This window comes from Homo sapiens, chromosome X (assembly GCF_000001405.40).
Source record: "Homo sapiens chromosome X, GRCh38.p14 Primary Assembly".
Classification (NCBI taxonomy): domain Eukaryota; kingdom Metazoa; phylum Chordata; class Mammalia; order Primates; family Hominidae; genus Homo; species Homo sapiens.
This window is the reverse complement of record NC_000023.11, coordinates 48,664,842-48,733,675: the sequence shown is the minus strand read 5'-3', so window position 1 is coordinate 48,733,675 and position 68,834 is coordinate 48,664,842. Positions and strand designations below refer to the sequence as shown.

Genomic DNA, 68,834 nt, shown 5'->3' with positions numbered 1-68,834 from the left:
AACCCTATTTCCAAATAAGGTCACATTCTGAGGTACTGGGGTTTAGGACTTCAACGTAGGAATTTTGAGGGGACATAATTTCACCCATAAGAGACGTTTAGCATGAGAGAAAAAGGGAGGGAAGAAGGGAGCAGCCTCTGACACCCAGAAGCAGGCCCGGCCCCCATAGGTAGGCCATGTTATTCTCCTAACGGACGTGAACAATCTCACAGAATACCAGCGTCAGGTAAGGTTAGTCTGAGACCATGATAAAATCGACAGAGCTTGGCCGGATGAGGTGGCTCACGCCTGTAATACTAGCACTTTGGGGGGTTGAGGTGGGCCGATCGCTTGAGCTCAGGAGTTCGAGACCAGCCTGGACAACATGGTGAAACCCCGTCTCTACAAAAAATACAAAAATTAGTCGGGCATGGTGGTGGGTGCCTGTAATCCCAGCTACTTGAGGGACTGAGGCCAGAGGATTGCTTGAACCCAGGCATTTGAGGTTGCAGTGAGCCGAGATCATGCCACACTGCACTACAGCCTGGGGATAAAGTGAGAACTTGTCTCAAAAAAATAATAAAATAGGCCGGGTGCAGTGGCTTACGCCTGTAATCCCAGCACTTTGGCAGGCCGAGGCGGGCAGATCACGAGGTCAGGAGATCGAGACCATCCTGGCTAACACGGTGAAACCCCGCCTCTACTAAAAATACAAAAAATTAGCCGAGCGTGGTAGCGGGCACCTGTAGTCCCAGCTACTCGGGAGGCTGAGGCAGGAGAATGGCGTGAACCCGGGAGGCAGAGCTTGCAGTGAGCCAAGATCGCGCCACTGCACTCCAGCCTGGGTGACGGAGCGAGACTGTGTCTCAAAATAAAAATAATAATAATAATAATAATAATAAAATAATAAAATAGAGCACAGCCACTTTATAATGTTGTTTAAGCACAAACAAAAATAAGGATTCACTGTGTTGCCCATAAAATACTAAACATTCTCCTCTCTTGGTTAAAATGAGTGACTGCCACTTCCTTACCAATGACAGCGTTAGCCTCACTCTAGTCTGCCCTCCCTATAGATAAGATTTATTGAAATACCCAATTGTAAAATTGCCCTTGTTTTCTGACAGCATCTAATCTAGAGTGAGCCCCCACTTCCTTAGACCCTACCCCCAAATCACTCAATCAAACCCGACCACCCCACACTTCCCCATGGAGTGCGTTCTCCCTCACTGCAATGAGTAATCATCCCAACTTGTTCCACTACAGGTATGTTCCTGGGTGGGGCGGGGGTCTTTGGCTAAAGGACACTGGCAAGCTGTATCCCTGGCTTCAACTCACAGATGACAGTAGCACGCCCGCAACACATATTTGTGACAGCCAAAATGTCCTTAGATATTGCCAAATGTTCTTTGCGGGGCAGAATCGCCTCTGGTTGAGAACCACTGGTCTGTGGGGTATGAAGCGTTTGAACAATTTAGGGGTCTTTGTCTGAGGTTTATGTTCTCTGAGAGGTGTTTGGGTCTGTGTCTCAGAGTGTGAGGTCTGTGGTCTGTATTACGGTTTCTGTTCCAAGGTTTGAAAGCTCTGAGCTCTTTCGGGGTGCTATATCAGGAATTAGTGACCTTTTCACATACCAAATCCAGACATGAGGTATGTGTGACATCTCCTTTTCCCTCTGCCTGGACCATATGCCAGTTCAGAAAGGCAGTGAGGGTTGGGTGTGGTGGCTCACGCCTATAATCCCAGCATTTGGGAGGCCAAGGTGGGTGGATCACTTGAGGTCAGGAGTTTGAGACCAGCCTGGCCAACATGACAAAACCCCGTCTCTACTAAAAATACAAAAATTAGCCGGGTATGGTGGTGCATGCCTGTAATCCCAACTACTTGGGAGGCTGAGGTTGCAGTGAGCCGAGATCGCACCACTGCACTCCTGGGCGACAGACCAAGACTCTGTCTCCAAAATAAAGAAAAAGAAAAAGAAAGGTGGTGAGAAGTAGGAACCCCACAATTGGTTGTGAACTCCTCCAGTACACATTAGGATCGGGATTCACAGCAATCCCAGCCTCTTTGTCTAGACCAGCAGGCTTCCCTGGGCCACATTGGAAGAATAATTGTCTTGGGCCACACATAAAATAGCTAACACTAACGATAGCTGATGAGCTAAAAAAAAAAAATCGCCAAAACATCTCATAATGTTTTAAGAAAGTTTACGAATTTGTGTTGGGCCACATTCAAAGCCGTCCTGGGCTGCATGTGGCCCATGGGCCTTGGGTTGGACAAGCTTGGCCTAGACCATAAAGTATAAATTACCAACTTCCTTCAGAACCTATCTCGCCCTCTGTTCTGGAGGGCACAGTTTCCCTTGACACTGTTTGTGGAGATTGTGTTGTAGGGAGATGTTTGTTCTGTGTCTCCTGACATCAGCCACTGAGTGGGGACCCCCATCTCTCAGGATGGACGTTGCTCAGATGGATGTTGGAGTCCATCTCCCCTTAGGCTTTGATCACACTGATGATAACCCAGAACACATGGACTTTGGAGCCTGATAGACCCTCTTTCAAAGCCTGGAACCCCCAAGTCCTGGTTGGATGGTAGGAGAGTCTAGCGTTTTGGATCATCTAAACCTTGAGCTGCTGAGGTTTTTACAAGACTGGTAAGAATCGGTAGGACAATGCACAGTCCACACACGCTCTCCTGATTTCAGTCCCTTCCCCCTAATCCCACACCCCTTCTGAAAGTAGAATTCAGGGCTGGGGGAAGGGAAGCAAGCAATCCATATAAATGCCAGGGGCCAGTGTGGGCTTGGGACTGTCTCAGTTGGAACTTAGGAATCATGTGCACATGTTGTTTAATGTAAATGTATGTTGGGTTTAAGAAAGAGTAAACACTCCCCAGAATTGTGTCTTCATCTCTAGTAAATCCACAGTTTTACTTCAGTTGTTCTCTTGAGAACATGCATAATAGATTGTGCACCATGAGGCAAGGATGCACAGTGAGAAAAAACTTTGTTCCTCTTCTGAAAACTGTGCTTATGAGACGGGTTTATACATTTATGTGAGAGGCAGGGTATGAGCTCCAGAGAAAGACTTTAGGGGAGGATGCAGGGCCCCAGTAGCTCAAAGTAGTCTCAAGAGAAATAAAAAATAGTTTGGACTAAATGAAAATCAAAATAAAACTTACCAAATTTGTGGGATGCAGCAAAGCAGTACTTACCTAGAGGGAAATTTAAAAGGCACTTATGGCTTCTGCTGTACTTTTTCTTGGATCACTGACTAGTAGAAGCCAGCCATCATTCGAGGATGCTCAAGCAGCCAAAAGCCGGTAAATTTGGGGGTTATTTTTTATGTGGCAATAGATAACTCATAAGAGGTGTTTCTGAGCTCTTTGATGGTCTGTCTGGAGTTCGAGACTTTGGAGCTTTTTCGTGGTCTGTATCCATGCCATGATGTCTGGGTCTTTTGGGCATTCTATGTTTCGCATTTTTAAGTGACCTTTTGGGGTTCTCTCTCTAGGTTTTTAGATCTCTGAATTATTTGGGAATCTATGTCCCAAAGCATGGGGATTCTGGGCTGTTTTTTTCTGTTCATGTTCAGAACGTGATCAAGTCCAGAATTTGAATTATCTGAGCTCTCTGGCAGTCTGTTCTGGGTATGAGGTCACTGGGGTGTTTGGCAGTCTGTGTCCCAGGTTCACATCCATGCACTCTTTGGAGGACGGTGTATTGTTTCTGTTTATTCTTTGAGGTATATGGATTTCTAAGTCCCAGGAAGAGACATCACCAAGGTGACTGGATTCTGCATCCAGAACACTAGGTGTCAGCTGTTTGGGCCACTGAGTCCCTGGATATGAAGTCTTTAATGTGTTTGAGAACCTGTGTCCCGACTTTGATATTTCTGAGTTTGAGGGCAGAGGGAATCAGTACTCTGCACTGTTTATGAGTATATATCTCAGGATGTAAGGCTCCCAAACTGTTTGTGAGTATCCCTGACATTTATGTCACAGTATATGAGATCTCTGTTCATGGGTGTATATACCAGGGTGTAAGGTATCTGAGCCCTTTGATCGTGTGTGTCCAAAGTTGTGGGGTCTCTAATCTGTTTGAGTCTATATTTCCCAGAATAAGAGATTTCTGATTTTTTTGTGGGTATATATTCCAAGATGTGAGTTCTGTGATCCATTTGGAAGTATATTTGAGGTTTCCGTTCTGTTTGTGGGTATATGTCCAATGGTGTAAGGTTTCCAATGTGCTTGTGAGTATTCATCCCAGGGTATGAGGCCTCTGATCTGCTTGTCATTATACAATGACAAGATGTGAGGTCTCTCTTCATGAATGCATGTCAAGGGTTTGAGGTCTCTGATCTGTTTTTGGTTTTATGTCCCGGAATGTTAGATCTCTGATCTCTTTGTGGGTGTATGTGCCAAGGTGTGAGTCTCAGCTTTTTGTGGCTATATTTCCCTAGATGTTATATTTCTGAGCTTTTCTGGTTGTATTTTTTTAGGGATGTCAGTACTTTAATCTGTTTATTTGGTGTGTGTTGGAGAATATGAGGACTATTCTGTCTGAGGGTGTATGTCCTAGGGCATGAGGTCTCTGCTATGACTGTGGGTGTACATCTCTGGGTATGAGGTCTCCAAAATGTTTGTGGGTATATTTCCCAGGATGTGAGTTCCCTGAGCTCCTAGTGGGTGCATGTAAGGTCTCAGATCTGTTTATCCCTGTATATGTTCCTGTATATGTGAAGTGTCAAGGGTATGAAGTCTCTGATATTTTTGTGGCTATATGTTCCAGGATATGAGGTTTCTAATCTGTTTGGGGGTGGATTGCTCAGAGTGAGTTCTCAAGTATGTTTGTGGTTATATGAGCTAGGATTTAAGTATCTGATCTTTTTGGGTGTGTAAGTCCCATGGTGTGAAGTCTCTGAGCTCTTTGATGGTATATATGCAGAGGTGTGAGATGTCTGATTTGTTTGGTGGTATATTTCCCAGGATGTGAGGTCTCTGATCCATTTGTTGCTGTATACTAGTATGTGATTTTCATTGGTGTATGTCAAAGTCAGTTTGTTGGTGTATTTCTCAGGATATGAGGTCTCTGGTCTGTTTCTGGATGTATGTTCCCAAGTAAGAAGTCTCTGATCCATGTGCCCACATATGTCTCTGTATGTAAGGTCTCTGATCTGTTCATGGATACACTGAGTTTGAGATCTTTCATCTGGTTGCAGGACAGGCAAGCCCCAAAGTTGAGGCTTAGCTCAGGAGGGTTCTTGGCTTTGCCTAGGAAGGAATTCAAGAGTGAGCTGGTGGTGTTAAATAGCAGCTTTTATTGAAGCGGCAGTGTATAGCAGGAGCAGATGTGCTGCTCCTTGCAGAGAAGAGCTACCCATAGGCAGTATGCCCAAAGTAGCAGCTCAGAGGCCGTTCTGCAGTCATATTTATGCCCACCTTTTAGTTACATGCAAATTAAGGGATGGTTTATGCAGAAATTTTAGGTATCTGGGCTATTTCTGCAAGTATGTCCCAGGATGTGAGGTTGAGGTCTCTGACATGTTTGTAGATGTATTTACTAGAATAGAAGATCTCTGACATGTTTGTGGATGTATGTCCCAGTGTGTGAGGTCACTGATCTGATCTGTGTTTGTGCATGTATGTCCCAGGATTTTAGGTCTGTGATGTGTTTGTCATTGTAATTATCAGTATGTGAAGCATCTTTCATGGGTATATGCTAAGAATAGAAGTTCTCTGATATGATTGTGATTGTATGAACCTAGGTATGAGTTCTCTTATCTGTTTGTGGAGTATGTCCCACAGTGAGAGGTTCCTGAGCTGGTTGGGGGTTTATTTACTAGGATATAAGGCTTATGACCTTTTTCTTGTTGTGTGTGAGGTCCGTGGCTATCGTTGTATCATTGTGTATCCTGGTATGTGAGATCTTTTTCATGGGTGCATGTAAAAAATGTAAGGTCTCTGATCTATTTGTGATTATATGTCCCTGCATATTAGGTCTCTGATCAGTTTGTGGATTTAATTCCTACAGTTTGGCATCATCAATCTGTTTGCAGGTGTATGTCCCATGATGTAATGTCTGATCTTTTCGAGGATGTGTGAGGTATTTCATCTATTCCTCAGTGTGTTTCCAAACATGAGGTCTCTCAACTGTGTGACAGTGTATGTTCTGTGATTTGAGGCCCCTATTTTTTTTTTACAGGTTTATTCCCAAGGATATGAACTCTCCTGTCTCTTTTGGGTGGTATGTCACAATTTGAGAGGACTGATTCATTTCTGAGTTGATTTCCCAGTATGTGAAGTCTCTGATCTGTTTGTGGTATATACTGCAGAATTTAATTTTTATTTATTTATTTATTTATTTAAGATGGCGTCTCGCTCTGTCGCCCAGGCTGGAGTGCAGTGGCGCGATCTCGACTCACTGCAGCCTCTGCCTTCTGGGTTCAAGCGATTCTCCTGCCTCAGCCTCCTGTGTAGCTGGGATTACAAGCATGCACCACCATACCCGGCCAATTTTTGTATTGTTAGTAGAGACGGGCATGTTTGTGCATGTTGACCAGGCTGGTCTTGAGCGCCTGATCTCAAGTAATCTTCCTGCCTCAGCCTCCCTTTTAAAATGCTGGGATTACAGGTGTGAGCCACCGCACCCAGCCTTAGTTCTTTATGCATATACATACCAAGCTTTGAGGACTCTCACATGTTTCTATATATGTTCTGGATGTACCTAATATAATCTGTTTAGTTGTGAATGTCCAGCGTGTGGGGTTTCAAAGAGCCCGTAGTGAATGTATATCTTTTGGTCTGAATCCTCTGATCTCTTTGTGGGTACATGTGGGTTCCTGTTCCTGGATATGAGCTCTATGATCTCTTTGTGGGTGTATGTCACAGGTTATGAGATCTATGATCTATTTCTGACTTTTTTTCATAGCATGTCTGGTTTCTGATGTGCTTGTAAGTGTATGTTGCAGAATTTAGGATCCCTGGTCATATATAGTCTCTGATGTGTTTTGGAGTATATCCCATAATATGAGCTCCCTTATCTGTTTGTTGGTGTACATCTCAAGAGTGTGAGGTCTCTGATATCTTTTTTTTTTTTTTTGAGACACAGTCTTGATCTGTCACCCAGGCTGGAGTGCAGTGGCACAATCTCAGCTCACTGCAACCGCCACCTCCCGGATTCTAGTGATTCTCCTGCCTCAGCCTCCCAAGTAGCTGGGACTACAGGTGCCCGCCACCATGCCTGGCTAATTTTTGCATTTTTAGTAGAGGTGGGGTTTCACCATGTTGGCCAGGCTGATCTTCAACTCCTGACCTCAAATGATCCACCCACCTCGGCCTCCCAAAGTGCTGGGATTACAGGCGTGAGCCACCACGCCCGGCCGTCTCTGGTATCTTTATGGGTATATGTTGCCGGGTTTGAGGCCTGTGGTCTCTGTGTGGTTACGTGTCTAAGTTATGAGGTCTCTAATCTGTTTGCTGATGTATATCCCTGATCTTTTTTTTTTGTAGGTGTATGCCTAATGGTGTGAAGATTCTGATCTGTTTTCTGGTAAATGAACCGGGTTGAGATAAGTCAGACATCCTTGAAGGAGTTTTTTCAGAATGCGAGTTCCCTAATGTTTCCGAATACATATCCTAGGATGTGATGTCCCAGGGCTATTTGTGGATATATATCCCAGGTGTGAGTTTTCTCAGCCATTTATGGATATACATCCCAGGTTGGTAGATATCTTAGGCTTTTGGCATTATTTACAAGCATATGAGATTTCTGATTTGTATGCTCATATACATAACAGGTTGCAAGGCGTATTATTTGTTACAGTGTATACATCCAGGGTATGAGGTTTCTGAGCTCTTTGTTGGTGTATGTCTCAGGGTCGAGGCTTTTGATCTGTTTGCAGGTATATGTCCCAGGATCGTAGCTCTCTCATCTCTTTGTGGGTGTGTACCCCAAGATATCAAGTATTTTTAATTATTCTGAGTGTGTATTTGCCAGGATGTGAGATCGCTAACATGTTGTGGGTTCTTGTTGCAGGATTTTAGACCTGATCCATTTTGGTTATATTTCTCAGATGAAGTCTCTGATCTATTTGTGTGTGTATGTTACAGTATGTGAGTTTAAAAAAAAAAACCTCGGCTGGGCATGGCGGCTCACACCTATAATCCGAGCACTTTGGGAGGCTGAGGTAGAAGGATCACTTGAGCCCAGGAGTTTGAGACCAGCCTGGGCAACATAGTGAGACCCCCGTCTGTACAAAAAATAAAAAATTAGCCAGGCTTGGTGGCGCATCTGTAGTCCCAGCTATTGGGGAGGCTAAGGTGAGAGGATCTGCCTGAGCCTGGGAGTTCGAGGCTGCAGTGAGTCTTTATCATGCCACTGCACTCCAGCCTGGGTAACAGAGTGAGACCCTGTCTGAAAAAAAAAAAAAAGTCTCTTTTGCTTGCTTATCAAGGGTATGAGGTCTGTTCTGTTTGTGGGTGTATGTCCCAATTTGTGAGATCCCAGAACTGTTTGTGGGTGTATGTCCCAGAACACGTGTGTGTCTGCTCGCTCTTTAGATGTATGTCTCAAGGTAGGAGGTGTGTGATCACTTTCTAGATGTATAACTCAGGATGAGGTAAGTGAGCTGTTTGTGGTGTGTGTCCCAGCATTTCAGGTCTCTGAGCTTTCTGGAAGTGTGTGAAGTCTCCCATTGTTTGTGCATGTATGTTTTTGTTGTGTTGACTTAAGGCCCCCGAAGATGCCCATGTCCTAATCTTTGGAAACTGTGATGTGACTTTACATGCTAAAAGGTACCTTGCAAACAGCATGGATGGAGCTGGAGGCCATTATCCTAAGTAAAATGACTGAAACAGAAAGTCAAAAACTGCATGTTCTCACTTATAAGTGGGAACTAAACAGTGGGTACACATGGATATACAGAGTAGAATAATAGACACCGGAGACTCCAAAAGATGTGAGGGTGGGAAAGGGGTGAGGGATGAAATACTGCCTATTGTATACAGAGTACATTATTCCGGTGGTAGGTACACTAAAAGCCCAGACTTCACCACTACACAAGATAGCCATGTAACATAACTGTACTTGTACACCTAAATCTATAAAAATTTATATCTAAATATATAAAAATTTAAGTGTTTGCTTCAGCAGCACATATACTAAAATTAGAATGATACACAGAAGATTAGTATGGCGCCTGTGCAAGGATGACATGCAAATTCGTGAAGTGTTCCAGAAAATTTTTTTAAGATTAAATTATTTTAAAAATGTTTATTAAAAACATTTTTGAAAGGCCAGGCGCAGTGGCTCATGCCTGTATTCCCAGCACTTAGGAAGGCTGAGGTGGGCGGATCACTTGAGGTCAGGAGTTCGAGACCAGCCTGGCCAACATGGTGAAACCCTGTCTCTACAAAAAATACAAAAATTAGATGGGCATGGTGGTGCACGCCTATAATCCCAGCCACTCGGGAGGCTGAAGCAGGAGAGAGAATCGCTTGAACCCGGGAAGTGGAGGTTGCAGTGAGCAGAGATGGTGCCACTGCACTCCAACCTGGGTGACAGAGTGAGACTCCATCTCAAAAAAAAAAATTTTTTTTAAAAGGTACCTTGCAGATGTGATTAAATTAAGCATCTTGAGATCGGGAGATTTTCTTGGATTTTCACTGAATATAATGACACAGACTGAGTCAGAGACAGCGATATGATGACACAAGTGTTGGGGGTGTGGGTCCCAGCTCATGAAGTCCTTGCGCTGTTCATGGGAGTATATCCCAGGAGGTGAAATCTCTAATTGTTTGTGCACACCAGTCTGTGGTTGGCTGAATAAAGCATCCCTCAAAGATGTCCAGTGAAAGAGATATGACCAGGGAGCCCTAAATGATGGAAGGGAATGTGATGGTGGAAGCGGAGTCAAAAAGGAGATGCCACAACAGAGGTAGACATCAGAGAGCATTTTGAAGATGAACTGCTGTCCGCTGTGAAGATGGAGAAAGGGGGAAGGGATGAAGGACTGCAGGCAGCTCTAGAACCCAGAAAAGGCAAAGAAACGTGCTCTTCCTTAGAGTCTCCAGAAAGAAGACAGCTCTGTTGACACCTGACTTTAGTACCCTAAGGCCCATTCTTGGGTTTCTGCCCTACACAGATGTAATATAATAAATAAATTTGTGTTTTTCACAGCACTAAGATTGTGGTGATTTGTTACAACAATAAGAAATGAATACTGTGTCCCAGGTGCATGATGTCTCTGTCTGGTTGTTAGTGCAAGATGTGAATCCCCAATCTGTTTGTGAGTGCATGTCTTTTATTTATTTACTTATTTATTTATTTTTGAGATGGAGTCTTGCTCTGTCGCCCAGGTTGGAGTGCAGTGGCACGATATCGGCTCACTGCAACCTCCGCCTCCTGGGTTCAAGTGATTCTTCTGCCTCAGCTTCCCCAGTAGCTGGGATTACAGGCATGTGCCACCACGCCTGGCTAATTTTTGTATTTTTAGTAGAGGACAGGGTTTCACCATGTTGATCAGGCTGGTCTCGAACTCCTGACCTCAGGTGATCCACCTGCCTCGGCCTCCCAAAGTGCTGAGATTACAGGTGTGAGGCACCACGCCCCGCCGAGTGCGTGTCTTATGTGGCAGATCTTTCATCTGTGTGTGGGTGTATGAACCAGGGAGGAGGTCTCTGACCTGTCTGAGGGTGTCTATCCCTCAGTTTGTGTTCTCTGAGGTTTCTGCAGGTAGTCTCAGGATATGAGGTCTCTGACCTGTTTGTGGGTGAATGTCCTAGAATGTGAGGTCTCTTGGCTGATTTGGAGTGTATGTTCCAGTAAGTGAGATCTCTGAGGTAATAATAATATATATAATAACCTATATAATATATAATGTATATGTTCACAATATTTATAATTGTGCATTATAATTATTATATGATATTATATCATATCAATATATTAACATATAAGCATATGTTAAGTATATATTATATATACATAATAGTATATATAATATGTTAACATATTAACATGAACAGATAACTATATAGTATATATTATATTTATATATAATATACCATAATATATTATATATTGTATTATATTGTGTAGTAACAATATATATTATATTATGGTATATTTCACAATATACCATTCACAATAAATATTGTGACTACATTATGCATGGCTTGAGGTCTCTGATATTTTTGTGGGTTTATATCCCAAGGATATGAACTCTGAATTCTCTGTGGGTGTATTCTGAAGATGTCAGGTGTATACTCAGTCTCTGGCTGTTTGTTCTAGAATGTGAGATCTCTTCTTTGATTGTGGGTGTATGTTACAGGTTGAGATCTCTGTTCTGTTTGTGGATGTCTTGGAGTGTGAGGTCTCTGATCTGTTTGTGAGTAATGTATTGCAGGAATTGTGGTCTCTCATCTCCTTGTGGGTGTATTTCTCAGATGAGGCCTCCATTCTGCTTTTGCCTTTATATTGCAGTATTTAAGTTTCTAATCTCCTCATGTGTGTTTGTCAAGGGTGTGAAGTATCTTCTGTTTGTGATTATATGTCCCAGTGTGTGAAGTCCCCACCCTCTTTGTGGGTATATGACACAGAACATGTGCTTCACTTCTTTCTTGGATGCATGTCCAAAGGTGGGAGGAGGTCTCTGATCCCTTTGGAATTATATAACATAGGAGGTGGAGTCTTTGAGTTGCTTATGTGTGGATACCTCAGCAAATGATGTTTTTCATTGCTTGTAGATGTATATCTTAGGTTGGTGGAGTGAAGGTTCCCATCCTTATATCCCTGGAATGTGTGACTGTGACCTTACATGTTAAAGGGTCCTTGCAAATGTGATTAAGTAATCATCTTGAGATGCGGGGACGGTTCTGGATTTCCCAGGTGAGCCCAGTGTAATCACAAGGGTCCTTAGAGGAGAGAGGCTGGACAGTCCGAGTCAGAGAAGCAGATGTGATGCCAGAAGCAGATATCAGAGAGATAGAGATTTGAAGATGAAATGCTCCTAGCTTTGAAGGTGGAGGAAGGGGCCACAAGCCAAGGAACGCAAGCAGCTCTAGAAACTGGAAAAGGCAAGGGCACAGATTCTCCCCTAGAGCCTCCAGGAGTAATGCAGCTCTGCTGACACTGTGATTTTAGCCCTTTGAAACCCATTTTTTTCTTCTGACCTGCAGAAAAGTAAGATAATAAATGTGTGTTGTTTTATGACATTATGATTACGATTTGTTACACATTGATCTCTGTTTATTGGTACACATCCCAGGATGTGAACTCCATGATCTGTTTGTGAGTGTATGTCTGATGGTGGAAGTCTCTGATCTGTGTGCAGTTGTATGAACCACATTGAGAGGTCTCTGAATGTTGAGGGTGTGTGTCCCAGAATCCGTGGTCTCTGAGCTGTTTGTGTGTGCATGTACTAGGATGTGACATCTTTGAGCTGATTTTTGGGAGTACATTCCAGTAGGTGAAGTCTTTGAGATATTTAAGGATTATGTTCCAGGTTGTTACGTCTGTCATCTGTTTGGGGGGTATTTCCTGTGACATGAGGTTTCTGATTTGTTTGGTTACATATGTACCAGGATGTTAGGTTGTTAGGTGTCTGGTCTGTTTAGGTTTATTTGTCTAGGGTGTGAGGTTTCTGAGCTCTTTGTGGATGTATGTCTCAGGATTGAGGCCACTGATCTGCTTACTGGTAAAGAAATGTCCCAGTCCATGAGCTCTCTGATCTGCTCGTGGTTCTGTGTTATGAGATGTCGGGTCTATTTCTGGTGTTTTCCTAACCTGTGAGGTCTCTGACTTCATTGGAGTTGTACATTGAAGGATTTGAGATCTCTGTTTGTGGGTGTGTGTCTCAGGAGTGTATGGTCTGTGCATTGCTTGTGGAGTATATCCCAGGATGTGAACTTTCTGATCAGTTTGTTATATATGACTCAGGGCCTGAGGTTTCTGATCTGTTTGTGGATTGTGTTGCAGAGTTTGATGTCTGTGGTCTCTTTGTGGGTTCATGTACAGGTTGTAAGGCCTCTACTCTGTTTGTGGGTGCATATCCCAGGATTTCAGCTCCCTGACCTGTTTGATGCTGAATGGCACATAATCTGAGGGCTCTGCGCTATTTTTGGTATTTGGGGTCTCTGATCTGTTTGTGGTTACGTGTCCATGTTGTGAGGTCTGTTATCTATTTGTCAGTATATGTGCCAGGATGTGAACTCCCTGATATACACGTAGGGGTGTATCTGATGTGAATTCTGTGATCTGTTTGCAGGAGAATGAACCAGGGTGGAAGGTCTTTAACCTCTTTGAGGGTATGTGTCCCAGAATATGAATTCTCTGGTCTATTTCTGGATTCATGTCCCAGGATGAGTGATCTCTGATCTAGTTGAGTATGTGTGTCCAGGGAAGAAAGTTTGTGAACCCTTTGTGGTTTCAGGTCCCGTGGCCTGAAGCCTCTGATGTTCGTGGATACATGTCCAGGTTGTTATGTCTCTGATCTGTTGGTATATGTCTCAGGATGTTAATTCCCTGATCTGTTTGTGGGTGGTGTCTGATGGTGTGAAATGTCTGATGTGTTCACTGGTGAATGAACCACTGTGTGAAGTCTTTGACCTTTGTTGAGGGTTTTAACATAGGATCTGAATTTTCTGATCTATTTGTAAAAGCATGCCCTATGAGATGTTTGATCTTTGAGCTCTTTATGGATGTACATCCCAGGATGTGAGTTCTCTGAGCTGTTGGGGCATACATGTTCTAATGTTCTAGGTTATCAGACCTCTGAAGTTTTTTTTTAGTTATATTTCCAAGCATATGTGATTTATATGCTGACATATATATTCATATATATATGTAACAATATAGCTGTCCCTCAGTATCTGTGGGTTGGAGGAATTGGTTCCAGGACCCCTGTGGATACTAAAATCCGTGAACACTCAAGTCCCTTATATAAAATGGTATGGTATTTGCATGTAACCTATGTAAATTCTTCTGTATACTTTAGATAATCTCAAGATTTCTTATAATACCTGATACAATGCTACGTAAGTAGTTGTTATACTACATTGTTTTTATTTGTATTATTTTTACTATGTTTTTAAATTATTTTTTTCCTCAGTGTTTTTGATCCAGACTTGGTTGAATCCGAGGGCTGATAGTAGATATAACATATATATATATTGTGTGTGTGTGTGTGTGTATAATATATATACCTGATTTGTTGAGGTGTGTATGTGTCCAAGCTGTGAAGTTATTGAGCTATTTGTGGGTTATTTCCCTTGGTTTGAAAACCTCTGACCTATTTGGGAGTATGTCTCAGAATATAAGCTCTCTGATCTCTTTATGGGTGTATGTTGCAAGATTTCAGGTCTGTGATCTATTTCTGGCTCTTTTCCCTAGCATGTGAGGTCTATGGCTTGATTATGGGTCTGTATTGCAGGATTGAGACCTCTGATTTGTTTATGGGTATCTAGCTCAGGTTGTGAGGTCTCTGATCTGTTTGTGGCTTTATGTCTCAAGATGTCAGGTCTGTATACCTATTCTGCATATATATCCTGCAGGTAAGGTCTCTAGGCTGTTTGTAGTTTCATGTTGCAGGATTCAAGGTCTCTGATCTCTTTTTGGTTGTGTTTCTTACATGAGGTCTGTGATCTGTTTGCTAGTGAATGTCACAGTATGTGAGTGTCTCTTTTGTGTGTATTTGTCAAGGATGTGAGGTCTAATTCAACATGTCCCGGATTGTAAGATACCTAACCTGGTAGTGGGTTTATGTCTGAGAATGTTTCTTTCTGCAGTGTGTGTGTGTGTGTGTGTGTGTGTGTGTGTGTGTGTGTGTGTGTGTATGTCCCAGGTTTGGAGATTTGATCTGTTGGGGGTGCATTTTGCAGCATGTGGGGCCCCTGATATCTTCGTGGGTATATATCCTATCATGTCAGGTCCATGTTTTCTTTGAGTGTGTATGTCCCAGATGGTGAGTTCTCTTATGTGTTTGTGAGTTTAATTCCAAGTGATTGAAGACTCTGAGTATTTTTTGGTATATGTCCCAGAATGTGTCTCTGCTCTTTTTGGATGTCTGTTAGAGAGTGGAGGTGTCTTATCTATTTGGAAGTGTATGACTCAGGATGTAAAGTCTGTGAATTGTTTGTGTGTGTATGTAGGTCTCTGGTAGCTAATGGTACCCCAAAGATGTGCACTTCCTAATCCCTGAAACCTACAATTATGCTAATTTACATGGAAAGGGGGACTTTGCAGAGGTGATTGTGAGGGACTTTGCAGAGGTGACTTTGTGGAAGTTAAGCATCCTGAGATGGGGATGCTTATCCTAGATTAACTGGGCAGGCCCAATGTAATCACAGGTGTCCTTATATGAGGGAGGCGTGAAGGCAAGAGTCAGAGAGGGCTATGTAGTGATGGAAGTACAGAAAAGATGATGGACAACATATACAGAGATCAAAGAGAGCTAGAGATAGATGGATACAAGGAGAGACAGATGGGGGAGGAGGAAGAAAGGGGGGTGGGGAGAGAGACAGAGAGAGAGAGAAAGATTTGAAGGTGAAACAGACCTCTGGCTTTGAAGATGGAGGAAGAGGCCATGAGCTCAGAAATGTAGGCAGCCTACAGAGACTGGATTCTTTGGCCAGGCGTGGTGGCCCACGCCTGTAATCCCAGTACTTTAGGAGGCCAAGGTGGGTGGATCACGAGGTCAGGAGATCAAGACCATCCTGGCCGACATGGTGAAAACCTGTCTCTACTAAAAATACAAAAATTAGCTGGGTGTGGTGGCGCGTGCCTGTAATCCCAGCTACTCGGGAGGCTGAGGCAGTAGAATCGCTTGAATCAGGGAGTCGGAGGTTGCAGTGAGCCAAGATCGCGCCACTGCACTCCAGCCTGGCGACAGAGCAAGACTCTGTCTCAAAAAAAAGAAAGAAAGAAGAAAAAGAAAAAAGAAATTGGATTCTCCCCAAGGAACTCCAGAAAGAAGTCAGCTCTGCCAACACCTTGACTTTTACCCTGTAAGACTCTTTGTCAGAAATGTAAGATCATAAGTTTTTTTTTATTTTTATTTTTTTGAGACAGAGTCTCACTCTGTCACCTAGGTTGGAGTGCAGTGGTGCCATCTTGGCTCACTGCAACCTCTGCCTCCCAGGCTCAAGCGATTTTCGTACCTCAGCCTCCCGAGTAGCTGGGACTACAGGCGCCCGCCACCACTCCCGGCTTATTTTTGTATTTTTAGTAGAGACGAGGTTTTGCCATGTTGGCCAGGCTGGTCTCAAACTCCTCGGCTCAAGGGATCCACCTACCTCAGCCTCCCAAAAGGCTGGGATTACAGGTATGAGCCACCCCCAGCTGAGTGAGATAATAAATTTGCATTGTTTTATGACAAAAAGCTTTTAGTGATTTGTTTCAGCAGCAATAGAAAATCAATAGTGTGTCAGGTTGTGCTGTCTCTATCTGGTTGTCAGGATGTGAACTTCATGATCTATTTGTGAGGGTGTGTGTCTGATAGTGGAGGTCACTGATTTCTGTGCAGGGTCTCTGATCTGATGACCTATTTGGTGGTGTGTGTCCCAGAATTTGTGCTCTCAGCTTTTGTGGAGGAGCGTATGTTCTAGGATGGGACATCTCCAATCTGATTTTGTGTACATGTGCCAGTGTGTGAGTTCTCTGATCTGTTGAGGTGCGTATGTCTAGGGTGTAAGGATTCCAAGCTCTGTGTGAGTATATTTCCTTTTGCTTGAAATTCTTGCCCTGTTTCTGGGTTTATGTCCCAAGATGTGAGACTCCCTGATTTGTCTGTCTCTGTGTCATGGTGTGAAGCCTCTGGTATGTCTGCTGGTGAATGAAGCAGAGAGTGAGGTCTCTCACCTCTTTTTTTTTGTTTGTTTTTGAGATGGAGTCTCACTCTGTTGCCCAGGCTGGAGTGCAGTGGTGCGATCTTGGCTCACTGCAACTGCTGCCGCCCAGGTTCAAGCAATTCTCCTGCCTCAGCCTCCCAAGTAGCTGGGACCACAGGCCCGTGCTACTATGCCTGGATAATTTTTGTATTTTTAGTAGAGATGAGGTTTTGCCATGTTGACCAGGCTGGTCTCGAACTCCTGACCTCAGGTGATCCGCCCACCTTGGCCTCCCAAAGTGCTGGGATTATAGGCGTGAGCTACCGCGCCCAGCCTCTCACCTCTTTGAGAGGGTTCTCTCAGGAAGTGAGTTCTCTGATCTGATTCTGAATGCTTAGCCTAGGATATGAGGTCTTTGATCTGTTTGTGGGTATATATCCCTGGCATGAATTTTCTGAGCTGTTTTGCCAATATTTGTGGGTACTTATGATATGCATATAAAGTTTCTGGTTTGTGTGCTGGTATTTATAGTAGAAGTCAGGTTTTGTTGTGGTACATGTATCCACAATGTGGTTTTGGAGCACTCTGTGGGAGACCTGTGATCTCCTCTTGGGTCTATACCAAAGACAGCAGGTCTCTGTACTTCTTCAGGAGTATTTTCTGCATATGAGGCCTGTGACCTGGTGTTTCATGTCGTGGTATTAGAGGTCTCTGGTATGGTTTCTGGTTGTGTTTCTCAGATAGGTTCTCAGATAGGTCTCTGATCCATTTGTTCGTGTGTGTCATCGTATGTGAGTGTGTCATCTCCTCAGGGTGTTTATAGAGGGTGTGAGTCCCATTCTTTTTGTGGTTTTATGTCCAGTTTGTGAGGTTCCTGACCTGTCTGTGGGTGTCTGTCAATGAATGTGTTTTTTTGTGTTCTTTGTGTCTGTGTCTCAGAGTCAGAGATCTGGTATGTTCGAGGGTGTTTGTCCCAGAATGTGGGGTCCCTGATCTCTTCGCTAGTGTATATCCCAGCGTGTCAGGTTCCGGTTCTCTTTGAGAATGTACTTGGCAGAGTGTGGTTCTCTTATGTCTTTGTGGGTTTAATCCCCAGGGTGTGAGGACTATGAGCATCATTTGGCGTATGCCCCAGAGTGTGTGGCTCTCTGATCTTTTTGGATTGATGTCCAGGAGTGGGAGTTCTCCGATCCCTTTGGAGGTCTATGACTCCAGCTGTGAGATCTGTGAGCAGTTCATGGGTGAAAGTCCCGGGATGTGAGGGTTCTCTTTGTGCATGTATGTTCTGTTTCGTCAGATAATAGATCCCCAAATATGTCCTCACCTCATTCCTGGAGCTTGTTAATATGTTGTCTTATCTGGAAAGGGGGCTTTGCAAATACATATTAGGTAAGCATCCTGAGATGGGGGCAGTTATCCTGGACAATCCAGGTGGGCCCACTGTCATCACAAGAGTCTTTATATGAGGAAGGTAGGACCTTCAGGGTCTGAGAAGACTGTGTGTGTCACATCAGAGAGGACCATGTGACAACAGAAGTAGAGTCACAGAAGGTGATGCGATGACAGAAGCAGAGGTCAGAGAGAAATTTGAAGCCAAAACTGTTGAATCATCTGATCTCTTGGGAGTTATGCTGTAAGATGTCATGTCTACCATCTGTTTCTGGGTGTGTTTTTCAGCACATGAAGTGTGACTGGATTATGGTTGTATACTGCAGGATTTGAAGTCTCTGATTGTTTTTGTATGCTCCAGGATGTGAGAGCTCTGAGCCATTTGTCCATGTACGTTGCTGGAGTGGAGGTCTCTGATCTGTGTGGGTGCATGTCCACGTTGTAAGGTCTCTAATCCTTTTGTCAGTGTATATCCCATGATGTGAGCCCTCTGATCTGTTTGCAGCTATATTCGTAAGATAGTTATCTGTATGTTTCTGGGTATGCGTGTGTGTCGGGGTCTGTTATCTGTATTCTCTTTATGGGTGTGACCTCCCCTAGATGTGAGGTCTCTGATTTGTTTGTCATTGTATGTTCCAGGATGCAAGATTTGTGAATGGTTTGTGGGTGTGTTTTGCAGGATTTTATGTCTGTGATCTATTTGAGGTTGTGTGTCATAGGATGTGAGGTTTCTGATCTTTTTCTGGGCAAATTTCCTAGCATGCGAGGTCTGTGAACATTTTGTCAGTGTCCCAGGCTATGTTATCTCTGATCTCTTCACATGTATTGCCAAGTGTTTAATGTCTCTGATTTGTTTCTTGCTGTTTGTTCCAGGACGTGAAATCTCATACTGTCTGTGGATATGTGTCCCAGGGTGTGTGGTCTCTGATCTGTTTGTGGGTTTGTATATCCCAGTGTTTCATTACTGTCTGTGGATTTATTTCCCAGGATTTTTTAGTGTATTTCCTAGGATGTGCATTTCTCTGGTCTTTCTCAATGTATATCCCACAGTGGACAGTATCTGTTCCCTTTGTGGGTGTATATCCCTTGGTTTATGATCTCTGATCCTTTGTGGGTTTATATTTTAGGATGTGAAGTCTCTATTGTGACTGTGGGTGTGTGTCCCAAGACGTAAATTCTCTGGCCTCTTTTTGGGTTTATGTTCCAGGATGACAGGCTCTATGTGTATTTCTAGCCTGCAAGGTCTATTACTTATTTGTGGGTGTAAGTCCAAGGGTATGAATTCTCTGATCTCTTTGAGGGTCAGCGTACCAGAATGTCAAGTCTAGTTTGGTTATGGGTGTATGTCAAGATGTGAGCTCTCTGATCTCCTTGTGGTTGTATGTCTCAGGATGTGAGGGTTCTGATCTGTTCCTGTATGTTTGTCAACAGTGTGTAATCTCTGATCTGTTTGTGGCTCTGTGTCCCAGGTTGTGAGGTTCTGACCTGTCTTTCTTTCTTTGTCCCAGCATGCGAGATCTCTGAGGTGTTTGGGTTTATGTCCCAGGAATTGAGTCTCTGGTCTCTTTGTGAGTGTGTGCCTCAAGTAATATGTGAGGTCCCTGATGTAGTCTTTGGTTTATTTCCCAAGGTGTGAGTGCTCTGATCTATTCATGGGTATATGTCCTGGCATGTGAAGTGTCTGGTATTTTTATGTGTATATGTCTCAGGGACTGAGTTCTGTGATCTGTTTGTGGGTATAAGGCCCCAGATGTTAGTTCTCTGAAATATTTGTGGGTGTATATCTCAGCTTGTGTGGTTTTTGATCTTTCTGTGAGTATGTCACAGGATGTGAGGTCCCCGTTCTTTTTGGGTGTGTGTTTCCTAGAATTTGGATTTTCTGAGCTGTGTGTGTGTGTGTGTGTGTGTGTGCGCGCGCGCGCGCACATGTCACAGGGTTGAGGTCCCTGGTCTGTTTGTTGGTGTATGTCCAGGATGTGAGTTCTCTGATCTCTTTGGGTGTGTACGTCCCACAATTTGAGGCCTCTGAATTAGTTGATACTCTGCATCCAGCATATTAATTCTCTGAAATATATTTTGGGGTCTATACCCTAAGTCTCAGAAGGATTCTGAATCCTGAATGCGAGGGTTCTGCGCTTTTTCTGGTCTACATTCCAGGGGGGTGAGTTCACTGGGCTGTTTTGCGGACTGTGTTTACCTTGTGAGGTCTCTGAGCTGTTTGTCCACTGGTGTCCTAGGATACGTGGTCCCTGAGCTCTTTTGGTTTCAAAGTCCCTTGACCTGTTTGGGATATATTTTCAGGCGTGAAGTCTCTGTTCCTTTTCAGAGGGCTCAGTCCCGGGGTTTGATATATCTGACTCATTAGGGGTTTGTTCCAGGGTTAAGGTCTCTGAGCTTGTAATGGGTGTGTGTGCGCCAGTGAGTGAGTTTTCTGAGTTGTTTGAAGGTCTATAGGTGTGAAATTTCTTAACTCTCTGGTGGTTCCTGTGCAGAGTATGATGTCTCTGAACTATTTAGCAGTCTCTCTTTTCAGGTGTGAGGTGTTTGTACCCTTGTATGAGAACTCTGATGTATTTGAGTATCACCGCCAAACTGTTTTGAGCCAATGTCCCAACAAATGAGTTATCTGTGATGCCGTGGGTTTTGTCCTAGGGTTGATTTTCCTGAGCAGTTTCAGGATCTGTTTCCAGAGTCTGATGTCTTTGTACTAATAATGTCTTTTTACTGTTTCAAGCCTCTGGAGTGCTTCACCCTCTGTGTCCCAAAGTGTCAGATCTCTGATCTCTGTATTCCTTGGTGTTGAGGTCCCTCAACTGTTATGTTTCCAAGAGTGAGACAGTTCCTGTTGAGGGAGTCTCAGTCCCAGGGTATGAGGTCTGTGACTTATTAGGGGTCTGGTTCTAGGGTTTGGGGTCTCTGAGCAGTTTGGGGTTCTGTTATCAGTTTCTGACGTCTCTCTAGTATTTGGGGGTCTATGCCCGGGTTGTATGTCACTGGGTCACTCGGCTGTTAAGGGGTCTGTATCCTAGGGTGTAAAGTTTGTCAACTCTGAGCATTTTTGCATTGTCTGTCTGCTGTGTGAGGTCTTTGGCATGTTTGTGGGTTTACTTTTCAGGTTGTGAGGTTAACTCTTTGAGGGTTTGTGTCCCATAATATGAGGTGCTTGAGCTGTGCGGGCATACTTAGCCAGGATGTGATATCTCTGAACTGTTTTCATGTCTGTCTCCCAGGTTAGAAGTTCTCTGAGTCATTTGGGAGCCTGTGTCCACAATGTGAGGTCCTAAGCCGTTTTGGGTCTGTGTTCCAGTTATGAAGTGTCTCTACTGTTTGTGGCCAACTTTGCACAAAGGTTTCAAAGCTGTTTGGTGATCTGTGTCCATGACTATCAGCCATCTGAAATCTTTCCGGATAAGGACAAAGGGCAAGTTCCATGAATGGTTTTGAGGACTGAGTCCAGGATGTGATATTCCTTAAGCATTTAGAGGTCTGCGTTTAGAGTGGGAAGACTCCGAACTGTTTGGGGGTCTGAGCCTAGGATATGAGGTTTCTAAGCTGTTTGGGGTCCGTGTCCAGGGGGTGTGATCTCAGTTCCTCAGGGTTTTTGTCATAGGGTGTGAAGTCTTTAAGCTCTATAGAGGGTTTATGTCCACACTTTCAGGTCTGTGGGGCCTCTGAGCTGTTTGGGGATCTGTCTCGGTGTATAAAGGCTGTGAGCTATTTTGGGGAACTCTATGTCCAGTATATGACATCTCTGAACAGGAATCTGTGTCCAGGGTGTGAGCCTCTGAGTAGTTTTCGGGCCTGTGTTCCAGCATAAGTGATTTTAGGGCTCTCTAGCATTGTGTCCGTGGTGCGAGGTCTCTGGGCTGTCTGGTGGTCTGAGAAGAGGTTGTGAGGTCTCTGAACTGTTGGTCCATTTTTGTCCCAGTTTGTGAGTTCTCTGAGAAATTGGTGGATCTTTATCCCTGATTGTGAAGTCTCTGAGTTTCCCGGAGGTCTGTAATCAGATTTCCACGTCTCTGAGCTCTTTGGGTGTGGGGTTACAAAGTGTGAGGTCTCTGAAGTGTTTGGTATTGTCTGTTATCAATAGAATAGAAATATATTGATTACTAGGCTGCCTTGGCTTTGAACTGTTGAGGGGTCTGTGTCAGAAGGCGTGAGGTCATGTTTGAGCTGTAAACAGATTTGTTTCCCAGGTATGAGTCCTGTGAGCAGGGTCTGTTTCCAGGCTGTGAGATCTCTAAGCTCTTGGGGTCTGCTTCAAAGACTTGAGTCTAAGTTGTTTGTGGCACTATATTCACGTGTAAGGTCTCTGGGATGTTTACTTGTCTGTTTTCTAGGGTGTCTCTGAGCAATCTGTGGGTCCCTATACAAGGTATGAGTTTTCAGAACCATTTAAGGATCTGTTTTCAAAGGGCGAGGTATCTCGGGTGTTTGGGCAGTCTGTGTCCAGGGTGTGCCAGCTCAGTTGTTTGGGGGTCTGTCCCAGGATACTAAGTCTCTGAGCGGTTTGGAAGTCAATGATCAGGGTGTGGAGCCTCCAAATAGTTTGGGTAGTGACATCTCAAGTTGTAAGGTCTTTGAGATGGTTGTGCATCTCTGTCATCAAAGGAAAGGTCTCTGATGTGTTTAAGGTCTGAATCCCAGTATATGAGGCAGTATGTGAGGTCTAAGAGCTGTTTAAGGGTCTGTAGCCCATAGTTTTCAGTGAAGCCTGTGTTACTTGCGGTGTGTCCAATTATGAGAGCTCTGAGATATATGTAGGTGTGTATCCCAGGGTATGAGGTTTCTGAGAAGTTTGGGGTCAATATTCAGGGTATATGGTCTATAAGGCCTTATACCCTAGATGCCCTGTGTATGTCCTGGTTACCCTGTGTATGAGGTCTCTGGGCTTTTTGGGATCCTGCCACCTCTGTATGAGGTCTTTGAAATATTTGGGTATCTGTCACGGCACGTGAGGTCCCTGAGCAAAAACAAAGAGCACTGGCTCCCTTTCAGATTGAGAGATGATGAAAATGAGTAAGTATATCTGAAATGTGGTCTTCATTCTCCACTTTATACCCTGGCACCATATAGGTGCTCAATAAATATTTGCAGAAAAAGTTTCCCCAGCACACACAAACTTTTCATTTTGAATGCTGGAGGCAGATTTTGGGTTCAAAGCCTTTAAGAGCAGGGAAGGTCCAGCTAGAATATTATCACATTTTAACCTTTCCATTGATGTATTCCTCTGGTTATTTTTGTTTGCTTATGGCAAGTGATTATGGTTTTTCCATTTAGACAGCAGTGGATTTGGTTTTCTCCCTCCCCACTTTGCTCCACTCCTTCTACCCTCCCCCCCACCCCCCCAGTGCTGTATAGTCCCTGAGGCCTGGGCACTTGGTCAGGCAGGAGGTGGCAGGGTCTCAGCCAGACATTACCAGTCATGGCTGGTCACCACCAATCATGGCCAGTCAAGACTGGTCAAAGCTGGTTATGGCTAGTCTAAGTTGGTCAAAGCTGATCACGGCCAGTCAAGGCCAGTTACCAGAGATCATGGCTGGTCAAGGCCAGAAACCACTGGTCATGGCTGGTCAGGATGGGTCAAAGCCAGTCATGGCCAGTCCAAACTAATCAATTATGGTCACAGCCAGTCACAGCTGGTCCAGGTTAGTCACAGCAGGCCAAGACCAGTCAAGGCTGGTCAAAGCTGGTCAAAACCAATCCATTTCAGTCCCTGCTAGTCCAGGCCAATCCAAGCCAGTCCAGGCTGATCACAGCCAGTTTAAGCAGTCAAAACTGGTCAATCCCAGTCCAAGCCAGTCCTGATTGGTCAAAACGAGTCGAGGCCAGTCACGGCTAGCTACCACCAGTCACAGCCAGTCATGACAAGTCAAAGTCGGCCAACACAGGTCAAGATCGGTCAAGTCCAGTCAAAACCAGTTACGGCCAGTCTAAACCAGTCAATTTAATTGCATTGTTTTGAGACAGGGTTTGGCTCTTTTCTGGAGACAGACAGGCTGGAGTGCAGTGGTGAGATCTCAGCTCACTGCAACCTCCACCTCCCAGGCTCAAGCAATCTTCCCACCTCAGGCTCCTGAGTAGCTGGGACTACAGGTACAGGCACATGCCCCCACACCTGGCCAATTTTTGTATTTTTAGCAGAGACGTGGTTTCACCATGTTGCCCATGCTGGTCTCGAATTCCTGAGCTCAAGCGATCTGCCTGCCTCGGCCTCCCAAAGTGCTGGGATTAAAGATGTGAGCCACCACACCCAGCCTTAAGTGCATTTTAAAGTTTAAGTATAAAACAAACTTATTTTAGGTCAAGATGTTATATAGATGATGGTGTAAGTGATATGCTGTGGGGGCTGAAATTGTGAGGATTAGAGTCAAATGGCTGAGGTTTGAGGAACATGTTCCTGGGCAAACCCAGCTCCCAGCCTCTATCCCCTCAACCCCCACCCACACAAGCACCTCACATCTTGGTTTGTTCAGTCGACAGTTCATTTTATTGATGCCCACTCCAGGCTGCATAGGGTTGAGGGGTGTACAAGAGGAGAACCAGATTCAGTCCATGCCTGGAGGTTAGTCTGGGGGGCCGGCGGGATGGACACACAGACAGACACATAGATCTGGCATCTGATAGCAGGGCATACAGTCTCATGTAGGGGCACTCTGGGCACAGGTAGTCAGGAAGGACTTCCTAGAGAAGTCCTCACAGGGGGTGGGGGAGCAAGGAGCAAGGCAGCCATCAGAACCTTCGCCTTTTGTACATTTGTAGGCAGGTGACTTTTGAGACCAGTGGAACCAGGGTGAGCACAAAGGGCTGGGGTCTGGGAATGGCAGGCAGCAAGGGCTTCCCTCTCGCCTCGTCATCCCATAGTGGGGAAGCCATCTCCCCCACCCCCAATTCTTGGCCTGTACTTTGCCTTCTGCCACATGGGCCCTTTCCTGGCATCCACCTCCGTGGTTTTCAAGGCTTCCCTGAGACAATCCACGTGGACCAGGTGCTCTACCCAGTGCCTGGCACCTCATCACCACCCCATCAATGCACATTCTTGTCCTAAGTGCTATCTACGGACTATCTAGATCTTGGTTCCAGCTCTGAGTGGTGTCAGCGGTCATGACACCCCAGGTCAGGGCCCCTAGCAACCGCAGAGCTCCCAAGAGCCCTAGGTACCTTCACTGCACTGTGAAGGCAGAGCTTGGTCCCAGCCTACCTCCAGGGCTGGCCAGCTCTGCACTGCCTTCCTCTCACTGCTCAGTGGCCCATGGACACCCACTTCCCTTCCAGTGGCATGTGGGCATCCACTTCTCAGATATGCAGCCCTGAAGAAGAGACCCTACAGCTCTTAGGGCCAACACTACCCAGCACTGTAAGCACGAGCAGAAACCAGCCTCAGCCCGTAGCCCAGGGACCCCCTTTCTTTCACTAGTACAAAGTTTCTGTGGTTGGGGAACCAGCTTCATGTCGGGCTAGGCACTCTGGCCTCTGATGTCTGCCTGCTCTGGGGTTGCTTCCCCATACCTTTGGGGCAGCAGGGAGGAGGCCTGCAGCAGACCCCTCAATCTCCAGGCAGAAGCAGGTGCAAAAACAAATATATTCTGGGGCTGGGTTGGGACTCACCCCTTGGACCTCCTTAATAGGCCATGAATCCCAACGACAGAGAGTCTTGATGTTGAAAAACTATTTCTGAAGGTGGGTGGGGGTTTGTAAGTGCAACCCACAGATGGGGCTGGGACAGGGAAAGGGGACTCCTGGAGTCGGTCCTCACCACGGCCACAGCCCTGAACGTAGAGCAGGTAGGAGCAGGTGGGGGCAGGTGGAGGCAGGCGAGGCCCTGGCAGTCATTCTCGACAGGAGGGCAGCAGTGGGGGAGGTGCATGTAGCTTCAGGCCCCCTCAGTCAGTCTGGCCTCAGACTTCTAAGGGCTAGAAGAGGTATTTGCGGCAGGACTCAGTCCCACACTTGCATTCAATACGGACCCGCTTCTTAGGGGAGCCAGGGAGCCCAGCCAGGCCAAAGTTGGAGTCCATGCGGGTGCTCTCCATGTCCACGGGGTCCACTGTGGAGTCACAGCCAGGGAGGAGAGGAGGGAAGGAGGCAGGGAGGGAGGGGGAGAAGGAGGGAGGGAGGAAGGTAGGGAAGGAGGCAGGGGACTTGTTAGAAGGCCTGGATGAAGGGTCCCACTACCCTTTATACCATGAGACCAAGGATCTTTGGGGCTGGGAGCAACTCTGGGATTTGAGTTGGGAGATCTTAGGGTTGGTGGTTTGGGGCTAGGGCCAGGGCTCAGCACTGGAGGTTGTTCAGGCCAGGGGTTGAAGAATGCTGGGGGAGGCAGGGAGCCGTCAAGGAACCAGGAGGGTCGTTTTAGGTGTGTGGGGGGGGGCAGGGGCAGGAATAGAGGGCCACCTGGGCATCCAGAGGTACATCTGAACTCTCCTGCCAAAGACCTGCCCTTGAGGGTCTCAGAGGTGGCTAGCTTATCAAGGAGGGGACTGGCTGGAGGCCACAAGGGTGTCCAGAGGCTTGGGATGAAGAAGGCCAAAGGGAGCTAGGAGTGGGGAGGGGCTGGGGGATGAGGGAAACTCAGTCAAGACTGGAGTCAGGAGTTTCTTAACTCTCCAGGAATCTTGGGAGAAGTTGGTATGAATGCCTCAGGGTTAGGGTTCAGGGGCTGGGAATGAGGGGACTCGAGGGGTAGGCAGGGGTCTAGTAGTCCGAATGGGGGACTGGGAGTCAGGAAGAGCATCTTAAAGCTCCCGCTAAAGAATTTTCCTTGGTTCTCTGAGTGACTGGTGTGCCTTTGGGAGGGGTCCTTGTGTCCCAAGTCACAGTGCGCCCCTGCCCCCAGTCCCTTGCCACCCCCACCTTGCATGTTGTAATCAAAGGTGAGCTCCTCGCCTGCCCGGATGGTTCTTGTGGCAAAGAAAGCGATGCGGGGCAGCCGCTCGTCAAGGTTGTCTATGAAGACGTTGTACACCTGCAGGTTGGGGTCACACTGGGCGAGAAAGAACAGTTGGGAGAGTGAGGAGGGGCTCCAGCCTGCCCCTCTCGACCCCTTGCCCGCCTGCCGGGGGTACCCACACTGTGGTTGACAAAGTGGGAGATGTTGCCATAGTAGGCGGCATCCACGGTGTACACGTCCTCCACGTAGTCCAGGTCAAAGAGGTAGGTGGCGCCCTGACGGTCGTAGATCTGGCCCCGCCGCTCTGCCTCCTCTGAGGTAATGATCTAGGGAAAGGGCCATGGGTAAGGGGAGATTGGCCGCGAAGTCTCAGGAAAGCCGGCACTGCTCCTGACTTCTGAAGGACAGGGAGCAGGAGGCACCCCTGCCCGTGGACACACATGGGCAGTGACGCAGAGAGTCTGTCGGCCCTTCCTGAGGAGCTGGGCCTCAGCTGGCAACTGCCTGGCCCGCCTCAGGCCTCTGGCTAGCAGGAGGAGTCCCTGGCGGTGAGTGCAGGCTGGCCTGGCTGCAGGGCCCAACTGGGGCCACGCGAGCACCTCCTGCCGCCACCCAGCAAGAGCTGCCCAAGAACCCCTGGAGCCTCCAGTGCCTTGGGACGGAGCAGGAAGGTGATCAGGAGAGACCAAAGCAAGGGCAAGAAAGAAAGTGACCCAGGGTGCCACAGGGAGAGATACTTACTGATCCAGGCAAGGGAGCCTGAGCCCATGCAGGACCCAGCAGGGAGGGCGTGGAGAGAGGGGAAGAAGAGACCCAGGCCATGGGGAAAGGGGGCAAGGGCCTCAAGACAAGAGAGGTGGAGGCAGAGGCAGAGGGAGGCCCAGGTTCAGAGAGCCAGAAAGAGGCTGAGGCCACACACTTCAGAGACAGCAGCAGAGGAGGAGGAAAGATGAAGGGAGAGCACAGTGAGAGAAGCTCTCCCTCGGCCCAGGGCTGCGCAGTGCCAACTGGTGCTTCAGACGGCAGTGGGTGCCTCCTCCCCAGCTGGTTCCCTACCTGTCCTAGGAAATGGGAAGCTTTGCTGCCATCCTAGCCCCAGCCTGTCCTTGCCTCCCAATCCACGCCAACAAATCTCCGGCCCCATGGCCCCTCTTCCCTGAGGCCAGCAACGGCAGCCTCCTGCCAATCCCCAAGCGTAGCTGACCAGGCCCTTCCCTGGGTAGGGGTCCCACTGTACCTCAGCCAAGAACAGTGCACAGCACACAGGAGACACATGGGGACTGCTGTTTACTTTGATTCTGCTTCCTGGCTTAGCAGCCTGTCCTCTGTCCAAGTGGCGGCCCTCCAGGTAGCTCCAGTACTCCCCCGCCACACTTCTTCCTTCCCCTCCCTTCTCCAGAGACCCCTCTCGGGCTTCCTTCCTTGCTCACCCTCATGTGGGCCGGTGACCATGCCCTTCTGACTTGGGAATCCATCTCCTTAGCTAGGATGGCCACACTGGTGTTCTCCCTGGCTGTCCCCTCAAGGCTGTGTTCCATGCCAAAGGCTGACTAACAATGCCTTGAGGAAACCAAGATTTACCCTGCCTCGGGCCACACTACCCACTGCCCCGTGCTCCAGTTCTGTTCCTTGAGGAACCTGGCTCCCTTGCCAGGGTTTTTATTGAGGCCTTCCTTGTGCCCAGTCCCAGCATGCAGGGCTCACGGTCTGATCAGGGAGACACAGGGACCAGGCCCGGTCCACTCTCAGGGGTCACAGGTGGGTAGGGGATACACAGGAACCAGGATTGGTCCCTGCCCTCAAGGGGTCAAAGTCTGGTCACAGAGAGACAGATTCACACACCCACAGTGTAAGACTGTGATCAGGAAACAGTGCTTAGGGCTTGAGGGGGAATGGAGAAGAGACGGATTCTCTAAAACGAGTTGCAGATCATAAAAGGGCTTTACCACCTGGTGGAAGAGTGGGGACTCTCTCCTAAGGGCCACAACATGAGGGTGGAATATGTCAAGATCAGTCTCCCTTCACCTCCTGGAGAACAGTCTTCCTTGTGGCATCAGCTCAAACAGATGGGACCTCTCTAGGCAGCCTTCCAAGCTTCCCGTTCCTCCCCTACCTCAGAAGCTGGCCACTTGTCTGATCAAGTCCTGGGATCAAAGGGCAGCCTCTCCCAGGCTCACAGGCCTAGTGGGTGGGGTATGAGCCATCTTTTTCACCGTAGGCCCTCCTTGAGCCAGGAGGAGTGCCCACATCCTTCCTAGTCTCCATCTTCATGCCTATTCTGCCACTACCTGCTCTCCCAGTCTCACCAGGAGTGAGTCATACTGCAGGCCCTCCAGGGCACAAACACTTCTTGGTTCCTTCTCATCTTCTTTTCAGTCCCATTCTCTAATGATTGGTCAACCCTGAAAGCTTGGGAACAGATGGGCCTGTCTCTGCTCCCTAACAGCTCTCCAGAATGAATGGAAAAGACAGGCTGTAAGCTGGCAGTTCCGAGAGGGTGCTGACGTGAATGGGAACTAGAAGACTTGGAGTCAGCTGCTGCTCTGCCCCCTCCTGGATATGGGATCCTGAATGTTCTCTCTGTGCCTGTTTCCTCAGCTAAAAAAAAAAAAAAAAAGCTACAGCCTGGCAGGGTACCAGTTTTAGATATTATTTGGGCCTTTATTTTTTTATCCATTGTACTACTTTTGTGATTTTAATCAAGTTATTCTACCTCTCTGGGCCTCAGTTTTCTCATCTGCAGAATGGGAATGACAGTGACAAAATCCCAACCTGACAGGGGCTGTTGTAAAGATCCATACAAGATCATGGACGTGAAAGGTGTTCCTGTTTCTGATAGGAGAGTGAGCAATGTTAGGAGTGGTTATGAGGACCAGTTATAAATGTAAGGCACACCCTTAATTTTATGTGCCCTTTACCAAGAAAGGAAAAACTGCTGTTAATTATAAATGATACACCATGATTTAATTAAGACATCTTCATTTCCGAGATGTTAAAATAGGAAGAAAATGCATGTTTTAGAATGGATAAAATAGGCTGGCATTGTCTCTTGGGTGAGGATGGGAATGTTCTGCAGGAACGTGAAAGTTCTGACCCAATGTGGGAGGCTGCAAAGGAGGGAAGGGCAGCTCCCGTGGAGGGAGCTCTTGGTACAGACTGTCAGTACATGTCCCAGCTGAAGAAGGACAGTAGATAGCATGGTGTGCAGATAGGCCCTTGATTCCGTAACACCCTGGCAGCATCTGGGACGGCACTACAGAATCAAGTAAATTAGAACTGCTGCAACGAAATGTATGACTATTACCCCAAGTAGGATAAATAAAAACTACAAATAGGACCCTATCCGGTCAGGCTGGGTCCTGTAGCCAGATGGGTTACAAAAAAACTTGGTCTTCCAGACATTTTGGATTTGCTGAAGTTTGAACTATGCTGATAACATTTGTATCAAACTTACTGTGTACTGAACACTGTTCAAGTGCTTTTTCCAAGTGCTTGATACATAGTAACTCATTTAATTTTTGTAACAAGCCTGTGAGGTGAGTGCTATTATTGTTCCCATTTTACATAGTAAATGCAGGCACAGAGGTTAGTGATTGCTGATGAGTAGTGGAGCTGGGATTCAGCCTCGGGCAGTCAGGATCCAGAGTCCACCCTCCTAACCATTTGCTATACTGTCTCTTCAGAGGGGAATGCGGGAAGATGAGTTTGGCTCTTTCCGGAGGCCTGTGGCACCATCAGGAGGACCCATGGGTCTGAGGGTGCTGGAGGGCGGTCAGGAAATAGTGCAGCAAGAATGTGTGGAGAGCAGGAAGGGTGAGGACAGGGCTGAGAGGATCCCTGGGAGGATTAAAGACACTGACACTAAGGAAGAGCAGCCAGAAAAGTCTCAGGCCCAGGAGGGTCTGAGGCTGCCCTTGGGGTGTAGTCTTCCTCCTCGACTGTCAGGACCCTGTGTGGTAGACAGTGTTTCCTCCAGATGCCAGTACAGTGAGGCTGAGATACTTCCTGCTCTGTGCAGCCCCTAGGACGGTGGACTGTCTGGGTCCTATGGGGTCTGGACATCTCCTCCAGAGAGTTTGGGTTCCTTCAACCTCTGGACACTTCCTCCAGAGCGTCAGGACATTGAGGGCATGGACACTTCCCCCGATACTGTCAGGGTGCCCTTGGGTGTAGACTAGATCTCCAGGCTGTCCGGATCCCTCTGGGGTGAGGACACTTCTTTTTCCTGTCATGACAACATGGGTGTGAACACTTCCTAAGTCAGACCACCAGGTCCTCTAGAGTGTGGAGAGCACAAGCTCTTCCTCCAGGTCACTGGGGTCACTGTGGGACATGGACTTCCTGCAGATTATCAGGACTCCTTCCCCCGCCCACTGTCAGGAGCCCTCAGGGTGTGGACACCTCCCCACCTCCTCCTTCCAGATGGCCAGGTCCTGTGGCATGTAGACATCTCCTCCAGCAGGCCAGCAGGGTTATCTGGACAGGGTGTGGCTGTCTCCTTGCCCAGACTGTCAGGGTCCTCTGTGGTGTAGATTGTTCTACCCAAGATTGTCTCTGTCCCTGTCAGATGTGACCCTCTGTACAGTTTCTCAGAGTAGGAGCCTCTCCTTGTCATCAGTATCAGTGCTACAGTGTGGACACCCTCATGTGAGTGTTCCTCAGGCCAGTTTCTGTCACTTTCCAACTATATCACACCCCTAAGGGACCTATGGCTATATATAGAGGTATCTGGGGTTGTCACTATGACAGGGCACACTCATGGATTTAAATGGTCAAGGTCCAGGGATGCTAAATGTCCCCCAATGCATGAGACAGTTCTACATAACGAAAAATCATCTCATCCCAAATGCTAACTGCATCCCATCTTAGAATGCGACATTTTTCTGTTGTAGATACTTGCTAGTTATCTAGTTGCTAGTTATGGCTGTGCTTTAGCCTTGTGCAGCTGGGCACATGGCTAAAGCACATCCTGTTGCCTCTCTTGCATGGAGGTAAGGCCAGTGACTCAGTTCCAGCCAGTGGAGCATGGGCAGAAGTGATGGGTGCTGCATCTAGGCCTGGCCCACTAGGATGGGCCCCTTCTATCCCCCACTTGGCCCGCCTGCCAGGCAATGCTGAGGATCTGGTAGTGACTCCAAGGCTTCAAGGCACAGCAAAGGCACAGGAGGGAAAGAGCCTAGGTGTCCCAGTTGCTGTGTGAAAGGATACCCACTCAAACCCCCACAATGGACTGTTCCATGAGCAAGCAAACTTGTAATGTGCAAAGTCACTAAGATGAGGGGGTTGTTTTTACAATGGCTGGCTTGCCTAATACACTCGGCCTTCCCCAGTGTCCTGAAAGTCTAAAGGAGTTAGCCAACCTTTGTCCAAGGCATGTCTCATCCTACTCCAGACTGCGTTCCTTCTGTGCAGACTGGTAAAACAATGCTCCTCAGGCAGATACTGCTTGGTGATAAGATGGGCCCTTGTGAAATGAGAAGAGGAAGTGCCTTTCCAGCTGATGCAGCCCTATGCCAGACCACATGGCCTGTTACAAGGAATGCTAAGGCTGCCTGGATCTCAGCTCCCACTTTTCTTCTTTGCTAAGTACCCTGATAAAGTCAACCCAGTGCAGAAGTATTTTGGTGTTCCTGTAACCACCAGCATGGCCATGCTGGTGTGTACCAGCTTGGAATACTAGCCCCTGCCCAATGTCCCTGTGACACTCAGATCAGTCTCCCAGGCCTTTCCCATAGGGAAAGCAGGGAGTTTCAGACACACAGTGAGGAGAGCCGGGTGCACACTGTGAACACAGGGTGGGAAGAGCTGCACACACACACCGGGTCCCATCTCCCTACCTCTCCCACGTACTCCATGACGAAGCTGTTCTTGCGAATCTTCTCCAGGGTGCGGACGCCCCAGCCACGCCCATCATCCGTGCGGAAGATGCAGAGGTCATATCGGATACCCTTCTGTACCACACGATTTGGGCAGTCATAGCCGCAGCGGCAGCGGGAGTTGCACTCGTAGATGGGCAGCCCGGCTCGAAGCCGCACCTGGCCCTGGTCATTGTAGGCAAACTTGTGCAGTGACGCCCCCGGGCAGCAGCCTCCAGTGGGTGCCCACAGACAGTCCTGGCACTCGCAGCCCACAGCCACCTGGTTGAGGGTGATGCCCTCACCAACACGGTACTCATTGATGTACACGAAGGCCCGCGGAGGGCCGTCCAGGTCCACCTCATTCTCTACAGTGATGCGTCCCAGATGGCTGCGCTTGGCATTGAGCTCCTGCTCCCAGCGACGGAGCGCCCGCCTCTGCTTGGCCTTCTGCACCAGGTAGTTGGCCAAGCTTGGGTCCAGGTGCCGGGGGGTCTTTGACCGGTGGTGCCGCCGGAGCAGCTCCCTTTCTAAGTCCTTGTGGAACTGCTTGAGGATACGCACACACTTGAGATTCTGCCGTGGCTCCCAGGTGCTCTCTGAGTCTGGATATCCACGCCATTTCACCAGGTAATATTCCTGTTCCTGTTGGGGGTGGGTAGGGGGACGGGGGTACCGTAAGTAGTGAGATCTTTGGGCCAGCCTTCATGGGGCTTCCATCCCAAAGCTGATGGATAACACCTACCCCACCCCACCCCTTTTCTGGAATGACTTCATGCGGTGATTAAAAAGCATGGGCTCTAGAGTGAGGATTACTAGGTTCAAATCCTCCTCTCCCCCTTACTGTCTGTCCAAACTGTTCCAACTTTTAATTAATCTCCCAAACCCACTCCTCTCCTTGGTCTTCCCCATCATCAGCTCCCTCCCTTCTAGCTGTTCAGACCGGAACTCCTGGAGTCATCCTTGACTTCTCTTTTGTTCACACTTCCGACACCCACCCTCTGCACATCCCGTTGGCCCCACCTTCAAAATACGTCCAGTGACAAACCATCATCACTGCCACCACCCTGGCTCACCTGGACCCTGACAAGTCCTTGCCTGTTCTAGGCAGCTTACATGTATTATTAACTAACTTAATCCTCACAACCCCACATGAGGTAGATGCTCCTAGTTATCCCTCTTTTACGACAAGGAAAATGAAGTACTGAAGGTTTGGGTAGGTAGCCTGGGGTAACACAACCAGGACTGGAACCCAAGCATGCTGACTCCAGTTTGTTCTCCTAACCATCCTGCCACTCCCCCTTCTGGCAATAACTATCCCCATTTCAGTTGTTAGGGGATTAAATGAGTTTCCGAGAGGAAACGCCTGGCACACTGAAAGTGCTCAATAGCCATTAGCTATTGACATTTCCACTCCAGGGTTCAGCATCTCAATCTCTGCAATTACTTTGTATTCCTAGGGAGATGGGAAGAGATTTATTTGGGAATTCATTCCGGCTCCTGCCCAGAAAGCTACTTAGTTTCCCTATCTGTAACATAGGGATAAAAGGGTCTATTCATCCTGTGTTTTCAGGGTCAAAGGAGAAAATTCCCTTTGGAAACAGATGTGGGCAGTTGGGGACAAGAGGGCAGGACACTAACTTCCTTGTGACCTGTCCCCTCCCAGAGCATGGTCACCCCAGACTCACGCGGATCTTCTTGTAATCGCACAGGTACTCGACTTCAAAGTCATAGAGGTTCCTCTTAGAGATACCGAGGGCAGGGCAGGAGAGCTTGGCCAGGCGGCACAGGTCCTGCAGCTGATTCCAAGAAGACTTGCAACACACGCTGCAGCCTGGATCAAGCGGGGCAGAAAGAACTATTACTGGGCAGCCTGACTAGGCCAGGAGTCAAAGGGGACCCCAAATCCTCCCTGGGACATCCCAAAGACTGACTAAGAGTCAGGGAAATTTAATCCACAGGCCTTCCCCAGTGCTGAGACTGTTCTACAACAGAAATGTGCTTTGAACCCCAATACTCACTGCCCAAAGCTGCCCCTGGAGCAGCAGACCTCTAAGCGGGGTTTGCAACATGAATTGTCCTAAAGGAATCTATTTCCAGAGCTTCAAACTCCATGTCATTCCTAAAACTGCCTGCAAACCTGCTTTGGGTTCAGGACCTGATCACCCCTCTCTCCACTTTGCAAAAGAAAGAGAACAACCCCCCATCTCAGTAGGATGCAGTGCCCCGAGGTGGGGCGGATGGGAGGACAAGATTAAAACCTCCAGGGCACCAAACAAAGGCGTAACTGGAAAGACTGGTCTTTAATCCCTTATCTCAAACTCCTGGGCCAGATGTGTTTTGGAATTCAAAATTTTTTGGATTTTACAAGACTAGTTCTAGGATATCCCATACATCACCTAACACCCCCAGCGTGGCCAGGGGACATCAAGCTATAATCAAATGCATTAACCGTCCTGCAGCAAAAGTATGAATTTCCCACATTAAATAGGAGAAATAGAGATATAAAATAGCCTCACAGAAGAGTTCCACTTTATAATCTACTTTTGCCATAAATGGTGCCAAATTTAAGAAAAGGATTTCAGTTTTCAGGGCTTTTTAGATTTCGGAATTATGAGCAAGAGATTGTGGAATGATACTACATTACAGGAAGGCTCCTTAAATGATCAATCTGGGTGCCTTAAATCCACAAGGTATATTTTTTCACACTGCATTTTGACTTTCTGTCTCATCCATCTTTCTGTGAAGAGTAAAGCTCATCCAAAGGGTTATGCTCTGAATTTATACGCAAAGCGGTACAGATTAGTGACACTGATTCTTTTAAATATACCTGGTATATTTCTGGGACTGCCAAAATTTTGTAAGACACACGGATTTTAAAAAACAGATTTCTTTCTGATTCAAGGCACATTCTTAATCAAAGTACTTTAGAAGCCATTTTATCAAATCATGTCTCAAAACATTCCAAGGGCAGTCAGTCCTCATCCTATATCATCTTTTTAAAATGTTTAATATTTTCTGCCTCCCATTGCAAAAATCACACCTAAACTTTAGATGTCAACCTAAAAACGTACAAGAGCTTTTCAAAATTATTTCGTGTGCAAGCCCTACCCCCCCTACTTAGGCAAGACCAAGTGGAGACTGAGCCCGCCTGTGCCCACGCTTTCCTCTCCCTACAGCCTGTCCTCGCAAACCCCTTCCTTCACTTGCATTTGAAACCCCACTTAAGTGGTCCCAATTAACACCCTCCAGCTGCTGGCTCCGGAACTGGCCACAGGTGGACTCTCCTGAACCCCTCAGAGGTCCTCCCACTTGTGGAACCCATCCTCCCTGCGGCTTTCGTCACATAGAGGGGCCCCCCAACATAACTGAGTCACCCCTCTTTCCCTGCACATGGGGGAGTCCAGCTGTCCTATTAGGAAGGCCCCATTTCTCTCTTCTGGGAGATCCTCTATTCCAAACCCTTCCCCCATCACGCCGAGAGGCGATACTTTCCCCCAGAAGAGTTCTCAGTCCCCGCACTCTGAAGGGGGGGTCTGTCCCCCTTATCTTCCCTCCCCTTCCGGCGTCTCGCGTGGACACCGAATGGGTAACGGTCACCAGGGGCCGATTTTCCCGCGCGCGGGCGCGGCCTCCTCGACAAGCCCCCGCGCGTGCGCGCGCCGGTCCGGCCGCGATCTGCAGCGCGCGCCCCCCTCCTGCGTCCCCACTTAGCCCCAGGCCCGCTGCGTTCCGAGGCGCGCGCCCCCTCCCCTGAGCCCCGCCCAGCCCCGCGCACCAGGCCCGCGCTCCCCGAGCCTCATCCTTTCCGCGCCGAGCTTCCGGCTCCCGGCGCCGGGGCCTCGGACGCCGGGGCCCCGAGCCGGCAACGCCACCCCTCCAGCCCACCCGGCCCGGCCAGCGGGCCCGCGCCTCTGCCTCCACTGCTTCACCTTTTAAATTTTCCGCCATCTTTCCCCACGGCTAACGACATTCGGGCCTAGCCGGCCTCGCGAGAAGAGCGCTCGCGCGGGCGTGGCCGGGAACGCGCAGCCTATTGGCCGCGGCTCCCGACTCGCAGCACCCGCGCGGACCAACCGGAGAGCCGTGACCGAACCCCTCCCTGCCGCCCGGCTCGGTCCCGGAGGCGGGTGCTCGCCGCGCTTTCCCAGAGTGCGTCTGGGCGGCGGCGGCAGCGGGAGCGACAGCGGCGGTAGCTAAAGTTGCCAGAGGCCCTGCCCGTGCGCTGGTCTGTCTGTCACACTGCTAGCCAATCACGTTATCAGCCAGTCGCAGTGGTTCCTCAGTCCTGTCATACTCCCTGTTATCACCGTCAGTCAGCCCGTCATCTCATTTTAACCCCAAGCAGGCCGGGGCTCCCAGGTGGACTAGTGCCGTATCCAACTGCTCAGGCGGTCGCCCCAGACAGGTGCCTAGTCAGACTCCCGGCCCCCATCCACACTGCTGGGCAGTCAATACTGGCTTCCATTTGTGCCCTGGCCAGCGGCGACTCCCTGGAGGCAGGCAGACAGCACTGTTAGCCAGCCTGCCTTATCATTCCCTAAGACCATCCTGTCCTCACGTTGTCAGCAGATCAATCAGTCCTCCTCTCCACCCACCATAGCCCTGGGACCAGCTGCGATTCTCCCTGGCTAAATCCTCTCATAGACTGCAGCATCCAGCCATGCCCCCAGGCGGGCTGTGATTAGGTCGGGACAAGCTGTCACTGTCAGCATCTAATACAGCCCTGTCGGGCACTATCAGTTGGTCACTGTCTTTCCCTCAGATTACTTCTCATTCACACCACGATCAGTCACAACATCCAGCTAGGCCCTCAAAGCAAATAGTCACAGCAACTAGAGGTAGGATTAAGCCTCCACACCACCTGTCAGTGGGTCAGCCAGTCTGTCATTTCTCAGGCGACTCATCCCCACCATTGGTCAAGTCAGTCTCCTCTGATGCGTTGAAGCTGAGATTCTATCAGGGCAGACAGTCCGTAACCACGTACAGCCATCGAGTCAGACAGCTATGCCGATTTTGCTCCTGGCCAGCTGGCCTGTGACTCGTTCAATCCGCCCCTCATCACATCGTCAGTCATTCTCAGCATCCGACTGACCGCACCGTCTGTCAGGTGATCAGTCAGTCAGAGCACCCAGCCAGGCCCTCCAGCATGCTGTGATTCGAGCAGCGTGGATAGTTGATCACCAGATACAGCTGCCTAGCAAGCAGCCACGGGTCTGTTGATCAGTTAGCCTGAAGTTTCCCCAGGTGGCCCTCCTTTACACGGTGCCAGACAGTATAACATCTAGACATTCCCCCGCCAGCTGTGATTCCTGACAATAGTCATTCACAACATCCGGCCACCCAGGCAGGCAGTAGCACCACGGGCCATCAGTCAGCCAGCCTGCAAGGTCCTCAGGAGGCTGCCTGTCTTTTCCACTGTCAGGCTACCAGCCCCAGCCAGTCCTAGGCAGGCTGTCATTCAGTTAGATGTTCAGGAAACTGCGCTGTCACGTCCTCAAGTTGCGCCTTCTCCCTGTCACTCCATGAGTTCTGTAGTCAACCAAACAGTTATACAGTTAACCAAACGGATATTCTGTCTGCCTGCCAGTCCAGCTGTGAGCTCATTAAGAAGTGACTGGCTGGTCTGAGGTTCCGTCAGCCCCAGCTTGCCCTGAGGGGACAGACAGGAGCGAAGGTCCCACCATGCATCCCCTTCCCTCCCTTACTCCTTCTCGAGCAGAGTCAGGTGCTCATCCTCATGTACCCCCAGTCTCCTCGGGCAGCAGGGCTCTCCCACTCCCGGGTGTCCAGGAGACCTGTCCAACCCACAAGAGTGATTTAAGACAGGACCTCTGCCTGTCTGGATCTGAGAGGGAGACAAAAGGGTCTGTCGCCAGTAGTGCCCCCAAACACTATAAAGTAGTGGGCAAAAGTCTGGATTCTGGAGCCTGACTACCTGGACTCATATCCAGGCTCTGCCATTTACTAAATTACTTGATCTTAGGCAGTTTCTTAAACTGGTCTGTAAAACCTGCAGTAAGTGACCTTGGGGTGGGTGTCTCCTGCTCATCTGGAAAGTGAATCATTCTGGACTAGCACTTTTTCAGGAGACCTCAAAAGTTAAGAGGCCATCTTATTGCTACCGTGTCCCACTCCCAGCCAGTTGTCTGTTCATTCAGCATTAATTTAATGATTACTGCGTTGCCCAGTGCCGGAGCCAATATAAGGTTTTATTCACAGGTTTGACCTATTGTAATGTAAACCTCAGATTGGAGTGTAACACAAATACAGAAGGGTACACAGACCAGGGGTGAACACTGTAATGAGTTTTCACAAGCAGACCTACATGTGGAACCAGAATGCAGGCTGAGCAACCATTAAGCCAGATCTCAGAAGCATTTAATTGTTTCATATAAATTTATTGGGTACAAATATAATATTTTTTTTTTGAGACAGAGTCTCACTCTGTCACCCAGGCTGGAGTGCAGTGGCGTGATTTCGGTTCACTGCAACCTCTGCCTCCCGGGTTCAAGCGATTTTCCTGCCTCTGCCTCCTGAGTAGGTGGGATTACAGGCGTGTGCCACCACACCTGGCTAATTTTTGTATTTTTAGTAGAGATGATGGGGTTTCACCACGTTGGCCAGGCAGGTCTCAAACTCCTGGCCTCCAGTGATCCACCTGCCTTGGTCTCCCAAAGTGCTCGGATTACAGACATGAGCCACCATGCCAGGCCACAAGTGTAATTTTGTTACACAGATACATTGTGTAGTGGTGAAGTCAGGCATTTTACTGTATCCATCATCTGAATAATGTACATTGGCCTCCCAAAGTGCTAGGATTACAGGCATGAGCCACAGCGCCAGGCCACAAGTGTAATTTTTTTACATGGATACGTTGTGTAGTGGTGAAGTCAGGCATTTTACTGTATCCATCAACTGAATAATGTGCATTGGCCTCCCAAAGTGCTGGGATTGCAGGCATGAGCCACAGTGCCAGGCCACAAGTGTAATTTTGTTACACGGATACATTGTGTAGTGGTGAAGTCAGGCATTTTACTGTATCCATAGCCTGAATAATGCACATTGTACTCGTTAAGTAATTTCCTCATCATCTACTTCCTTCCCACCTCCCCACCCTTCCAAGTTTCTGTTGTTTATAATTCCACATGCTATGTCCATGTGTACACATTATTTAGCTCCCACTTACAAGTGAAAAGATTCAGTATTTGTCTTTCTGTTTCTGAGTTGTTTCACTCAAATTAATGGCCTTCAGTTTCATTCATGTTGCTGCAAAAGACATGATTTCATTGTTTTTTATGGCCGAATAGTATTCCATTGTGTATACCACATTTTTTTTTTGAGACGGAGTCTCGCTCTGTTGCCCAGGCTGGAGTGTAGTAGCGTGATCTCAGCTCACCACAACTCTGCCTCTCGGGTTCAAGCAATTCCCCTGTCTCAGCCTCCTGAGTAGCTGGGACTACAGGCATGTGCCACCACGCCCGGCTAATTTTTTGTATTTTTAGTAGAGATGAGGTTTCACCATGTTAGCCAGGATGGTCTCTATTTCTTGACTTCATGATCCGCCCATCTCGGCCTCCCGAAGTGCTGGGATTACAGGCGTGAGCCACCGCGCCCGGCCAACCAGAACACTGGATTTCTAAGATTTCTGTGGGGGACTGGGAGTAGGGATAAATGATGCTGATGGATCCTTCCTAGACTCAGTGCCCATCTGGGGACCTGGTCAGGGTGGGGTGGGGAGTGGTGTTGCGGTGTAAAGAATAATGAATTAAAGGAAACCTGAGACTCCCTCCTTCTCTAGCTTGGGGGAGTTCCCCTTTCCACCTAGAAATTCTTCCGTTGCTCTTGCAGACTGAAGAAGCCTGCCCTCTCTGGAGTCTCCCTCACCTTTATCTTCCTCCCCACTACCTTTCTCTTTTTCTCCTCCTCTAAAGGTAGGATGTCTGAGATCTCGAATTCACCAGATTTCAGAAATCGGAAGGGGCAGGGAGCTCAATTCTAGGCTTTGCTGTGCAACAGTTTCTAATTATGCCCTTGGAAATAGCTGTAAACGCCAAGGACGCTTTTGAGTTACTCCTTTGTTTCTGGGAGAGCAAGTCCTGAGGAGGCAGAGAGGTGACTCAGTGGGATCCCCGTTGGAAATCAGTTACCTCCATTGTATAGATGCGGAAACCAAAGCTCAGAGGTGAGGCATCTTTCCCGGGTTCTAGAGCAGATCTGTCTGATAATTAAGTCTTTGCCTTTTCCATTGCAATTGGCCAGTGCTTGATTTGAACTGGGAACTGGGCAGAGCCAAATTTTAAAAATGAGAGGGGGATCCTGCCCATCAAGATCCTGGTGTGTGAGTTGTTATGGGCATGGAGAATGGGGAGGTCTGCTCATTGAGTATGCTGCTCTTAATCTAGTATTGTGTTGATTGAATGATTTTTTTTTTTTGAGACGGAGTCTCGCTCTGTTGCCCAGGCTAGAGTGCAGTGGCACGATCTCAGCTCACTGCAACCTCTGCCTCCCGGGTTCAAGCAGTTCTCCTGCCTCAGCCCCCATTAGGAGCTGGGATTACAGGTGTGCACCACCATACCCAGCTAATTTTTGTATTTTTTAGTAGAGACAGGGTTTCACCATGTTGCCCAGGCTGGTCTCGAACTCCTGACCTCAGGTGATCCGCCCACCTCGGCCTCCCAAAGTGCTGGAATTACAGGCATGAGCCACTGCACCCAGCCGATTGAATTATTTTTTTAAAAAATAATTAAATGCATGACATCTGGCCTCATGCCAAGCCTTTTCTCACCTCAGGGCCTTTGCACTGGCTGCTCCCTCAGCCTGGAACCCCTTTTCCCCAAATATTAACTGGGCCGACATTTCTCTCTCTTTAGGTCCAGCACCACCATCACCTACTCCAAGTGACCATCCCTGACTGCTCCATCTGAATGTTGTTTCATCTGTATCTCTGCCTTACCACTCCACAGCATTTATCATGATCTGCAGCTATCTTTTATTTCTATTTGATTTCTTGTTTCTTGTCTGTCTCTTCCCCTAGAATGTGGATTTCACCCCCTAAGGGCAGGAATTCTTGTCTGTTTTTTTTCCCACTTCTTGATTCCTAGCCCCTAAAATAGTACCTGACAATAAATGTTGAAAGACAGAGGGGCAGAAGGAAACAAAGAAATACAGGCTAAATGACTGAGGGAATAAATGAATGAATGAATATATACATGTAAGGCTAAATAAATAAAATGGGATAAATGAATAAAAGGGACTTTGGGGGAAAGGGACCCCATTCCCACATTTGGAATGTAAACAGACTGAGATTTATAGAGAGACAGAAAGACAATTCTTTTATTTTTCTTTAAAAATCCTTGAGTGAAGAGAACTGAGAATTTTTGTATAAAAAGGGCCTTGGGATTGTTGGGTGAGTGTGAGGACCAGGCAGGGATAACAGCATTGGAGGGGTTGGTGGGGAAGAAATGGGGGGTTGGGGGCCTGGAAGAGGAGAGTGGAGGGTGGGCACAGAGCAGGTGGAGGGGGAGCCATGTCCTGCGGGGAGGAGCACAGGGCAGCAAGTAACTCAGCCACTCAGTCATCCCATTCATCATCTTCATCTTCATCGCCAGCCTGGTCCTCCCCTTCGTCTGGAGGGAAAGAGAAAGATAAGATGCCCTGGGAGGTTGGTGGGGGGCTTCATAGGGCCTGGGAGGTGAGGACTGGACCCTGGGGTTCTGAGGTCTCATGCTAGAGGAGGGCAAGTTAGAGTTTCCATTTGGGACAAGAAAGGGATTATAGTTGGGGTCTGAGTTCTAGTTGGAGTTGAAGTTTATGCTGTCAAAAATGTGGTTAGTCGAGATATTGTCAAACAAAGGGTTAATGTTAACCTATTTATCACATAATAGGGTGAATTTAAATAATATTAGCAAAGGTGTGATAATATATTATTGCTTCCTGTCTGGTTAACGCTAATATTTTTGACACATAATGGGGTTAATGACAATAACATCAAAATTAGCTGGGCGTAGTGGCGTGCCTGTAGTCCCAGCTACTCGGAAGGCTGAGGCAGGAGAATCGCTTGAACCCAGGAGGCAGAGTCTGCAGTTAGCCAAGATCGCGCCACTGCACTCCAGCCTGGGTGACAGAGCAAGACTCCGTCTCAAAAGAAAAAAAAAATCATTGTCGAAAGATGAAGTTCCTATAGTAGGTTGATACTAATATTTGCATCATATAATGGATTAGTGACAGTATTGCTGACAGATTAAGAGAGTAATAGTAACATTATTATAAAAAGATTAGGTTAACAGCCAGGCCTGGTGGCTCATGCCTGTAATCCCAGCACTCTGGGAGGCTGAGGCGGGGCAGATCGCTTGAGCCCTGGAGTTGCAGAGCAGCCTGGGCAACATGAGAGTAGTGAGAGCTTGGTAGTGAGAGCTCATCACTACCAAAAAAACACCAAAAATTAGCCAGGTATGGTGGCACACGCCTGTAGTCCCAGCTACTTTGGGAGCTGAGGCGGGAGGATCGCTTGAGCCTGGGAGGTTGAGGCTGCACTGAGCCATGATTGCACCACTGTACTCCAGCCTGGGACACAGAGCGAGACCCTGTTTCAAAAAAATTTTTTAAAAGATTAGATTAGGTTACGTCATAATGAATTAATGTAAATCTGTTAATACATGGAATTAAAATTAATATTGTCAACAATAGTGTTCTTCATAATATTGTCATCACATAATGGGTTAATTTTTTTTTTTTTTGAGATAGGATCTCTGTCACCCAGGCTGGAGTGCAGTGGCACAATCATGGATCACTGCTGCCTTGACCTCCCAGGGTCAAGCAATCCTCCCACCTCAGCCTCCCAAGTAGCTGGGACCACAGGCACACACCACTATGCTTGACTACTTTTTTTGAATTTAGTTTTTATGGAAACGAGGTCTCACTATATTGCCCAGGCTGGTCTCGAACTCCTGGGCTCAAGTGATCCTCCTGCCTTAGCCTCCCAAAGTTCCTGGATTACAGGCATGAGCCACCGCGCCGGCCAGCTGATGTTAATAGTACTGAACATGTGGGAATGACATTAATATTGTGGACACACCCTGGCATTAATGTTAATATTACTGTCAAAGTTGGAGTTAATTATATTATTGTCACATAATGACTTAATGTTAACATTGTCAAAAACGAGGCTGACACAAGATTCATGTTAATGCTGTCAAACAGATGGGGCTGATGTCACTATTGGTGGTGACTGCTGGGATTGTTTTGAGGCCAGTGCTAGCCCTGGGAGCCAGGTTTGAGGCCCCGGCAGGATCAGCTCACCGGAGGAGTGGATGGCTCTGCTTCTCTTCTGCATCACGTGCATCAGGGCCCCCACCAGTCCCTCTGAGCTCTGAGGTGGTGGCTGCAGCGCTGAGCTCTCTGGGGCCCCAGGGGTCTGCAGCAGGCAGGGATCAGCACAGAGGGCTTAGGGCCTGGGAAAGGAGCATTTCTCCCCGCCCCTCCATCAATATTTTCTCTCCCACACACTCCAGTCCCCTTCAAGGCTTCCCACCAACCTTTCAACCCTATCACTGAATCCCTAAGGCCTGGCACTCTCCTCAGTCCTGGCCTCAGCCCCCCAGTATCCTGACTTAGACGGGACACCCCAGAGTCCTAGACCCCCAATCCTCCATCCTGCCTGTCCTCACCTTGTTCAGCTGAATTCCCTGCCGGATTTGATCCAAAAGCGCTCCCCGACCCCCACCAGGGGCCAGGCCCCCGGCAGGCACCAGAGCAGGAGGGAGTGGGGGAGGGGCTGGTCCATTCCCGGAGCTGGGCGGCGGTGGCGGTGGTGGCGGTGGTGGTGGCATGGGTGGCCCACCAGCTCCAGGGGGTGGAGGGGGCAGTGGTCCAGAACGTCCAGTAGCTGGAGGGGGTGGTGGTGGAGGGCCCCCTCGGCCTGGGGGTGGGGGTCCCCGGGGTGTTGGTGGGGGTGGGGCAATCCCCAAAGGTACAGGGGGCAGTGGACCAGAACGACCCTTGTTACCCCCCACAATAGGGGGCCGGGGGAGCTGGTTCCCTCCTCGAGATGGCGGTGGGGGCGGCGGAAGTGGCTCTGTGGAGGGGGTATAACACATAGCTGTAACTCTCATTGATTTCTTCTGAGCCTCAGTTTTGCTCATTTGTAAAATGGGTACCCCCACTGACCAACTCCTGACTGAAGCAGTATAGGTGCTCCCATAAGGACTGAGTGACTTAGTGCGTATCTTAGCTATGAGCTGCTTGGGCTAGAGAAGGGAGCGTATGGAAGCAGGGTCTCACCCTGGCGCCTCATCTCCTGCCGCACAGCCTCCAGCCCACCCTGGTCCTCAATGAAGTCGTAGATAAGTTTAGAGGTCTCGGCGTCGGTGAGCTGGGCCTCGCTGATTCCTGCCCTGGAGAACAGACTCCGCAGATCTGGGTCGAGGTTGTTCACCTGCCCAGGAGGAAAAAGGCCAGGGGCAGGAGTAGAGGAATAAGGCGAGGAGACAAGCGACATGGATTGTCGTTGGGTCCATCCCAGCAAGGGATCTGAGAGGGGTGTGGGAAGGGCACGATCTGGGGGTGGGGTCTCAGCAGTGGTCTTTGGAAGGGTGGGTGGAAGTTTAGTGGAGTCCAAGAGACTCTGAAGTTACTCACGTCAAATCCATTCTGGGGGTCCCACCCCACGTGGCTGACATGCCTGGGAGAGGTGAAGAGACTCCAGTGAATCCTCACTGCCCTTCCTTCCCTCCCTTCATAGTGAAACCCTCTTGCCCTCTCCTGCCCAAAGAGACTCTGAGGGGCCAGAATTAATGAATGAGACTGAATGAGTGAATGAGTATAGGCAGGAGTTATGGAATTAGAAGGGCTCCATAGTTTGTGGTGCTGATCCATCCACCCATCCCTCTTTCCCCATCTATCCCATGCATTTGTCCACCTATTCATTCACATTCATCTGTTGGACTACTGATCTGTCCATACATCTGTCTCTGCAACTATCTGCCCACATATGTCTGTTCACCCATTTGTCCACCAGTCTGTCCTCACACACACTTGTCCATCCACCCATCCACCTACCCATGTGCCCACCTTTCCATCTATCCATCCACTCATTTTTCTACCCATGCAACCACACACTTCTGTTCACTTATCCATTGAACTGTCCATTCATCCACGTATCTGTCCACCTGTCCATCCCCATCCACCTTGTCTGTGAGCCAATCAGCCTGCATATCAATCTGTCCACACACCTATCCACTCACCCATCTATCTATCCACGCACCTCCCATCAACCCATCCACCCATAAACTTGTCCATCCAACCACTTATCCATTCATTCTTCAACCCATTCATTCATCCATTCATTTATCCATCCATCCACCCATCCACTCACCCACCTACCCACCAGCCCTTCTCATCCATCATCTACCTCATCTATCTATCCATTTGTTCACCTGCCCACCCACCTGCTCTCCTAACAGCCCACCCAGAGTGGGCCCAGGGTGAGGCAAGTAAGGTGCCTAGGGTGCAAAATTTAAGTGAGTCACTCACTCTGAGAGTCAGGAATTACAGTTGCATGCCTCTGAGAGTGAGTGCCTCCTTAAATTTTGTACCCTTGGTGCCTTATTTACCTCTCCCTAGACCCAGCCCTGCACCTACCTATCCAACCACCCATTTACCCACTCAGCCACCCAGCCATCTGCCCATCTGCCCATCCTTCCATTCACTCAGCTGTCCACTTGTTCATGTGCCCCTCTGCCCCCAGGAATCTGTGGGTCCACTGGGGAGTGGCTCTCACTTGAATCCACTGGGTGCACCAATATCAGCTTTGCTGATCTTCTTCTTCCCTGAGCGTTTCTTATCAGCTGGGCTAGGTCCAGGTGCTGGGAGCCCACGGTATCGTGAACTCGTGATGTCAGGGTTCTGGATGTCCACTGTCGCCAGCCCCAGGGAGAGCGGACCCACTGGAGGGCCTGTGGGGAAAATAGGGTGGTTGGCTCATTGACCCACTTACCAACCAACCAAAGCACAGGGGCAAGAAACGGAAGCCTTGAGGGAAATCTGTGTGTGTGTTGGATGGTCATGGAGGTAGTGGGTGAAGGGTTCAAGTAGGGTCTATGGAGAAGTGGGTGGATCCCACAAACCATTCATACATTCACTGATTCATTCATGTTTTCATTCCCTCATGCTTTATCATTCACTGGCTCATTGACTAATGAATTTGTTAAAATATTCATTTACTCATTTATTCATTCAATCATGCTTTCTTCACTGACTGAAACTTGTCATTTAGTCATTTATTCACTGTTCATTCATTCACTCATTGATTAATTTACTCAGTCATCCATCTACCTTTTCATTCATTTATCCACATACCCATTCACCTATGCATCTATCTACTTAGACTTTCATCCTCCCATCAATTCATCCCTCTACTCAGCCATCTACCGCCAATCCATCCACCCATCCATCAGTCCACACATCCATGCACCTGCTCGTCCATCCACATACCTATCAATCTACCTATCCATTCACCCACTTACGCACCCATCCAACTCCTCATTCCTCCATCCACTCTTACCCATCCATCCAGAGACACAGGGAAGAATCAGCACGCACCTCCTTGGTCTCCACCTGGATGCAGGGGCAGGGGTGGGAGCCCTCCTCTTCTCTCTGGGAAGATGGAATGTGTAGAGAGTTATCACAGCCCTGCCACAGGTTCCTGGGCTAGCCCCTTATTACCCCTACTTGCACTAGAGGACTCACCTTCATTGGCTGGTGTTGGTGGTGGGGGTAGCTGGCGTCTGTCTGTGGATAGATGGATTGGGAGCCAGGACCATGAGAGGGGACTTTTCTAGTTCCCCAGGCTTGCACTCACCTCTGCCCAACTTCCTTTCCTCCCCTGTGGCCTCCTCACCTCCACTTTGCCTCTGATTCCTTTTTTGTATCTTCTCCTGCACGAGGGCCCGGAAGGCCTGGGCCTCGTCCTCGTCTGCAAAGTTCAGCCCCGCTTGGCAGTCCTGCACATACCTTGGGGTCAGCCGCCTCCCAGGTCCCCCGCAACTTTCCCATCTCCTCTCCACACCCCAAGTGAGGCCCGAGGGCTGGTTGATCACTTACATCTCCAGCGAAGGTGTGGAAGAAGGGGGTGGGGGTGGAGTAGACAAGCTGTGAGTACAGCTCCTGTTCCCAGAGCAGCCGACCAGCCTGGAGAGGTGTAGGGTGGGAGGCACAGTGGCACTGAGGCACGCCGGGGGTGGCAGGCTTTTGTTAGCTGGGCAGGGAGCAGGGTGTCTGGATTTGGGAGCCTCATAGTCTGGTTTGGAGATTTTCAGCTCAGCACCAGAGAGTTGGTGTCTAAGGGTGTGGATTGTGGGGTATAGTCTGGGAGCCATACACTTTTGTGAGAGGTTTGGATTTGGGGTTTGGGGCCCTAGATCTGGGACTTGGGGGCTTGAATTTCATAATTTAGGACTCTAGTCTTAGGAAGTTGAGGCTCATTCACAGATTCAATCCATGCCCTCCCCCACCACCCCAGCCCCAATTCATGACAGGTAGGATTCTAGTATTTGGGGGTTGGAGTTGAGATTTGAAGTTCAGACACATAGACTTGGGAGTTTCGCGGGGAGTCCAGCTAAAGTAAGTGCAATTTGGGGTTTGTGGAGAGAGTTATGGTTTAGGAGTTTGGTGGATATTTGATAGCCTTGGGATCTGGAAGTTATGCTGGGTCCATCTTTATGGGTTTAAAAGGATGAATTTGGGGCTTAAACCTAGAAAGTTCAGGTCAGGGGATTGTGGAAAAGACTTTTTGCTTAAGAACTACCTCGGTATTTGAGTGTTCAGGAATTTTAATATGGGAACTCTGGGGTCTGTGCTGTGGATTTAGAAGGACAGATTTGGAGTTCAAGGATCAATGGAATATTCAACTTTGGGGTTTGTTGAACAGATTTATGACTTAGGAGCTTGGCAAACATCTGGGGTTCAGGAGTTTTGATGAGAGATTCCTGGGATGCAAAATGTTGAGTTTAGAATAGATTTGAGGTTCAGGTACAAATACAGTGCTCATTTATTGGAATTTGTGGAAAAGATTAGGCTTAGGCAGCAGACTAATACTGGGGGCTTTAGAGATCTTGATACGGAGACTGGGGCCAGTCATTGCAGACTTAGAAAGGCAAGTCAGAGTTTGCCATCTGGATGAGTCTTTGGTTCTGGGGCTCAGGGATTCACTGATCAGGTCTGAGGTCTTGAAGCTATGGACACATATGGACACAGATCTGGGTTTGCGGGTTGAGAACTGGCTTGCAAGTCCAGTCGGGGGTGGGGGGGTCACCTGAAGGCCGTAAAGGCGGATGAAGTAGGACTTCTGGGGGTTATCCTTCACGAAGCACACAGCCCCACAATGCTCCTTGGTCCAGTGCTCAGCTCCAGGGGGCAGCGCCAGGTACAGCTGAACAACTGCAGTGGCCAGCGTCTGGGAGAGGAAAGCAGGGGTCAGTGGAGTCTGGTCAGGGGTAGCCACAAGGTCTTGGAGCCAGACCTGGTCCTTCCTGCCTCATGACAGTCATGGGCCCAAAGGAAGAGCTGCAGCCAGAGGGAAGGCAAGTAGACATTGAGATCTTCCTGGGAAGGGTGGATTATGACGGGAAATTCTAGGAGAGGAGATGATGGAGAGGGAAAGGAGGAGCGGGAGGAGGGGAAGAGAGAGAAGGAGGAGAGGAAGAGGAAGAAACGGTGGGGACGGGGCGGGGGCAGGAGATCCCCAGCTCACCAAGCATTTTCGTCCAAGCATCTCAAAGAGTCGCTGGTTCTCGTGGTCCTGGAGGAGGGTGGAGGGTATGTTCTGCTGAACCGCTGGTGCTCCTCGGCCCCCGGGCCTTCCTCCCATTGGGCCCCCACTCATGGTGCTTTCTGCCCTTGTCTTCTCTGGCGAGGCTCTGGGTGCAGGGTAAGAAGAGGAACTTCCGCAATGAGCAGCAAGGGAACAGGAAATGCAAAAAACCACAAGGGACAAGGGAAACAAGTCCTCCAGGGGCCCCTTGGTGGGCCTGGCCTCCTCGTTAGGCTGAGCTTGGGCCCTCCGCCATCAGATTGGAACCCTCCTCCACTTGACTGCTTAGACCCACCTTTTGGATCAGCTTGGGTCCTCCTCCCCCTTTCTTACTCTCTGGGGCCCATCTCCTTCTGACTGGCTCAGACCCTCCTCCCTCTGGCTGGCAGCGAGAGCTTAGCACATCTGTGTGCAGGGCTCCCTGTGGCAAGGAGTAGTCATGGGCCTGGGTGGCCTCCTTTCTAAAGCACCTAGGTAGCCTGAGGCTGAGGCCCGAGGTCCCTAGTCCGGAAGGGTTACTACAGTAAAACTTTTCCTTTTGGCTGGGGACAATAGCTCACACCTGTAATCCCAGCACTTTGGGAGGCCGAGACGAGTGGATCACTTGAGGTCAGGAGTTCAAGACGAGCCTGGGCAACATGGCAAAACCCCATTTCCACTAAAAAATACAAAAATTAGCCAGGCATGGTGGCACACACCTGTAGTCCTAGCTGCTCAGGAGGCTGAGGCAGGAGAATCGCTTGAACCCAGGAGGCGGAGGTTGCAGTGAGCTGAGACTGCACCACTGCACTCCAGCCTGGATGATGACAGAGCAAGACCCTTGTCTCAAAAACAGCAACAACAACAACACAACAAAAACCCTTTTCCTTTTAATTACAGAGCGAGCCCCTGTGATCCACGCCTATCGTGAGTGCTTAGACACTGCCAATGACGCATATGCCTCTGGTCCACTTCCCCATCCCTTACCCTTGCCTCCCCGCAGCTCCCAAATTACTTTCTGCTTGTCATACTTTTTTTTTTCTTTTTTTTTTTGAGATGGAGTCTCACTCTGTCGCCAGGCTGGAGTGCGGTGGCACGATCTCGGCTCACTGCAACCTTTGCCTCCCGGGTTCAAGTGACTCTCCTGCCTCAGCCTCCCAAGTAGCTGGGACTACAGGCACACGCCACCACGCCCAGCTAATTTTTTTGTATTTTTAGTAGAGACAGGGTTTCACCATGTTGGCCAGGATGGTCTCGATTTCTCGACCTCGTGATCCACCTGCCTCGGCCTCCCAAAGTATTAGAATTACAGGCGTGAGCCACCGTGCCCAGCCCATCCCTTTTTTAAAGAAAGGAACTTTATATCATATATGAATGCCTGAACAACATCTTGTTTAGTTTTCATTGCACTTGAAGTTTGTAAAAGCACATAATCTTCAAAGGCTTGCTTTCTCCCCACTGGACATCCTAGTTTTATCTTAACACTCACATAGCACTTAACGTGTGTGCCAGTCACTGTTCTGACCCCTTTGCCCGGAGTGCGAGCCAGGCAGGCCAGGTGTGAGTGCATGGTCTCGTCCCTCCACGCCTTCACTCTTGGCTGTTGCTGTGATTCCTGTTTGCCTATAGTGGTAGCTGTTCATTTATTTCCACTGCCATACAGCATTCCATGGTGTGCATGTGCAGCCTGGGTGTCCATATTCTCCTGTAACAGCCCTTTGGGCTGCTTCTGGTTCTTGCTGTTGGGAGCAACACTGCAGTGTTCACTCCCGCACACATCTCCTGGTCCACATAGGCATGCAGACTCTCAGACGGGAATCTGAGGGCTGTAGGGTTTGCATGTCTCTAACTTCTCCAGATGATGCCAGACTATTTCCACAAGTGAATGCTAGCTCAGTCCCCGGCCTCCCCAGGCCTCAGTTTCCCCATGTATGAGGTAGGCCATTTGGAGACTTGAAGCTCTCAGATACAGGAACAGCAGTTTGGGGGAGCTGAGCAGGTCTGGGGTGTGACTGACATTCCCAGGTACCTGAAGGAGGAACGGCACATCTCCAGTTGGGACCTGCAGTCCTTCCTGGAAACTTCCATGGCTTCCCACACGTGCAGGTTCAAAGCCTCTCTCCTGAACCTAGGTTCAGAACCCCTTCTGCAGTGGCAGTTCCAACCTCCCTCCCGTGTCCCCACTCACAGCTAAGCTTCGGGCCTGGAGCACCTCCAACCTGCTGATCAGGGCAAGCCCCGATGTGGCCTTCAAGGCCATTGCACGTGTTCATTGTGACACTGCTCACTGAGCAGTCAGTGTGTGCTAGGCGTATCTCCAGCATTTGGACAGATGACACTAAATGGGTATTGAAGCATTGAATGAAGGTTCAGTAATGATATCCAATTTGATTCAGTGGTTCCAGAGGCTTTTCTAAGTGCTTTCCATTTATTAACTCATTTCACATTCACAGATGACCCCACAAAGTAAGCACTACTGGCCGGGTGCGGTGGCTTACGCCTGTAATCCCAGCACTTTGGGAGGCCGAGGCAGCCAGATCACGAGGTCAGGAGTTCGAGACCAGCCTGACCAACATGATGAAACCCCGTCTCTACTAAAAATACAAAAATTACCCTGGTGTGGTGGTGCACACCTGTAATCCCAGCTACTCAGGAGGCTGAGGCAGGAGAATCACTTGAACCTGGGAGGCGGAGGTTGCAGTGAGCCGAGATCGTGCCATTGCACTTCAGCCTGGGTGACAAGAGCAAGACTCCATCTCAAAAAAAAACACAAAAAACGTAAGCACTACTGTTACCCCATTGTACTGACTGGGAAGCTGAGGCCCAGAGGAGCTTGGGTGCCTTGCCCGAGGTCACACAGCTTGTGAGTGGTGGAGCTGAGGAAAATTATGAGAGAAATTGTTGTTCCCAAGCTGTGAGGTGCCACATGGAGGCCAAGATAAAATTCTTCTGCTCCTTTGTGTCTTTTATTCTCCACCTTTCTACTTCTTTCTCGGCCTCCAGAACTGTCCCCTTGAATAGGGGATGCTAAGCCTCTGATATATTTGCTGGTTGTTGGTGTTGTTGTTGTTGTTTTTAATGTGAAAGCAAGTTTATTAAGAAAGTAAAGGAATAAAGAATGGCTACTCCATAGGCAGAGCAGCAGCTTGGGCTGCTGGACTAAGGATACTTACAGTTATTTCTTAATTATATGCTAAACAAGGGGTGGATTATTCATGAGTTTTCCAGGAAAGGGGTGGGCAATTCCGGGAACTGAAGGTTCTTCCCCTTTTTAGACCATGTGGGGTGACTTCTTGATGTTGCCATGGCACTGTCATGGCGCTGGTGGAAGTGTCTCTTAGCATGCTAGTGCATCATAATTAGTGTATAATGAGCAGTTAGGAAGACCAGAGGTTACTTTCATTGCTGTCTTGGTTTTGGTGGCTTTTAGCCAGCTTCTTTACTGCAACCTGTTTTATCAGCAAGATCTTTGTGACCTGTATCTTGTGCTGACCTCCTATCTCATCCTGTGACTTAGAATGCCTAACCTCCTGGGAGTAGCCCAGGAGCAGCCCAGTAGGTCTCAGCCTTATTTTACCCAGCCCCTATTCAAGATAGAATCACTCTGGTTCAAACGCCTCTGACATATTTGCCCTTCCCTTTTACAAGGAAACCCTTAATCCTAACGGTTTAGAGGGAGGAAGATTCATCTTCTGTAACTTCTTCAGGAGGAATAGGGGCGATGATATTCCTGCCTATTAGGGTCTCTTGTATTCAGGGTAGAAGGGAGCTCAGTCATAACTGAGCCACTCATAACTGAGCTCCAACAAAAGGTGTTGTCCATCCCTCTTGTTTCTTCTGAGGAGCCGTCACAGGTCACTGATTGGTTCACAGGAATAAGCAGGGTCAGTCCAAAGTTGGCCAATCAGTGCTGCAGTCTTTTTCCTTTGGGTCGAGGGTCTCCTCAGTATCATCCCTTCGTGGTTCACCAGGAAGATGTTACCGGAAAGGGGTCCTGATCCAGACCCAAGAGAGGGTTTTTGGATCTCACACAAGAAAGAATTCGGAGCAAGTCCATAGAATAAAGTGAAAGCAAATGTATTAAGAAAGTAAAGGAATAAAAAATGACTACTCCATAGGCAGAGCAGCTGCTGGTTGTTTTATTTAACTATTTATTTATTTTTGAGACAAAGTCTCACTCTGCTGCCTAGGCTGAAGTGCAGTGGTGCAATCACGGCTCAATACAGCCTCGACCTCCTGGGCTCAAGGGATCCTCCTGCCTTAGCCTCTCAAGTAGCTGGGACTACAGGTGTGCACCACCATGCCTCGCTAATTATCATATTTTTTGTAGAGATGGGGTCTCACTATGTTGCCCAGCCTGGTCTGAATCTCCTGGGCTCAAGCATTCTGCCCTCCTCCACCTCCCAAAGTGCTGGGATTACAGGTGTGAGCCACAACAGCCTTGCTGGTTGTGCTGGTTGTTTTATAAATTAACATTTAAAGGTGGATATTTCGTTACCAAGGTATGAGAATGAATTTTTTAAAGTTGTATATTTCCTGTTCTTATTTCTAAGTAGCAGACAAGTGTAAAATGTATATTTTTCTCTAAAAAACAAAACAAAACAAAACAAAAAAACCTGAAGCAGGCTGGGCGTGGTGGCTCACCCCTGTAATCCAGCATTTTGGGAGGCCAAGATAGGTGGATCGCTTGAGCCCAGGAGTTTGAGACCAGCCTGGGCAACATAGCAAAACCCCATCTCTACAAAAAGTTTTTTAAAAATTAGCTGGGTGTGGTGGCATATGCCTGTAGTCGGGGAGGCTGAGGCGGGATGATTGCTTGAGCCTAGGAAATCGAGGCTGCAGTGAGCTGTGATTGCCTCAGTGCACTCTAGCCTGGGCAACAGAACAAGACGTCGGCTCTTGAAAAAAAAAAAAGAAAGAAAAACTTAAAGCACATTTTTGTTATTTTAGTCCCTAATAGAATGAGTTTTCCCATTATAGACTATAGTGATTTACTAATCATTTTAGTATCACTTTTCATATTCATATTTTTTGATTACTCCATTGACTGGCATCAATAATTTGGAGCTGGTTTATTACGTTTATATGTATCCACAAACTCTTTTTAAAAAAAATTTAAATTTTTTTCACTCCGTTCTTCTAGTCTGATGTTCTCATCAACTCTTGCTGTTCTGCACTGGATGCCAGTACTTGGTGAGGTGATGACCTCAAAGATAATTTGCTCTCCTGGGCCTTCAAATAGACTCAAAAACAAAAACAGGAACTTTAATCCAGCTTTTCTGGTTGCTCTCAGCAGGAGAGTTGGTCTAATGCAAGCCAGTTCACACAGCAGAAGTGTTAATTTACTTCACAGTAATACAGCAAACACCAGGAACCCCCAAGAACCAGGATGGACCCCATCACCTTCCCCTCCAACCCCTAGGGGCACCAGATGAATCACCTCCTGTTTATATCTTGTTCTTATTTTGCTTCTTGTTGGGAAGATATTGACTACAAGGTCCTGATCACCACACCCCAAGCCCAGAGTAGGTAATAAGACATGGGGGGTGTCTTCCACACCTGGGCCACCACTGACTGAATCCATGCAGGAGACCTAGGCATGGGGAGGGTCCAACTGCTGTCCTTTAAAACCAAACTGAGGCCAAGATGGCAAAATTTACGTTGCTGTATCTTCCTCCTCCCCTCACCGTACTATCTTCATGGTCCTCCGTATCCCTGACTGAGGGTTGCTTCCTGGGACAGGCCTGACCTAAGGAAATATCATTTCCCAACCCTCAGACCCAATGCTCCCTTTTAATAAGAAACATTTTTGGAGGCCTCCTTTTACTATCCTGAAATGACATTCACATTCATGTACATTACAAGTCTTGCTGGTGTGGGACAGCCCCCCAGCACCAGACCTCTGCCCATTCAATGCCAAAGCACCCTCAAGGAGGAATTCCCAAAACACACCCCGAGGGCAGGCAGGAACAGGACCCTTGTCTGTCTGGTTCAGTGCGGTATCCCCACCACCTAGCACAAGACCCTGAATGCACTAAGTAAATAATTGCAGTCTGGATAGCTATGCTGTGATTTACTGCCCTCTTCCAACAAGGCTTCCCTCTCCTCTGTTCACTGCCCCTGCGTGGGGAGCCAGGGAAGAAAAACGACTCAGGGTGCGCAGGGGCCAGCTCCCTTGCACAGAGAGTTCTACACAGTTCACTGACGCTGTGGGCAAATGGATGCTTCAGGGGCCCTCTGTCCTGCCGGGGGCGGAATGAGGACAGGGTGAGCACAGAAAGCAGAGACATCTGTAGAGTCAATGACGCAGTGGTCAGAACACAGAGTCCAGAGTGCACAGCCTGACCCTTGCCCTGGCCCTGGCGCTTCTCAGCTGTGTGCCTTCTGGTAACCTCTACAGGGCCTCAGGTCTCTCATCCAGAACGCGAAGATGATAATAGTAGTTAAGGTTGTTGTGAAGATGCAGTGAGATGATTTGTGTAAAGTGATCAGGAGAGCTTGGCACGTGTTATAATTATTCATTACTGTTGCCGTTTCTATGAAATAGCTGAGTAACTTGGATCAATGAACTATCATCCCTGACGCCTAGATTCCCCCCTCCCTCAAGCGCCTCCTCACCTTCCTCCCTCAGGCTTCCAGGTTCCACCACCATTGGTGGATGGTCAGGAAGCCAGTATGCGCGACCTCCCTTTTCTTTCCCCTGCTGCAAAGCCCATCTCAGAGTTCCCTTCTGTGGGGCTCAGCCAGACACCCCCAGGGCTGGGACAGGCTCCTGGAGCCCTCCCCGCCAACCAGAGACCCCGCCCTACTCCCCGCACCTGCACAGGAAAACCCTGGCCCAGTCAGGCCCCACCAGGACCAACCAGGGAACCAGAAGTCTCCTCCCAGTCCCTACCTTGCCCTCACCCTCAGCCACCACCAACTCCCTCTGGGCGGGCGCGCCCTACCTTCCTGCGCCTCAGTCTTTGTGAGCCCAGGAGTGCCCACTCCCCAATGTGTGTGCCCCTGTGGGTGTCCAGAGCCTTGTCTGTGTGACCCTAGGGGTGTCTACAGCCCTGTGGGTGGACCCGGCAACCTGCACTCTCCAGCGTGTGCGACCCTTGGAGCCCGCAGCCCGCAATGGCTGGGCATGGACGCGCGCACGGAAGCGTCCACCCGGGGCCGCACCACTGGGGAGGGGCGGCCAACCCGGGCGCACCGTTTTGTGTTGTGGGAGGAAGGCGCCCCCTTCCCCGCGCGGGGCCGGGTCGGCCAGTCCTGGTCCCGTCCTACCGGCTCCCCTCGCCCCGGGCGGCCGTTGGCCTCTCTCCTGCCCACCGCGTTGCCCTCTCCTCCTTTGACTTAGTCTTGACCCGGCCCTCCCGCACACGAGCTGGCAATTGGCTCAGGGCCGGGGGGGAGGGGGTGTGGGGGGCTGTGAGCTCTGATTGGTCGATGACTGAAGTCGGGTCCCTGTGCTTCTCGGTAGCGGCCCGGGCCCGCCTCCGTCCCTGCGCGCCGGGCTCCCATTGGTCGCCGCTCTGGAGCATGCGCAGTGGGTGCCAGTCCAGAGCCCGGGCTCCGGGAAAGCCGTGCTTTTGCGGTTCCGGTTGCTGGTTCTCACACCGCTGCGTCGTGTGGGGTTGTTGGCCCGAGAAGGGGCAGGACAGGGTGCGCGCTGGCGGAGGTTAGTGAGGTCACATACCGGGCCTTGGCGCCTGGTGCACTGGGCGCCTCCACCGCAACCTTCGTAGCAAACCCAGCGGGGTTCTCTGCCTGGGCACCATGGTTCTTGCGTTCATTTACTGTCCAGTTTCTCATTCCGAAAAGTGTGGCTGTGAGTTTGATCTGCAGGAGTAGGACGGGCACAGGGGGTGTCTGGTCCTCCTCGCACCATAAATCGCAGAGCGAGCCCCCTGTGGTCTCTGGATATAGTATACCAAAGTTAGATTAATTGTACTCCTTATCACAGGCCGGTCTAACGTTCGCAGCAGTGAAAAAGCCCTACGTGCCAGGGCCTTTGGCGAAGCGTGTGTAAGGGAATAAACACTTTCCTCAGTTTTCCAGGCGCAAACGGATGGTTTTGGAGCATTAAGGTCTGGTCGGCTGGGGCAGGATGGCTGCGTTGACACGTCTTATTTACCACATCGTAGGTGAGGTAGCCACTTACCTCTTTACAGATTGAAATTTTTACATTTCATGTTTATGTAAGTTGAAATAGAAGTATATATTACAAGCATTATGAAAGTATGTAACAAGGCTGGGCGCGGAGGCTGACGCCTGTAATCCCAGCACTTTGGGAGGCCGAGGTGGGCAGATCACTTGAAGCCAGGAGTTCGAGACCAGCCTGGCCAACATGGTGAAACCCCGTCTCTACTAAAAATACGAAAATTAGCCGGGCATGGTGGTGCACGCCTGTAGTCCCAGCTACTCGGGAGGCGGAGGCAGGAGAATCATTTGAACGCGGGTTGCGAAGGTTGCAGTGAGCCGAGATTGCGCCACTGCACTCCAGCCTGGGTGACACAGCAAGACTATGTCTCACAAATAAATGAATAAAATATGTAACAGTATGTATAAATGTATGATTTATAGGGATGGAGCAGAGGGGACCCAATTCATTGCCCTGGGGTAAGTCACATGATGAAGGGAAGGGGGACTGTTGATTTTTTAACTTGGTGCCCAAAATGTTAGGAAGACTGACCCCTAAGGCATCTGCCTTCACCAACTGGGACAAATTTCCCTTAATTAGCTTGGAAACTCAAAGAGCCCAGTGCTGCCTCCACTGCTGAAAACACACACTGATCTTTGTATCAGGTCTTGTCCCGAGGAAGATCGTGTGCAGAGGATTAGAGAGCTGGGTACAACACATCAAAGGTTCAGATAAAGTGTGAGCATTTAGTCATCATTGAATGTTTCTGAGGGTGGCTGGCCTTGTAACATGCATACTTCACTTTAGTACCTCTGCGCAGGCGCCGTAGGAGGTGAGAGGTGCATTGTTTTTCTTTGGGATCTTGCCCTAATGGTTGTAATATGGTATAGTCAAACAGAATAAACTATATAACCTCTTTTAGAGAAACACAAACAAAAGTAATACAATTAAAGAAGGCAAGAGGGAAGAAAAGAAAATCTTTAGCTTATGAATAAAAGAAAAAGCCTATTTGAATAGAATAAAATGCTAAAAAGAATCCCACATTCCAATAAATATAGCTTGCCTTATAAATCAGTAGCCATTTAAATAGTAAGGATTTTATCACCATCATCAACCCCATTTTAGACCTTTATTATGGCAACTTGAAGAGAAAGAGTTTTTTTGGTGGGGGTTGGTGGGGGGAGGAGACTAAGTTTGGCAACTTAGGGAAAAATGCAGTATGTGTGTTTATAATCTTATGATCAATTGAGTTTTCAGAAGATTAGGTGATAAATATGTACATATACGTAGTGTTAGCATAGCATGTGTGAGTGATGTAAGTTGCTCATGGAAGCTTTAAAAAGTTATTAACTGGCTGGGCGCAGTGGCTCACGCCTGTAATCCCAGCACTTTGGGAGGCCAGGGTGGGCGAATCACCTGAGGGCAGGAGTTGAAGACCAGCCTGGCCAAGATGGTGAAACTCCGTCTCTACTAAAAATACAAAAATTAGCCAGGCATGGTGGCGAGCACCTGTAATTCCAGGTACTTGGGAGGCTGAGGCAGGAGAATTGCTTGAACCCGGGAGGCGGAGTTTGCAGTGAGCAGAGATTGCGCCATTGCACTCTAGCCTGGGCAACAAGAGTGAAACTCTGGGTCGGGCGCAGTGGCTCACGCCTATAATCCCAGCATTTTGGGAGGCTGAGGTGGGCAGATCACCCGAGGTCAGGAATTTGAGACCAGCCTGGCCAACATGGCGAAACCCTGTCTCTACTAAAAATTAAAAAATTAGCCGGGCATGTAATCCCAGCTACTGGAGAGGCTAAGGCAGGAGAATCGCTTGAACCTGGGAGGCGGAGGTTACAGTGAGCCAAGATTTCTCTGAATACTTACTTGTAGTATCCCTGAACAACCTACTGTAGGTTTAGGTTTCACAAAGAGTAAAAACAGATGCCAGCCTATAGGGCAGTTAGTAGCCATAGAGGTCCAGCCAGCTTTTGGACCACTTTCTTCATCCCAAAGATTTTATTTTCCCAGAAGAAACCATGTACTGAAATCAAAGCAAGTAAATGGAGTAAAACATCTTGTGTATCACTAGATGCATTTGGGGTAGATTGTTTGCAAAGGGGGTGCTATGGACTGAATTGTGTCTCCCCTCCCTTAATTCATATATTGAAGATCTAACCCCAGATGTGACTGTATTTGAGATAGGGCCTTTAGGGAGGTAATTCAGGTTAAATGAGGTCATAAAAGGAGGGTCCTAATCCAATAGGACTGGTGTCCTTATAAGAAGAGACGTGATGGACGCTCATGCACGGGGAAAAGACCATGTGAGGCCACACAGCAAGAAGGCAGCCGTTTGAAAGCTAAGGAGAGAGGCCTCACCAGAAACCAACCCTGATGACACAACAGCCTTTCTTGTCTTAGAAATTGTGGTGATAACTACTGGAAATTCAAAAAAGTTTTTTAAAGCAATTATGAACTTTCACCAAGTAAGTGTCTCTACAAGGTATACTGTGGGCAAGTGATGGTATACAATTTGAATGCCTAATTAGTGTGAATAACCAATGTGAAGGTGCTAATTTTTTTTTTTTTTTTTTTGAGACGGAGTCTCGTTCTGTCGCCCAGGCTGGAGTGTAGTGGCATGATCTCGATTTACTGCAACCTCTGCCTCCTGGGTTCAAGCGTTCTCCTCCCTCAGCCTGCCAAGTAGCTGGGATTACAGATGGACACCACCATGCCCAGCTAATTTTTGTATTTTTAGTAGAGATGGGGTTTCACCGTGTTGGCCAGGCTGGTCTCGAACTCCTGACCTCAGGTGATCCACCCACCTTGGCCTCCCAAAGTGCTGGGATTACAGGCATAAGCCACTGCGCCCAGCCCTTCTTTTTTTTTTGAGACAGAGTTTCACTTTTGTTGCCCAGGTTGGAGTACAATGGCGCGATCTCAGCTCACTGCAACCTCCGTGTCCCAGGTTCAAGCAATTCTCCTGCCTCAGTCTCCTGAGTGGCTGGGATGACAGGCACCCGCCACCATGCCCACCTAATTTTTTATATTTTTAGAAGAGACAGGGTTTCATCATGTTGGCCAGGCTGGTCTTAAACTCCTGACCTCAGGTGATCCGCCCACCTCAGCCTCCCAAAGTGGTGGCATTACAGGCATGAGCCACCACGCCCAGTCAAAAATCACCTGTTTTGATATGTTTGCTCAGTCTATTACAAAATTCTTTCTATTGCCAAAGAGTAGTTGGAATTTTCAGTTGGTCTCAAAACCAAACCCATAATGTTAAATTGTAATCTCCATCAGGAACTTGTTGGCACTAAGTGGCTGGAAATCTCTCCTCATACAAAGAAGTATCATTTTTGCTGAAGATTTTCAAAAACATTCTCTAGTACAGTATTATTATATTGCTGGGCACCATGGCTCATGCTTGTAAGCCCAGTGCTTTGGGAGGCAAGGCAAGATAATCACTTGAGGCCAGGAGTTTGAGGCTAGCCTGGGCAACATAGCAAGACCCTGTGTCCACTAAAAAAAAAAAAAATTGGCGGGGTGCGGTGGCACATGCCTGTAGTCCCAGCTACTTGGGAGGCTGTGGTAGGAGTATTCCTTGAGCCCAGGAGTTGGAGGTTGCAGTGAACTATCATTGCACCACTGCATTCTAGCCTGGGTGACAGCAAGACCCCGTCTCTCTTTTTATTTTTTTTTGAGATGGAGTCTCGCTCTGTTGCCCAGGCTGGAGTACAGTGGCATGATCTCAGCTCACTGCAACCTCCGCCTGCCAGGTTCAAGCGATTCTTCTGCCTCAGCCTCCCGAGTAGCTGAGACTACAGGTGTGTGACACTACGCCTGGGTAATTTTTGTATTTTTAGTAGAAACAGGGTTTCACCATGTTAGCCAGGATGATCTTGATCTCCTGACCTCGTGATTCACCCACCTCAGCCTCCCAAAGTGCTGGGGTTACAGGCGTGAGCCACTGTGCCCAGCCAACCCCATCTCTTAAAAAAAAAAAAATACAGGCCAGGTGCGATGGCTTATGCCTGTAATCTCAGCATTTTGGGAGGCTGAAGCAGGAGGATCGCTTGAGCCCAGGAGTTTGAGAGCAGCCTGGGCAACATGGGAAGACCCCCATCTCTACAAAGTATAAATTAAAAAATAATTAGCTGGGCATCGTGGTGCATGCCTGTGGTCCCAGCTACTCAGGAGGCTGAGGTGGAAGGATCATGTTAGTCTGGGAGTTCGAGGCTGCTGTGAGTCATGATTGTGTCCCTGGAGTCTAGCCTGGGCAGCCAAGCAAGACCCTGTCTCAAAAACAAAAACCCTGGCTTGGCGCGGTGGCTCACACCTGTAATCCCAGCACTTTGGGAGGCCAAGGCGGACAGATCACGAGGTCAGGAGATGGAGACCAGCCTGGCTAACATGGTGAAACCCCATCTCTACTAAAAATACAAAAATTATCCAGGTGTGGCTGGGCGTGGTGGCTCACGCCCGTAATCCCAGCACTTTGGGAGGCCGAAGCGGGCAGATCACGAGGTCAGGAGATTGAGACCATCCTGGCTAACACGGTGAAACCCCATATCTACTAAAAATACAAAAAATTAGCCGGGTGTGGTGGCGGGCGCCTGTAGTCCCAGCTACTCGGGAGGCTGAGGCAGGAGAATGGTGTGAACCTGGGAGGCGGAGCTTGCAGTGAGCCGAGATTGTGAAACTGCACTCCAGCCTGGGTGACAGAGCGAGACTCCATCTCAAAAAAAAAATTAGCCAGGTGTGGTGGTGTGCGCCGGTAATCCCAGCTACTTAGGAGGCTGAGGCAGGAGAATTGCTTGAACCCGGGAGGCAGAGGTTGCAGTGAGCCAAGATTGTGCCACCGCACTCCAGCCTAGGCTACAGAGTAAGACTCCATCTCAAAAAAAAAAAAAAAGGCGTACATCTTAATATTGCTTTGTAATATAAATTTTCAATTTTTGATCTTCAGTTTCCTAGAAGGAATTCCCTGCAGCTAAGTGGACATTTGTCATTCAGGAAAATGATGTCACGATAATTCTTCTAAACTTTCACTGAAATAGGAAACTGAAATACATCTCCACTTTGCAGGGGGAAAGCTGAACCACAGAGTTAAGAGATGTCCAGGAACCCATCTAATGAGCTGGAAAGGCTCTTGACAGTTACACAATCTTTATATGGCCGTTGTTCGGACAAACAGATGTGTGTACATTATATGCATACACACACAGACACGTGTGTTCCTATGGATCATGGAGCCATGTCAGGGTTCTCAAAGAGAGAAGTCTAATATGATGGAGTGATTTGGTAGCCGACACACCCATCCTTGATATCCAATTATTCTGCTAAAATAATTCAATGAGGTTATTATTACACAAGAATTCAGGATTGGACTTAGGAGAGAAACACTTATGAACGTTATACAATGTATTAGATCTATCTAATCAAAATTCACTCATTCAACAAAATTTTTTTTTCTTTTTTTGTTAGAGACGGGGTCTCACTCTGTCGCCCAGGTTGGAGAAAAAACAATTTTGAATGCCAAGTATGTGGCACGGTGTTCAGCCCTGTGGTGAACAACATGGGCAGAGCTGCTGTCCTCACAGAGCCATGATCTAGAAGGAAGATGCCCAGGTCACCAGGCAGCTATTGATTACTTGGCTCCAAAATAACAAATTTAGGATCAATTACATTACCTGATTTTATTCTGAAGATATTGCTACAGCATTATGTCTTTGAAAACACAGTTTACTGTTTGCAAACTCAGCTAACTCACCAAAAATGTCGGATTTCTCAGTCTCAATAACTTGTTTCTCTTTTTGGCAGAGCTGAGCATTTCCCTGCTTGAGAAGGTGTGATCTGCTCACTTCCATACAGAGAAATTCAGGATCCTAAACTTGAAATCTGCCCTCTTAGAACATGAAGCTGCTAGCTTAGAACATGGCTGCTGACATGGCTCATGTCTGTAATCCCAGCACTTTGGGAGGCCGAGGCAGGAGGCTCACTTGAGCCCAGGAGTTCAAGAGCAGCCCGGGCAACATAGTGAGACCTTGTCTCTATTTTCAATAAAAATTTTTAAAAGGAAGATGAAGCTGCTAATGGTGGCAGGAGCTGAGTATGATGTGAGAAGAGCACCATCAGCAGCCCCTTCCCCAGGCTTCAGGTAGAGATTTCTTTAGTGTGTTCTCGCATCCACACACTGGAACTTTCAGGCTCAATTTCCCTTTTGGTCTATATAATTTGCAAAACAAAATTTTTTGGCATCTGATGGCCTGGCGTGTGCAGTAACTACCTATTGGTTTGCTCAGCTGTCATCACTAGCTGAACACTTGAGGCCTTCTTAGTCTACTCTCAGCTTGAGAGCCAAGGTGAATAGGATCTCAAAATGGATCTTTGGCAAAACACAAGAGATCTACCTGGCTTTAATACAGGGTGTCATGCTGAGGGATTGCTGAGGCGCCCCTATGCCATCAGATGTCCATTGAGCATCTACTATATGCCAGGCACTTGGCCCACATGATCTCATTTAACCCTCACAACGGATGCACGAGGAAGCTCCTTTTCTTTTTCTTTTTCTTTTTCTTTTCTTTCTTTTTTTTTTTTTTTGACACGGAGTCTCACACTGTCGCCCAGGCTGGAGTGCAGTGGCGCGATCTCGGCTCACTGTAAACTCCGCCTCCTGGGTTCAAGCAGTTCTCCTGCCTCAGCCTCCTGAGTAGCTGGGATTACAGGCACCCGGCACTATGCCCAGCTAAGTTTTTGTATTTTTAGTAGAGACAGGGTTTCACCATGTTAGCCAGGCTGGTCTCGAACTCCTCACCTCCTGATCTGCCCGCCTCGGCCTCCCAAAGTGCTGGGATTAAAGGCATGAGCTGCTGCGCCCGGCCGAGGCAGCTCCTTTTATCCCCATTTTAGTAATGGGAATCTGAGAGAATTTTTGTGACTTGTTTGCTCAAAGCCACACGGCCAGCTGAAATAAAGCTGAACTGTTTCCTCAGATATCCGGCCCCCAGCTCCCACATCCCCTCACCCCATTCATATGTCAAACTCCTGTTCAGCCTTCAGATGTTAGCTGAGACCTCACTTTCCCCAGGACTCCTTCCCTGACACCCTGGGTTCAAGTTCTGTGCCTCTCCTGTGTGTTCCCAGGGCCCCCTGGACTTACTTGTCACATTTACTATAAACCCATATATCCCTTCTCTGTAATTGCTAAGTGGGCAAGAGACTTCCCGGCCTTATTTCAGTTTCAGGCGTGTATAGACATTTAAGAAATCGCTGGTGGCCAGACGCCGTGGCTCACGTCTATAATCCCAACACTTTGGGAGGCCAGGCAGGCGGATCACATGAGCCCAGGAGTTCAAGACCAGCCTGGGCAACATAGCGAGACCTCGTCTCTACTGAAAATGAAAAAATTAGCCAGGCATAGCGTTGTGTGCCTGTGGTCCCAGCTACTCGGGAGGCTGAGGTGGGGGGATTGCTTGAGCCCGGGAGGTCAAGGTTGCAGTGAGTCATGATTGCACCACTGCACTTCAGCCTGGGTGACAGAGTGAGACCCTGTCTCAAAAAAAAAAATGCTGTTGGATGAGTGAGTAAATGAACGAATGAACATGTGAATGAGGTACTCCAAAAGTTTCAACAAACCTTCAGCCTCCCTTAACACTCATTTGCCTCCTTACATGGGTCCAGGCCCCATGCTGAGCCCGGGATGTAATACAAAAGTGAATGTGCCTGACCTTGTGGGTTCAGGTCCAGAGCCTGACCCCAGAAAACAACTGATGGTCATGCAGTGTGCCCTGGGCTGGAGGAGAGGTGAGCCATGCTCAAGGAATTGAGAGAGGGCAGTGCTATTATCTGAATGTCTGTGTCCCTCCAGAAGTAGTACCTTGAAACCTTATTCCCAATATAATCATATTAGGAGGTGGGGCCTTGAATGATGATTAGTGAGTGACATCAGTGAGAAGAGGACCCAGAGAGTTCCCTTGCCCCTTCCACTATGTGAGGACACAACGAGGAGGCACCAACTGTGACCCAGAAAGTGGCCCTCACCAGACACTGAATCTGCGGCACTTCAATTGTGGATTTCCCAGGCTCCGGAACTGTTTCTCAAGTTCTGTCATTTATGAGCTAGTCAGCCTATCATATTTTGTTTTGGCAGCCCAAATGGCCTAAGAGGAAGGAGGGAGGGCAGCTGAAGGAAGGGAAGTGAACTGATGTCATTCGAGAAGGAGGCAACTAAAGTTTGGTTAGTCTAAATTAATTTCCCAATTCAAACATGAGAATGATCACTTTGGTGGTGTTTTTTTTTTGTTTTGTTTTGGTTTTTTTGACAGAGTCTCACTCTCTCGCCCAGGCTGGGTGCAGTGGTGTGATCTTGAATCACTGCAACCTCTGCCTCCTGGGTTCAAGCAATTCTCCTGCCTCAGTCTCCCTAGTAGCTGGAACTACAGGCACGCACCACCACACCCAGCTAATTTTTTTTTTTTTTTGTATTTTTAGTGGAGATGGGGTTTCGCCATGTTGGCCAGGTTGGTCTCGAACTCCTAACCTCAAGTGATCCTCTGGCCTTGGCCTCCCAAAGTGCTGGGATTACAGGTGTGAGCCATTGCGCCTGGCCGAGAACAATCACTTTAATTTAAGTTGTGAAATGGAGACTCTGGCCTGACACCTTTATAGTCAGGTGCTGATGAGTAGGCTAAATATGAACTACTTTGATCTGTGAAGTGATTAATTACAAGTGGCTATTACTACAAGTGACTTACTACTTCCCACATGGCTCTGCTAGTCCCCTCTTTGTTATTTATTTTTATTTTTTTTAGACAGGGTCTTGCTCTGTCACCCAGGCTGGCGTGCAGTGTTGTGATAGCCTACTGTAGTCTCAGACTCCTGGGCTCAAGTGATCCTCTCACCTCAGCTTCCCAAGTAGCCGTGACTACAGGTGTGTGCCACCATGCCCAGCTAATTTCTAAAAAATTTTTTGTAAAGGTGGTGTCTCGCTATATTGCCCAGTCTGGTAGTCCTCTCTTTGGACAGTACAGGGCTGAGCTCCCTGAAGAGGCAGGAAGCAGTTGGAGGACAGGAACAGTGACTCATATTTGTGTTCCCTCCACAGTGCCTGGGGAAACCAGGCCAAAAGATAGAGCAAAGTGAGGCTGGGCACAGTGGCTCGCACCTGTAATCCCAGCACTTTGGGAAGCCAAGGAGGGGGGCAGATCATCTGAGGCCAGGAGTTCGAGACCAGCCTGCCCAACATGGTGAAACCCTGTCTCTACTAAAAATACAAAAATTAGCCGGGCTTGGTGGTGCACACCTATAGTCCCAGCTACTTGGGGGACTGAGGCAGGAAAATCACTTGAACCTGGGAGGCAGAGGCTGCAGTGAGCCGAGATCGTGCCACTGCACTCCAGCCTGGGTGACAGAACAAGGCTATGTCTCAAAAAAAAAAAAAAAGAGCAAAGTGTATCATATGGGTGTGCTAATGGCTGTTTCCTTATAAATGTCTATGGCAACCTGTTTGTCTTGCAGACCCTTAATTCAGAAGAGTTTTCTGCTCTAATCATTTAGGATTTTACTCTTACAGGCACCAACAGTTTGTCTCTGCCCAAGGCACAGATTAACTTCAGCCTGAGCCAAAACAGCTCTGCTCTTAGTCACTGACTGGGCAGCCAGCTGGGTGAGCTGGGAGGATGACCGTCTAGAGGGAGTAGAATTAGAACTTTGATGAAAGGTTTCTGTTTCAGGATTTTAGGAAAGTATGCCGCTTAATTCTTTATGTTCTCTTTGCAATCCTGAAAGGAAAAGGACTATTCTATTTTTTTGGTTGTTTGTTTTTGTTTTGTTTTGTTTTGTTTTTAGATGGAGTCTTGCTCTGTCACCCAGGCTGGAGTGCAGTGACATGATCTCAGCTCACTGCAACCTCCGCCTCCCGGGTTCAAGTGTTTCTCCTGCCTCAGCCTCCCGAGTAGCTGGGATTACAGGCACCTGCCATCATGCCCGGCTAATTTTTGTATTTTTAATAGAGACGGGGTTTCACCATGTTGGCCAGGCTGGTCTCGAACTCCTGACCTCAGGTGATCCGCCTGCCTCTGACTCCCAAAGTGCTGGGATTGCAGGCATGAGCCACCACGCCCAGCCTACCATCCTATGTTTTTATCTCGCTTTTTCTTCTGTAATAAATTGTTTTTTTACCCTTTGCTGATAAGAATAGATAATATCACATCTTTTAATTTAGGAAAATAAAAGCAATTTTGGCACATTGCTTCAACAGTGCAACTCGAGATCTGAATTAGAAGGAAAAAGGAGAGAATTCCCTTTTGATCATTTTTAATAAAATTCTTAAGATATGTAGATATAGGTATAGATTGATAGGTATTTACTGTCTGTAATTGTTCTAAAATACCTAGGGTAAGGCTGGATGTGGTGGCTCACACTTGTAATGCCAGCCAGAGAATCGCTTGAACCCAGGAGGTGGAGGTTGCAGTGAGCTGAGACCGTGCCATTGCACTCCAGCCTGGGCAACAAGGGTGAAACTCCATCTCAAAAAAAAAAAAAAAAAAGATCCAGGGTAGTATATACAGGCTGCTGACCATTATGTGTATGAAATACAAGAATATAAGAAAAGGTATGCATATTAAATGTAAAAATATATACATAATAAACATAGGCCTGGCACGGTGGCTCACACTTGTAATCCCAGCACTTTAGGAGGCCGAGGCTGGCAGATCACTTGAGGCCAGGAGTTCGAGACCAGCCTGGCCAACATGGCAAAACCCCATCTCCACTAAAAATACAAAAATTAGCCGGGCATGTTAATCCCAGTTACTCAGGAAGCTGAGGTAGGAGGATCACTGAGCCCAGGAGGTCGAGGCTGCAATGAGCCATGATCAGGTCACTACACTCCTGGGTGATAGCACAAGACCCTGTCTCTAAAAATACAAATTATGAGCAGCTGAGGAGAACAGGAAAATAAAAAAATTAAAAATTAAAATTAAAAATGAAAAGAAT

At 48.3% G+C, this 68,834-nt stretch overlaps 2 protein-coding genes, 1 long non-coding RNA gene and 1 pseudogene across 12 annotated transcripts, besides 6 other annotated features; 2 read left to right on the top strand and 2 right to left on the bottom strand.

Annotated features, from left to right (window-relative positions):
- Positions 9,115 to 9,221, top strand: RNU6-1056P (RNA, U6 small nuclear 1056, pseudogene; annotated as a pseudogene).
- Positions 20,304 to 20,598: an enhancer, noted in NCBI's record as "tiled region #10462; HepG2 Activating DNase matched - State 5:Enh". NCBI's record gives its function as "activates a minimal TATA promoter and a strong SV40 promoter by Sharpr-MPRA in HepG2 cells {active_cell/tissue: HepG2}" and the evidence as "EXISTENCE:reporter gene assay evidence [ECO:0000049][PMID:27701403]".
- Positions 24,660 to 38,122, bottom strand: SUV39H1 (SUV39H1 histone lysine methyltransferase). 2 transcript variants are annotated; one of them, NM_001282166.2, is made up of 6 exons: positions 37,805 to 38,122; positions 34,629 to 34,774; positions 32,923 to 33,585; positions 27,265 to 27,411; positions 27,049 to 27,178; positions 24,660 to 26,239 (listed from the first exon to the last, which is right to left on the bottom strand). In NM_001282166.2, the coding sequence occupies exons 1-6, from the start codon at positions 37,854 to 37,856 to the stop codon at positions 26,106 to 26,108; spliced, it is 1,272 nt and encodes a 423-aa protein (NP_001269095.1). In that variant the 5' UTR covers positions 37,857 to 38,122; the 3' UTR covers positions 24,660 to 26,105. The 2 variants fall into 2 exon arrangements, with proteins under 2 accessions (NP_001269095.1, NP_003164.1); NM_003173.4 differs by lacking the exon at positions 37,805 to 38,122 and adding an exon at positions 36,873 to 36,942.
- Positions 36,109 to 36,388: an enhancer, noted in NCBI's record as "active region_29608". NCBI's record gives its function as "activates an Ori minimal core promoter by ATAC-STARR-seq in GM12878 lymphoblastoid cells {active_cell/tissue: GM12878}" and the evidence as "EXISTENCE:reporter gene assay evidence [ECO:0000049][PMID:35858748]".
- Positions 36,529 to 36,628: a silencer, noted in NCBI's record as "silent region_20822". NCBI's record gives its function as "represses an Ori minimal core promoter by ATAC-STARR-seq in GM12878 lymphoblastoid cells {active_cell/tissue: GM12878}" and the evidence as "EXISTENCE:reporter gene assay evidence [ECO:0000049][PMID:35858748]".
- Positions 36,919 to 37,218: a silencer, noted in NCBI's record as "silent region_20821". NCBI's record gives its function as "represses an Ori minimal core promoter by ATAC-STARR-seq in GM12878 lymphoblastoid cells {active_cell/tissue: GM12878}" and the evidence as "EXISTENCE:reporter gene assay evidence [ECO:0000049][PMID:35858748]".
- Positions 37,249 to 37,328: a silencer, noted in NCBI's record as "silent region_20820". NCBI's record gives its function as "represses an Ori minimal core promoter by ATAC-STARR-seq in GM12878 lymphoblastoid cells {active_cell/tissue: GM12878}" and the evidence as "EXISTENCE:reporter gene assay evidence [ECO:0000049][PMID:35858748]".
- Positions 40,556 to 42,147, top strand: LOC124905187 (uncharacterized). Its single transcript, XR_007068229.1, has 2 exons — positions 40,556 to 41,125; positions 41,814 to 42,147. It is a non-coding gene; the product is annotated as an uncharacterized LOC124905187 (long non-coding RNA).
- On the bottom strand, positions 42,249 to 57,040 carry WAS (WASP actin nucleation promoting factor). Of its 9 annotated transcripts, none has more exons than XM_017029786.2 (13): positions 56,928 to 57,040; positions 49,691 to 49,856; positions 49,253 to 49,393; positions 48,043 to 48,129; positions 47,840 to 47,942; positions 47,689 to 47,730; positions 47,542 to 47,595; positions 46,721 to 46,895; positions 45,580 to 45,622; positions 45,223 to 45,376; positions 44,610 to 45,016; positions 44,242 to 44,356; positions 42,249 to 43,526 (listed from the first exon to the last, which is right to left on the bottom strand). In XM_017029786.2, exons 2-13 carry the CDS (start codon positions 49,820 to 49,822, stop codon positions 43,207 to 43,209), a joined length of 1,773 nt encoding a protein of 590 aa, XP_016885275.1. In that variant the 5' UTR covers positions 49,823 to 49,856; positions 56,928 to 57,040; the 3' UTR covers positions 42,249 to 43,206. The 9 variants fall into 9 exon arrangements, with proteins under 9 accessions (XP_016885275.1, NP_001425808.1, XP_047298389.1 ...); NM_001438879.1 differs by having other exon boundaries at positions 42,249 to 42,569; XM_047442433.1 differs by having other exon boundaries at positions 44,610 to 44,860.
- Positions 56,803 to 57,232: a silencer, noted in NCBI's record as "silent region_20819". NCBI's record gives its function as "represses an Ori minimal core promoter by ATAC-STARR-seq in GM12878 lymphoblastoid cells {active_cell/tissue: GM12878}" and the evidence as "EXISTENCE:reporter gene assay evidence [ECO:0000049][PMID:35858748]".

What these genes read in the sequence shown, in the direction of transcription:
- SUV39H1 (NM_001282166.2), bottom strand. Translation starts at nt 37,856, where the DNA reads ATGGTGGGGATGAGTCGCCTGAGAAATGACAGACTGGCTGACCCACTG. An exon ending in ACTGGCTGACCCACTGACAG is followed by an intron (nt 34,775 to 37,804) that starts GTGGTGTGGAGG and finishes CGCTTGATCCAG; the next exon opens with GCTGCAGCGTGTGTTGCAAG. An exon ending in CCCACTTTGTCAACCACAGT is followed by an intron (nt 27,179 to 27,264) that starts GTGGGTACCCCC and finishes TTTCTCGCCCAG; the next exon opens with TGTGACCCCAACCTGCAGGT.
- WAS (XM_017029786.2), bottom strand. Translation starts at nt 49,822, where the DNA reads ATGAGTGGGGGCCCAATGGGAGGAAGGCCCGGGGGCCGAGGAGCACCA. An exon ending in GGTGCACCCAGTGGATTCAA is followed by an intron (nt 45,623 to 46,720) that starts GTGAGAGCCACT and finishes CACCTCTCCCAG; the next exon opens with GCATGTCAGCCACGTGGGGT. An exon ending in CAGAGCCATCCACTCCTCCG is followed by an intron (nt 43,527 to 44,241) that starts GTGAGCTGATCC and finishes TTTTTGAAACAG; the next exon opens with GGTCTCGCTCTGTGTCCCAG.